The sequence below is a fragment of the Pipistrellus hanaki genome, assembly GCF_964339955.1.
Source record: "Pipistrellus hanaki genome assembly, chromosome: 4".
Classification (NCBI taxonomy): Eukaryota; Metazoa; Chordata; class Mammalia; order Chiroptera; family Vespertilionidae; genus Pipistrellus; species Pipistrellus hanaki.
In genome coordinates, this window is record NC_140506.1 from 23203478 (window position 1) to 23275566 (window position 72089).

The 72089-nt window shown below is 40.0% G+C and overlaps 1 protein-coding gene across 1 annotated transcript; it reads right to left on the reverse strand.

The window, feature by feature from the left end:
- Positions 1–648: 648 nt before the first annotated feature.
- Positions 649–58510, reverse strand: ICE1 (interactor of little elongation complex ELL subunit 1). Its single transcript, XM_084880670.1, has 19 exons — positions 58181–58510; positions 45105–45163; positions 44521–44549; positions 42035–42059; positions 40782–40893; positions 38188–38264; positions 37187–37224; positions 34640–34722; positions 34391–34430; positions 34248–34304; positions 25076–25162; positions 21848–22242; positions 14778–19448; positions 13500–13668; positions 10837–10997; positions 7568–7758; positions 5218–5324; positions 3442–3540; positions 649–1708 (listed from the first exon to the last, which is right to left on the reverse strand). Exons 1-19 carry the CDS (start codon positions 58259–58261, stop codon positions 1527–1529), a joined length of 6663 nt encoding a protein of 2220 aa, XP_084736796.1. The 5' UTR covers positions 58262–58510; the 3' UTR covers positions 649–1526.
- Between the last annotated feature and the right edge of the window lie 13579 nt (positions 58511–72089).

Sequence of the window (72089 nt, forward strand, 5' to 3'; positions counted from 1 at the left end):
AGTGACACTCACCTGTCCAAGGGATACCCTACTTTCAAGGTTGGCTGGCTCCCTTTTCTCAGGTCCAGACTCAAGTGTTATTTCCTCAGAGGGACCCTTCTTAACCAGCACCTAGGAAGAGCACATTCTACCCTGCTATTCTATTGCAAACCTCTATGGTGTTTTTTTCTCACCAAACACAACAAAATTTTCAACTGTTGACTTATTAGGGTGACTGCTTAGGGTTTTTCTCTACCAATAGATCACAGGACTTTGAAAACTTGTTTCTCACTGCCTGTTCACAAGGACCTCCCAGCGAGGAACCGGCAGAGAGCACATGCTCAATAAATACTGGCAGAAAAGTGAATGCAGCAAACAACAGCTTCTAAAGGGCTACACAGAGTTGTTCATAAATCTGTTTTCCGTTATAATTACTTAAAAAACACAAAGGAGTAAAACACTTGTCAAATGTAATTTGTAAAGGGCAGCAACTGTAATTGAACAAACATATCTAGTCAGGAGGCCAATCAACCCTTAGGCATCTGGTCTCTGCTAGCACTGAGCATCGTGGAGAACTCACAGCAAAATGCTGGTGCAGCAGCACGTGTCTATGCAGAAGCGGGGTCTCCTTCCGAATGGCCGTCATCTTCACTGATCAGAACAATAATGTACATGGCTTACTTTTATTTTTTATTATAAAAAAACACATACAAGAGATTTAAGAAATGATGGATATAAGACAAATCAGAACCACGGTGAGTTATTAAACCCATTTTCTCTGTACAAATACTAAAATTCCGAAAGCGGAACATCATCGAATGTGACACACATTATCGCACTGTCCCTATGTACACGGCGAAGGGCTCTGGATGCCTCTGAATCCGTATGTACACGTCCTGACACAGACCCTGCAGTGGACTGGACTTCTCAGACTCCTTTCCTGGCAGATAGTTAAATAGCTGAAGGGACTTTAGTTACAGAACGCCAATGAAGAAAACGCATAAAGGTGAGTTGCGGAGGCTCCCTGTTTTCTCCTCGGATCAGATGCACACTATGCCATGAGAACAACTTCTGTAGCCTGTTTCCATCTAAGACAGTGGAGAGTCTTCTAGTTCGTTTTTAGCCAATTTAGTTTCTCCTAGTCATTCATTTGAATGCAAAGGCCAGAATTAACTGAGGAACCAAATCAATGCTTTCATATTAAATTCATTATAAAATGCCAGTCAATTTTAAAAAGCGACTAAAAGGGCACTTTCTGCAGCAAAAAGGGCTAAGTTCAAGTTTTTGTTGTTTGACCAAGACACAATAATATAATCCATTTGTCATGTAGTCACGACAGACATTAAGTGATTTAAGTATGTGGTTTAGGGAAACATGGCTGTGCCACTGTGTATTTCTCCTGTCTCCTTGCCACAGCGAGGACAGCCTCTTCGCATTTTCTCTCTTGCGTCTGTTTTGTGAAACCTCGGTTTGTATTCTGAAAGCCGATTAACCTGTTCATACTCAAGATAGGTGAAGGCACTTCTCCAGGCGCAGTGCAGCGGGGCTTAGCCAAATTCCTCCTCACACAATGCACCGACTTCCTCCAGGGAGCTGACCACTGCAGACGGAACACTGTGTGAGGTCTCCTTGCGCCAGGATTCCAGGATCTTGGATATTTCTGCTGGGTTGCTGGGACTCAAGTCACAAAGGGCATACACAGCTGCTAGCTGTATACCCCATGGTATATCTGAAAAGAATTTTCATGTCCATCATCACATAAAAACGTGTCTGTTATTCAAATATATAATAGTATAACCTACTGAATACTATTCAGAACATGTTCTACCACACTAAAAACTAAATATAAAACAAGATCCACAATAAAATAATTAATTTAAAACTTGTCTACAAGTGGGGAAAATGAAAAAACGCAGTGCAGTTCTGGGAGGCACAGGGCTGTAGAGCTTTGGCCCTCTCATGCCCAGCATTAGCTAAGCCTCCCAAAGCAGTTCTGGAATTATCACAATCCCATGTTTACATTTTAACAAAAATGTGGATCCCAGAGCATTCGTCAAACAAATGACTCCATTAACTATTCACTGAATTGTTTATAAGGGGACTTTGGAAATGAAAATCAAAATTAAATGAGAACAAATGCAAAACTATCTCATGTACCATACTTTCATATACTACATTACAGTATATGATTATAGATTATAGCATATAATTAGATTATAGCTGGGTTACTTATTATCCTATCTAATAAAATAGTAATATGCAAATTGAACATCACTCCAACAAATAAGATGGCCACCCCATGTAGTCAAAGATCCTGCCGCCATGTGGACACAAGATGGCCACTACAAGATGGCCAACAGGGGAGGGCAGTTGGGGGGGACCAGGCCTGCAAGGGAGGACAATTGGGGACGATCAAGCCTGCGGGAGAGGTCAGTTGGGGGGCAGGGGGGACACACAGGCCTGTAGGGGAGAGCAGTTGGGGGGGACCAGGCCTACAGGAGAGGGCAGTTAGGGGAAAACAGGCTGGCAGAGGAACAGTTAGGTATCAATCAGACTGGCAAGGAAGTGGTTAGGGGGTGGTCAGGCTGGTGGGCAGAAGCAGTTAGGGGCAATCAGGAAGGCAGGCAGGTGAGCAATTGGGAGCCAACAGTCCCGGATTATGATCCTACCAGTAGGATCGGGCCTAAGTGGGCAATCGGAGATCCCTTGAGGGGGTCCCAGATTGGAGAGGGCACAGGCTGGGCTGAGGGACAATTCCCCCACCCCATCCCCCGCACAAATTTTGTGCACTGGACCTCTAGTAGATCAAATTTCTCATTTAGCATAAGTTAATTTATGAATTATTTAATTAAATATATTAAAATTTAGTTAAGGTCTACTTACTGAAATACTTTACTTTAAAAATTTAGGAGTTATTTAATTAAAATTTATTATTAACTATATATTTTAGATTTCTTTTAGTGATGTGATGTCCAAATGGGCAAAACTGCTATGATTTAAAATAAAAATATAACAAAACTCACACATATGTTAATGCTGAAAATATAAACAGTACTGCAGCTTTAAAATTACTTCCCCCTAATCTACAAGGCAATTAGAGCGGCACAGAGTGGGGCTCATAATAACCACACACACACACACACACACACAAAAAAAAAAAAAAAAAAAAAAAAAGAAAAAAAAGAAAGAAAAAAAAAGGTCTAGGAGTAAAACAGATACAGATATTCAAAACACAATTTTAGTAAGCAAATATGTGTGGCACTGGGTAAAGAGCTGTGGCTCTGGTTCAAATGTCAATGCTGAACTTGTAGCTAGTAACTAGATTACAGCTTTATAAATTATCCTTATCTCCTCTCCTCATCTATCAGGCCCTGAGAGGAGCAAAGTATGATGCCCAGACCCAGTGAGCACAAAGTATGGGTTAGTACAAGAAATGCAAGCGCTTCATAAACAGAAGGGTACCTTCATCCTGGGCATGCTGTATGAACATACCGATGACCGAACTAATATTTTTCACAGCAGAAGGAAACCCTTCTTTCAAACCCAATTGGCCTAAACGACCTAGGGGTAAAAAAATAAAACAAAATATAATCTTTGGTTAAATGTTGATTAACTTTTCATAAGAATTTAAAATTTGTTTTCTTTCATAAAATATTAGGTACATTAATTTTAGTGATCCTGAAGTTAAAATGAGTACTTATTCTTAAGTGAAAATAGGTTAAATGGACAAGGACCAGAAATTAATAAAGTACAATTTGTCTTTCAGGAGTGACCAAAATGCTTGGTCATTTTTTATTTACATATACAGATGATATACAATGCTTTGCTTTTTCAGTTAAGTTATATAATAAATAGGGGAATGTAGAAGAATGAGTGGTTTCAGTAGTTTCAGTGTGAAATGGCTAACTTCTGTTACGTTAAAAGGCCAGCTCATCAAACACACACTCTGGAAGAACCCTTTGCTGCTATAATGTAGCTGTGTAACGGGACTGTCTTTGCAATGTGGAACAGCAGCTCTCAAGTGCGGTTTTCAGACCACCCCCCGACCCCCGAGTCCTCAAGGTCAAAACTATTTTCACAACAATACTAAGGTTATGTGCCTTCTTTTCAGAGCTGAGACAGGGACTGACAATGGAAAAGCAATGGTTGGTTAAGGACACTCAGCCCCAATCAAGGTAGTGGTGCCATGCTATATGGAGGTCATTCTTCATCACCAGAAGCTTGTAGTCAAAAAAAGCCAATTAAGAATGTCCTTCAAGAAGCAGTCACAGTCATTCCTATTACATCTAGTCCCCTGGTACACAACTTGTGATGGCACGAAGTGCCCCTGAAACACTCCCCCTGCACACCAGGCATACTGCTTATCTCTAGGGAAAGCACCTGTGCAGATGTTTCATTTGGGAGGGAAATTGGTCCTTTTTCTATGAAACACCAAATTTTCACTGAAAAACTGACAAACTACAGCTATTCAGACTGAGGAAGACATTTTCTTAAAAGTAAGCCTGTCACAGCAAGGAAATTTATTATTGTTCAGAATTTTAGAAAAACTCCCACCAGCCATCCTGAGCTGTGGGATCATTTCTGATAATGCTGCAGAGCCTAGAGAGCAGCATGTCAGAGATGAGGCAGAGAGGAAAAAGAATAGGTAAATTTTAAAAATAAAGATGTGATTTTAGGGAGGTGCAAAACCAAATGTCCATTGAGGTCCTTCCTTAAATCTGATATTAAAGAGTCTATGTCTCATTTAAACAATGATTTTAATTTCTGTATATTCAGATTAGAGTAAAATAATACAAAAGTTCACAATTATGGAAATACATAAAGTGATCCTTATTGGGCAAGCATGAAAAAATAGGCGTGTAAAAAATAGGAGATAGTCTTATTTTAGGAACCAAAAGAGACTATAGTATAATTTATAGCAATTTATGTATCCTGGTGTATATATATGCAAGTATGTACATGTATATAGATTAACATTAGTATCCGAGAAGCAAGAATTCAATTATGAATAAAATGTACTCTGATTAACAACCTTAATCTCTGACAAAGATGGATAAAAACACTAATTTATAAAGAAAGAGTGTGAGTAAAAAGATTGAGTTAAGTGCAAAAGTATCTACTCTAATAGCTACAAAATTAGTTATTATGAAGAAGTTTCAGTGAACATATTTTATTATATACACTTATTATCTCACATGACCATGGTCAAGAAAAAATTGAATCCAAAAGACAACTCACCAATCAGCCTTAGTATCGATGCTATAATAATGTCAGGAATATATGCAATATTAGCATGTCCTTTTCTGTATTTTATCCACTTATCCATTACAGGCCACAGCTCCTTACTATAAAGTAACAACAATACACATATGTATGAGAGTATGAATTACCTTAAAAATGGTCTGTAAGAACCCAGCCAGTGAAGCTATGTGGTTGAGCATCAACCCATGAACCAGGAGGTCAGTTTGATTTCTGATACCCAGTAGGGGGCATGCAGGAGGCAACAAATCAATGACTTTTTTTTCTCATGTTTATATTTCTCTATTCCTTCCCCTTCCTCTCTGAAATCAAATTATATATATATATATGTGTGTGTGTGTGTGTGTGTGTGTGTGTGTGTATTTAAATGATCTGTAAAAGGTAGATAATTAGTGAACAAAAGGAACTTCTGAAAATTTTACTTTTTAGATTGAAATGAGGACACTAGAAGCTCACAAACTATCCCATTATCAGAATAAATGTGCCCACATTGGCTTAAAAGAGTTTATAAACACCAATTTTACATCTTTATTCTCTGTTTTAACCCTTCTTATAAGATTTTGCATAGAAAAGCTGAACAGTGTTCCCAATTCAAAGAACAGGAAGGGAGGAACTGGATTTTCACTTAAACCTTCCAAACATTAACACAGCCCATGTGTTCTAAATGTTAACAGTTTCTATAGCAAGAGAAAGGTTAAATAGGCTGTTTTGTAAAAAAGAACTAAAATAATGGGAATTAAAACAAAAACAAAAACAAAAACAAAACAAAAAACTAGCTACTAGCTAAATTTAGGAAAATTTCTAATCTCAGAAAACAGTGCCAATTCCTCTCTGCTTTCTCTTTTCAAAAAAAAAATGTGTTTGCATCTTACATAGCATTTATAGTACTAAAAAAGTTAAATGCAGACACCAAAAGAGAAATGTAAAGCAAAAGCATCCCAAATAATACATTCTTAGATAATTATTACTCTTCTAATCTTGGGCTTTTCACACACTTCTACATGTGTATGTAAGTTTAAAACATAGGGAAGTGACTACAGTGCTTAGGAATCAGGGTCTGAAGTCACTCAGTCTTCATCACTTGCAGGAGGACCTTGAACAAAAACCTCTGTTTGGCATTATCCCTGGTGGTGTCCTTTGTCAAGTCACTAGCGGACAGAGGAGCCACCTGCCTTCTAGGCTCCCATTCCCATAAAGTCAGGAAGACGAGGCCCAGGTAATAACAGACTATGAAACACTTCCATGACATTGCATAAAAATCGGTTTACAGCTATTTTAATATGGCTGTATCTCATTAAATAATTCAATTCCCCATTGCTGACATTTAAATATATAATCTTTCCCTTGGTTAAGGAGGGGAAAAAATGAGAGAACAAATTTCCAAAGGATAAATTCCTCCAGTATCCCAAGGATATGGACTATTAATCTTTGGTGAATCAGTTTCAATGTCATAAACTCCTTCAAACCAGCCTTTCTCAGTCAGGGTTCCAAGAAAATTAAGAATTACAGAACAAAAATTTGACTATCATCTCCATTCTTCCAAAGATGATACATAGCTAGTGCCAGAATTCTAGATGCACAGAGAAAAGGTAATTCATTAGTTATTTTTCCCCTAAAACCTCAGGTGAGAAGAGCTGCTAACCTAGAATTCTGAATATTTCTGTTCCATGTGGGGTTTTCCAGAGTATTTTTATACTAAAATAATGGTCATTATGTTCCATTCTACAAATATTTGTTGAGCACCTCCCTTACATAGGCACCATCTTACATGCTAGACCATGCCAGTGAACCAAAGGGTCTCTGTCATGTGCCATTTATCCTTAGGAGAGACATGAATAACAGACTATAATGAAAAGTAGTGACAGGTATTTGCACACAAAAAAAATAAAGCAAGGATATATGATAGTGATACAAGTACTTTAAGGGTAGTTTTATTAACTCTTACCCAAATCAAATTGTCACTTGTAAATGCTACATCCACCTTATACAGTAAAAATTATTCAAACCGTAATTCAGCAATCATTCAATAGATTTAGCCTATAATTAAACCTGGTTTACAAAACTCATGCACGGGTAGGGTCCCTAGCCCTGGCCAGCGATCAGGGCCGATCGGGCCTTCTGGCTGCCAGTGGGGGCCTTCCTTTCCCAGCTGCTGGCTATAGGGTAGAGCCTTCCTTCATTCCATGTCGCCTCCTGGTGGTCAGTGCACATCACAGTGAGCGATTGAACTCCTGGTCTCCTGGTCTAACTCCCGAGTGGAGATTTTGCATATTAGCCATATATATATATGTAAGAATTACTCAATTAAAGTTAGAAAAGAGCCCTGTACCTTATAATGTTATCATGTGTCCAAATCCATTTCTGATGGCAGCAGAGCAGATCAATGGCAAATATGTATTCCCAAGTGTTATCACTTAGGTCTTCACCAAATTTTTCACTGGACTGAAATTCTGTTTTTGGACATAACTGTATGGTCAAAAGCAGCTTAGAAACCATGAAGCCAACATCTGCAGGAGCACTCTAGCAAACAAACAAATAAAATTTAGTGTTCAAGTATAACAACACATCTTATAAGTATCCTCAAAGAGTAAAACAAGCATCAAATGACCATTTAGTTTTAAGACACCTTCTGAAAGTTGTATTTTGAATAAGGAACTAGGTTTATCTCAGATATGGCACATGTCCTAAAATAATGCTAGAATGGTGGTTGGTAGGCCAGATAAAAAGCTCGAAGCAGGATGTAGAACCCAGTCAGATAGAAAAGAGACTAGCTACAATCCAGACTTAATGCAAATTTTCATTAACTCTAATCAGAGGTTTAAAGTTCTTTGTTATAATAAAAACATTTAAGCTTTAAAGAATACTATAAATTCAGTCATTTTTCTGACTCTAATTTCTTTCTAGAAATTCACAAAATTGAGTCAGATAGTACTAGCCACTATTTCACACCCGTGCATGGTTTTTAGTATTTATCCAAGTTTTTGCATGCATTGGTAGTCTGAATATTCCTTTTTGTTGCTGAGCAGTAATCCATTATATAGGTATAGCAGAGTTTATCCATGCACCCAATAGCTTTAGACTACATTTAGAGACTTGGTGCATGAAATTCGTGCACTCGGGGGGAAAGGGCCCCTCAGCCTGGCCTGCACCCTCTCACAGTCTGGGAGCCCTTGAGGGATGTCTGACTGCCACGGAGGCGAGAGAGACTCTCATCATCGCCGCTGTGCTTGCCAGCCATGAGCCTGGCTTCTGGCTGAGTGGCGCTCCCCTTGGGGAGCACACTGACCACCAGGGGACAGCTCCTGCATTGAGTGTCTGACCCCTAGTGGTCAGTGCATGTCATAGTGACTGGTCGACTAATCAACTGTCTGCACCTTGGTAGTCAGTGCACAGCATAGCGAGCAGTTGAATGGCTTTAGCATATCCTTAGCATATTACACTTTGACTGGTTGAACGGACAACCGGACAACCAGACACTTAACATATTAGGCTTTTATTACATAAGATGATGCTATGAGCATTCATACACAAGTGTTTGTGTACACATAAATGTGACTGACTTCTCTTGGGTAATTACCAAAGTGGATTTATCAATAGCATTTTTAAAGACAATGCTTTCCATTTTGTTTTTTGTTCTCTACTTACATGTATTACTTTTTAAAGTATATATTTTTTAGATTTTGTCATAGACTTTTAATTTTTAAGATTATTACCAGCAACTTTACTTATTTACTTAATAATAAAGACATTTAAAGTACTTTAATGAATACAGGTTTTACAAAACCAGAGATCTTTGTTATGAAAATTTCCTTCTCAATGACATTTGAAAGATTGTGAATTTAGTGTTGAGTTTCTGTTTGTTCCCAGATTGTCCAGGGCTGTGTATTTAAATTTCCAAGTCACTTTTATGGAATTTTTCTGAAATCTTTGAATTAATTATGCCCAATTTTATTGAAAACCAGACAATTGTGTATGTAGAATCTTTGCTTTTTAAATATTAAAAGTTTTATGTGGCCCAAATCATGACTAGTTTTTATAAAAGTGCCACATTTACAAAATATGAAAAAATGCATATTCTTCATTCAAGTTTACATTTTATATTATTAGAGGCCCAGTGCACAAACTCATGCATGGGTGGGGTCCCTTGGACTAGCCAGCCAGCAAGGAGTACTGACCGCAGGAGGTTGGCCAGCCACAGGAGGTTGACTGTGGAAGCACACTGATCATCATGGGGCAGCATCTGCATTGAGTGTCTTCCCCCTGGTGGTCAGTGTATACCATAGCAACTAGTCATTTGGTCGCTTAGATATATAGAGAGACTAGAAGCCCAGTGCACGAAACTTGTGCACAAGGGGGCGGGGGGGGGGGGGGGTGTCCCTCAGCCCAGCCTGCACCCTCTCCAATCTGGGATCCCTTACAATCCGGGGCTGCTGGCTTCCAACTGTTTGCTTGCCAGCCTGATCACCCACTAACCAACTGCTCCCCAGCCGGTCCATTTGCCCCTAACTGCCCTCTCCTGCTGGCCTGGTCACCCCTTAACTGCCCTCCCCTGCAGGCCTGGTTGCCCCCAACTGTCCTTCCTTTCAGGCCTGATTGCCCCCAACTGCCTTCTGCTGCTGACCTGATCACCCACTACTTCCCTCCCCTGCCAGCCATCTTGTGTCCACATGGGGGCAGCCATCTTTGCCTACATGGGAGTGGCCATCTTGTGTGTTGGAGTAATGGTCAATTTGCATATTACCTCTTTATTATATAGGATTCCATTATGTCTCTACTGATTTTTATCTACCAGTTCTGTTGAAATCTGTAAGAGAATTTGGAAGTCTTGTACTTTAATTATATATTCCCCACAAGTATTCCTCATATTTTATAGCTTTGACTTTATATTTGTATTTAATCTGATACAGGGTAAATACATTTAATAAAATTCTATCTTCTTTATAAATAATGTCTCTTTTTATCACATCATCACATCTGGCTTCATTGCGAACTGGCCAAAGAAGAAGGTCCCTTTACACAAGCGGAGGATGACACAGGAGCCAAGTGGCCCTATAGGCAGCCTGGGAGAGTGGCTTTTTTTTGGTTCTTTTTAAGAAAATAGAAATCTAATCAATATTAATATCAAAACTACTAAAACACCAACCTAGATGCTATATTAGCACATCAGTTACCAAAGAAAATAATAAAGAAATTCCATCAACTAGAAAGAAAAATACAAAATATAAGATTCAGAAAAATAGTAACAGGAAAAAGTTAAGATAATTTTTCTTAGTACATACTGTAGAAATAAATTGTTTACAGCTATTGTTGGAGCCCTTACACATATGTATAATCTCATCAATCATAAATTAGTGCACAAAATAAACTATTAAATTAACAAAATACACAGGTCTATAATTCAATTCTTTCCAAAGAATCACATACATACTTAATGAATGTTAAAAAAATAAAAAGCTTAAGCTAAAATGACATTTTAAAGGATGTAAGGCACAGAATATATTGTCTCTAAAAGGACTATCACCTAACAGAATAGCAAATAATAACGTTTACATGAGATCTACCAAGTATGGTATTACAAGAAGTAAAAATAAACCTCACCTTTTCCCAGTTGAGAAAAGCTCTTAAACAGTTCAGAACCTCTCCTTTAGCACGTTGCCTGGCAACTAGCTGCATTGCCTTATTAATCACTGATTGAGAGATAAATATATCATGCCACATGTTTGCAATGAACAAAGTCAATTTTTCTGACTCTGGAAAATCTATAAGAAAGAAAGTAAGATAAACCTTATGACTGATCAAGTGAATAAATAACTAAGAGTAAATGTCAGTAATTTCACTTGAACCTTGCAAGGCCCCTATCCACTGACGTCCAGCCTCAGTTATTTAAAAATCTGCTTCTCTTTTCTTTTCCCCTCATTCTCTTGACAAAGTTTTTTTTTTAATTTGAAATATAATACATGAATATATACCACTGTTGAAAAGACCAATACACTCTAAAACATGAAGACAAGGATACCACCTTTTCACTAGTCTGCCCCAGTCCCAGAGCCCTTCTAATTGGCTAGTGTTATTTCAGGCTATTTTTTGTATGCATGTACAAGAGAACAGCCTTGTAGAACACAAAGAACAATTGGTTTGAAAATATTTTTTTTTATAAATTATGGATGATAATCCTTTGTTGTAAATAACTTTTCCCACACTGTGGCTTAGCCTTTGTCCAATTAACTTAATTGAGGTATAGCTAAAATACAAATACACTCTTATAAAGTTGGATGAATTTTGATAAATGAATACATCCATGTAACCTCCATCAGTCAATATATAATTGCCATCATGCCAAATTCCCAAGGTTTGATTCTTTCCAATAATGAATTACTTCACCTCAAATCCAGACAACACAGATCTGCTTGCTGTTACTTTAGTTTGCCTAATTTACATGGAGCACATGTACCCTTTCTGTCTGACTTTCTCTCAGTATTATGTTTCTGGGATTCATCCACACTGTTGTATGCATCAGTAGTCCACGCTTTTGTTCAGGGAGAGTATATTCCACTGCTCATATCATGCTTGCTTTTCATCACCTACTGATGGACATCTGTTTCCAGTTATGGGATATTATAAATGAGGGCACTGAATATCTATGTACTGGTCCATGCGAAGAAATGTCTCTATTTATGTTGGGTAAGTACCTAAGAGTGAAATTTCTAGGTCATATGATAACTAATGATTTAATTTTATAAGAAACTATCGAAAGTGTTTTGCAATTTGGTTCTAGCCAGTCAACATGAAGACTTTTATTCTGTTTGATGTGAAACCATATCTTTATCTCTGTTCTACTGTACCTAACACTACACCGTTTTGATCTGTTACTTCTAAAATCTTGTATTCCTCTAGTTATAGTTCCTTCTGTCCCAGGAGTTCTTTGAGCGTTGTTTCCTCTACCTGGAATTCTCTCCCTCACTTTTATGTATTCTTTTGCATCTTTTACATCTCATATTCAAAAGCCACTTTGGTAAGGAAAGCTTCCCTGACCCCTCACATGCTCTTAAAATCTGCTGAACACAGGACAATGCATTCATTCAACAGATAATGATTGTGCACAATACATTTTTCTGGGTTAGGAATATAGTAGTAACAAGAATAACAAAATTGCGTCCTTACAGAGTATGCAATCTAAAGGAGGACTAATAGAGCAGACAATGTAAGCAGGGTAAGTGCTATGAAGGAAAAGAAGGAGAAGAAGGGATAAAGAATGACCAAGAGAGTTATGTTAAGTCAGAAGTTAGCCATACAAAGTTGTGGAAAAAGCTCCCCAAGAGAGAAACCTGTAATATCAGAGCCTGAGGTGAGAATGGGCACCTTGTGCTTGAGGAAGAACCAGACATGCAGCTGTGCTCAGCAGAGTCCATGCCCCTCTCCTTTCAGCTTTCCACCACGATAAAACCCGATATGTGCTTGTGCGCTGTTACCATGTACTGGCCCTACTGAATGAACATATCTGGTTTTGGTCTCCATTGAAGTCTTAACACTTAACATGCACCAGTAACTATTTGTTGAATAAAAGAGTAAACAAAGAAATGATGTGGGCAACAAACACAGCAGCCTCATCATTCTAGAAGTGATGGATACATTATGGTAATAAAAAATTGTAAGTCTTTGCAATTTAGGTAAGACTTTCTAATATAATATTACATTGCATTTGTCTATCATTTTACTATTTAAAAATGTCTCCACTGATATGATATAAAAAAGAATGACTCCAGTTCTGATCATCAGTAGAGACAGAAGAAATAGTAGTAAAGGGAAAAGAGAATCAAAGGACAGCCCTCCTTTCCACTTCTCTGATATTCTTCATGAGCTTATGAATCCATGTCATATTTCTTTCCTTTCCAGCTGTTGACACAGTAATGTGGTTTACCACTGACTTTAAATCATTTCCTTATTTTGTGTCAACTAGATCTGATCCTAAAGTAGCTGCACAAGGAATGAAACAAATACACAGTAATGAGAGATCCTGTATTCTATACATGTGAAATGCTGATTTAAGTAAGTTCAAGTCATAGGAATTCTCCTACTGGAAACCAGGAATGGACAGGTATACCCAAGGCTTTACATGCCCTCTAGTAAATGTATAAATCATTACATAATTAAAAAAAAAATACACAGCCTTTGGCTCAGCTAAAAATATAGAACCAAATATAATGAGGTAAAAACATAACAACGTATTTTCAATACAAAAAAAAGCCACCATGTAAACATACCTTCCTTAAGTAGGCTGTAGCAGAACAAGCGAGCTCTTTCCAAGTCTCCAAGTTGCCGACAAATACCCACATACACTCTGCAGAGTGCATGAATGTAATTGTGCTCCAGAGATATCTTCTGAATTTTTAGTTCTGATAGAATAGAGTGAAGCAAGCATTCTGCTAAATGCTGGAGTGGGGGGAAAGAAAATCAAAAGGCAATGTATGATATTTATCTTTAGCCTATGAAAGAAAAGCTAAGTTGCAAAATTTAGCATCCTCTGGAAAAATAACACATGCATTGTCAGAAGGTAGAAGAGGGTATTAACCATTAATGACCTGCTTAGCAGGTAAGCCAAAGGCTCTGGGGGAAGGACAAGTCCACACCTGTCAGCTGCCTATGGCCAGCAGTGATACAGATGCTAGAGGCAAATCTGAGCACACCTGTCTGTCTATGTCACTGGCACCAATTATAGTGTCTTGGTGTTGGCTACAATTGGTGTGCGTGCATGTATTAAGCCCAATCTATCTTAATCCCTTCTTGTTTTTTCAACTCGTGTACTCTACATATTTATCCTGTTTAGATCTTTATGAGGTAACATTTTCTTTCTCTTTAAGAGAAGCATTAAGTAATTTGACATATCTATTTGAAAATAAACATCTTTTCAAAATTACTTAGTGTTCTGTATGCTTTTTGGAAGTAAACAAATTTAAGAAACACATTTATACCATTATGAATTGGAGACTGTGCAGATAACCAATAAAGTATGGTACTGGAAGTCATCCACACAAGGTGTCAATATGGACAATTAGAAGATGTAAGCCTGTGACAGTCCTAATAAATTGTAGTAGAACTGAAACTGAATACCTGCTGTTTGACTGTAATATACATTGAGAAGAGGAAACCAAACCCACAGGCTGTCTTTCTGAAAGACTATCAAACTCTCAAATATGTACATTATACTTTTTACAGAAAAAAGGTTCTATTATGTTGTAAGCATTTGACAGTTCCAAGCAAATAATTTTGAGCCTTTAAACACGTCAGATTCTATGGGTCACATGCAATTTTAGTTCTGACAGAATACTTACTTTAAATTAAGTTATTTGATGAACACAAATGACCAAATCTCAAGTGTCTTATCTCAAATGCATAAAATGCTGGCCAGAAATACAGAATAGGCCTGTTTGTACGGATAACTGTCCATTTCTGAACTAAAACTTCTGTTGGGGTCATCTGCCACTTTGACAGCCTATCCCTAATGACCAACACCTTAACTCTCAGATACAGCTGCCACCTACCTTCTTTGTCGTGCTAAAATCATAGACAACTTCTTTCTCTTGATCTCTCATTACAGGCTTTTTGGAGATATTCCCCACATATACATGACTCCGAATGACAGGCAACAAGTCAAAGGAGGACTCTGCAATCTTCTTCAGAGCATCAGCTATGGCTTTATCATGGGACTCCACAGTTTCTTTGGGATTCAGAGACAACTGTGTAACTGTACTGGCAGCTGGAACAGAACTTGATTCCTCATCTGTCACTGTGACTTCAACTTGAGGGAGGTTCCTGCGGGGATGTTTGACTCCTTCTGCAGTGGGGCTCAAGATTTCTGATTCTGGGGACCCGCTGTCCAGGCGCAATCTTTTAGCACTCCTCGGTGTACACGAAGACAATGTCCTTTTCCCACTTGAATTTTGTTGGGTGCCCAAATCTCTTGATTTATCCTGGTTACAGTCACCACCAGAGCTGCCTCCCGTTTTGACAAAGGCGGTTGACATGGAAGTGATTGCTTTGAAGCCTGTTATAGCATTGACTGGCCCTGGTAAATTCTGACGGTCACCAGGTGGCCCTCGTGTGAGCTGAATATTCCCTTTGAGGATGTTGAGAGTGCGGGCCCTGGCAGATAACTCTGGGTACATGGTGTCAAGAATTTTAACAGAATTTTCCTGTGGTCCAGTCACAGCACTGTGGGCTGACGCACAGGGGGGCAGTCTGCCAGGCACGGGAAGAGCATGCTTTGGGGTGGCAGCACAAAACTGCAAAGGAGATGATAATATCCTCCCCCCAACAGGTACAGCAGATGGAGACATAGATGTGCCCGAAGGGGAGGCACGCCCTGGATCTTCCACCAAAGGAGACATCATGGGTGGCATTGGGATCTCACATGATGGAGAAAGCTGGACAACAGGAGAGGTGGGTGAAGAGGGACTGGAACTTGATATCAGAGGAGAAACTGGGCATGAAGTCCTCGGAGGTGTGGCAATCAGAGGAGCAAGCAGGGGTGGCAAAGGGGGCCCCACCTCCTGCCTTATTTTACTCAGAGTGTCAGCAGAACAATCTGTAGGGGTAGAGGTGTCAGCATTGGCTAGAATGGTTTGACTTTGAGGTCTCTGGGGTTTTGTGCTACCTCTGTCTCCTGAAGATGACTGAGAAACTTCACTTGGTGCTGAAGTCTTTACTAGTTTATTTGACTGATCTTTGTTTGAAATCTTTGATCGATTCTTGTTTTTGTCAACTGGCTCCAGTTTCGAGTTATAATATGTGTGATCAGATGCAACAATCTGAGACTCAAAATCATAAATTTCAGAACTAATCCTTACACTAGGTTTCACAGGTCTGTTCCGCAAACGACTTTTATCAAAGTTAGAACTCTGACCACTGCTGGAAATATCCTCCTGGGTGCATGGAAGATTACTATCACAGGAGGGCTCCTGAAATGGAGAGCCAGGGTGGCTGGTCTCAGGGGACTTCTCCGCAGAAATACCAGAAATGAAACTAGCTCCAGGCTCTTCTCCATCTGGAGAAACAGGGATGTCTCCAGGGGTGTCACAGAGGATAATCTGGTCCACATTTGGCATGAGTGGTACCCCACTTATGATGGTCCAGTGGTCCCCCTTTTCAATGACTAGATTTTGGTCATTTATAAGCTTATTTATAACTTTGGATGTTACTGTAGATATCTGAGACTGAAATGTCCTTTCTGCCTCCTCACAACCAGCACTGTGGTCAGCTGTCTGCCCATCTCCAGTGTAAGAACTCTGGGGTGGGGGCTCTGCTAGTTGTGGCTGGACTTCGTCTCCACTGTCCATCAGTCTGGTCACATCTGAGTTATCCTCAGGTCTGTCTTGAGTGTTTTCAATAGATTCCCTATTAGTGGGAGAACTGCCCTTAGCATCCAAACCATCTGTTGACGGGGATGGATCTGAAGGCTGCAACGAGGAGCCACTTGTTTGCTGAGGTGAGACTTGTTCTTTTATGGGTTCAGTTGGGAGGCTATCGTGTATATTGAAAAGCAGCAAATTACTAGCATCTTTTCCATCTGAGTCCTCACAGTTGGACTGAAGTTCCTGCCCAATCTTAGTGAGCACCTCAGACAGCGTTTCCAAAGAACACTGAGTGAGCTGACCTGAGTCATCTTCCTCTGATTCAATCCACTCTTCACAGGTTTTGAGTGTTTCTTCTTCACAGACTTGCTTTCTATACTTTTCTCCTGATATTTCATTTTGGTTTAATTCTTTGTTCATTTCTTCATTTAGGGTTTCTTTGCTAGAATATTCAGGAACAGAATCCCCTGAACTATAATCTTTCAACTGACAACTTTCAAGAAACGTAACAACTTCTGATGTAGAAAGTCTATCTATCTCAGAGAGAGTACTGATGTTGAAGTCCTGCAGCGCTGAGGTCAGACAGCTCACCTCTGTGGAAGGCCTTGTCTCGACAGCACCAGCATCTGCAGTTCCTCCATGTCCTCTGGAGGCCTCGGCAGCATCCTGTTGCTGTTTATCCATCACTGCTTCAGGCTCATTTTCACCCTCACTGCAGCTAGGGGCCTCACTCTCCTCCATCTCAGTATCACCACCCGCAACCTCCCGAATGCCTGTGTAACAGTACAGAGGACCAGAAAGGCTACTTTGGGGGTCACCATGTGTTTCTTCATCTTTTCTGCCAATCGCTGGCAAAAAGGCAGTATCTGTAGTGCCCGGACCTTCAGAAGCACAGCCAGGCGTAGGTGATGGCTGCTCCAGAGGCTCCTCCAGGCTTTGCTCTACACTAGGAGAGTCCTTTGAAATGACCAGGGCTTCACCACCAGATGTGACTGTGTCTCCAGATGATGTTTCTTTAATAGGAAAATCTCCTGACGCTGCCATTTCGGTGGCTGGATGAAGTTTGTCTGTACCCAACCCAGATGAGCCCAGATCTGTGGCATTTTGACATGGACACTGCTCCTGCAGCTCTGCCTGTACAGAGGGTTCAATCACGTTTTGGTTTGAAACTGGGATGTTTTCAGAAAAGAAAGGTAACTTACTATTTTTGGAACAATGAGAATTTTCTACTGGTAGAGAACCACTTGAAGAATCAAAGTCTAGTTTTCTATAAGAGGTGGAACCTTCTAGTGAAGTCTCTTTTGTAGGAGCCTTGATGTTCTGGGTTGTCTCCTCTCTTTCTGCACATCTTGCTACTGATGACACATTATCAGTATTTTCTGTTGCTGAGGCAGGCTCATTCCTATGTAGTCTCAAAGGTTCCAATCTAGCACCCTGCATCCTTTCAGGCCTGACTTGCTTGGTGATAACTGAGACTTGGTTAGACAACAATGATGTTGACGCTCTATTTCCTATGGATGGCACTGCCTTTTGTAACTGACTGTTGGTCTCTTGTAGATGTTCTGATTTAGCTATCAGCATTTCTTCACCACCTCTCCTTAACAGATTACTATGGTGCCAAGAAGTGCTTTTAACAAAACCACTCTTGCTCAAGCCAGACTGAGACTCTACCAATGCTGTGAAATCTGACTGACTTGTGAGCTCAGCTCCTGGACCTTGGCTTTCACACTGTCCACCTTTCACGGCTTTCATGAATACTGACTGAGGAAGGGCACACACTTTGGTCATATCTTTCACAACTTTTGTACATTCTCTTCTCTGATCATGAAAATCAGATGCTCCCAATTCAGGGTTCAGAGCATGCAAGCTATCCACTGGGTCGTTTGCTCCTGAAGAACATTCTGATGGCTCAGACTGCAGACCTGGCATGTTTGAAGTTCTAGCTAACTTCTGTTCTAAATGACGCGCTTCAGTAGGAATTATTTCAGTAGGAACATGAGTATCATGACCACACTTCAACCCAGAGGAAAACTGAGGATTACTATAGACAGATAATGCTCCCGAGGTAGAAGAGGAAGAAAATTTGGCTTCAAGATCAAGCTCTGCTGCATCCATTACATCATCTGCATCTTCTTCAGGTTCAGATGATTCCCTTAGAGCAAACCCTGGCATGTCTTCTCTTTCCTTTTCCAATTCTCTAGATAGCCCCTGAAGATGATCAGAAAATGACATACAATCAGATTCACAAGTGGTTTCATTAATTGGTGTCCATTTAGTAAAGTTTGATTTGGATGATTCAATCATTCTGGATAATGGGGTATTTCCTTCAGATCTCATGAGTTCACTTAATGGTCTCTTGGCAATGGGAGAATAACACATGTCTGACTTCCCGAGGGCTGCTTCCTTCCCTTGTGCTATGCCACCAGACAACTTCTCAACACTCACATTTCCAGTGGGTTTACAAAGTGTTCCCTCAGCTTGCATCGACATATCTATTTCCCTAACTTCTCCTGGTCTTTTTGCCTCACCTAAAATGTCTCTTTTTCTACTTCTTATGAATTGAGATGACACTGCCCAGTGTTTTTCATGAGCTAAGGAGAATGTGGTTGAAGGTTCTCTCAGTGATGCTGTAAACGCCTCAAATCCAACAGTTGTCACTTCATTTACTTCCAATGTGTTTGGAGCTTGGGTGGCTTCATGTGATTTGAGTTTTTCCTCACATGTACCATTTCCTTTATTTTTTCTGGATGAGCCAAAACTATCCTGTGCCTCAGGTGTATCATCTTCTGAAATATCCTCAGAACTTTCATGTTGGGCTGAGTCACTATCACTGGAATCTGTATACTCTCCAAAGTAGGTTTCCTTAAAATAAATGAGTTATACTAGTTAGTTAATTAAATACAGATTCAACCAACTAAAATATCAATTAAATGCATTAAAGAAAGAAAAAAAAAAGTAAATCCTTCCTAAAGAACCTTTTAGAACACACAGGAGGACAGGTAGTTTACTCTCTGGAATCTTTACAATAGCTATAAGGTGGGAAAATCTCGATCACAAGTATGGCACTGCTCCGCCCTTTTCTAAAAGAAGCCCACCTCTCCCCAGAGCTACGCTCACTCACACCTCTTCTCCCATAACAGTTTCTTCAAAGTTCCAGTCCACAAGTGGCCTAGTGTACAGTTTGTTCTCCTAATCTCCAAACACTCCTACTGCTAAACTCCTTCCCCAATTTTTCTGACCAAAAAACCTTCTGAGTCTGGCTACAAAACCGTCTCATTTCTTCCACTTCCCAGTCACTTCTCCAGAAACTCCAGCCCAGAGCATCAAATGGGCCATCACTCTGGGTAACAACTCACGGACAACTCTTGCCACACATTTCCTTACAAGTGCTATACCTAGGATGTTGTTATTACCCAGGCTGCTCCACCTCTTCCCCTTCAGCAGTGTATGCAGTGACAACTCTCCCTTCAACCCAGCCTATCTCTACCCCTGCTCCAGAAATCCTGCTTGACCCTCAACTAGCCCCTCCTTTTGCTAACTGCCTTCATCACACGTGATCCACCAAATAAGCAAATTTATTGAACACCTGGCCTTCCTGTTCTGTAAGGAAAAAGGCAGTCTGGGGAAGACTAGACACTGCTAACAGAAACACTCCTACTAAAAAAATCCTTTCTTCCTCTGAACTGGAGTACCATCATCTGGTTTTCCTCCACTGTCTAAGCACTTGTTTTCAATCTTTCTTTCCTCTTCCCCTTTTCTGCTTGGTCACATAAGTATTGACAATTTCAGTTTCCCAGAGTCTTTTTGGGACTCCATCTTGTTGCATCCTGAATGCCTGTGTCTCACCCCAGCCTCCTTTCGAGTAACATGCCCAGGGATCTAAAATGCATGCTGCGTATGTTCACTTGGAAATTTCATGCATCTAATATCTAACATTTTATACATTACCAAGTAGGGCTTCTTCTTATATTTGTTATTTTTCAACATCCTTGACTCCTCCATCTCTCCTAACCACCACAATGAAAATCTTACCAAAGGCTGCTCATTTATCCTCAACATTTTCCAAGCTGGTCCCACCTCTTTAACACAATGCTACTACTAGGTTAAGGTATCAAGGATTAAGGAAGCTGCTAATTTACTGACTTTCCTATTTATGATCTTGCCCCTTTCTTGGCTATCCCCACCGTCTACCCATTCATACAGTGACTAAACGAAACCTTGTAAATGAAAATTTATCATCAGGTTCACTTTGGATCCATCAAGAATCTCACACTGCCTTCAGGATAAAATGCAAAGTCCTCAGGACATACACAGCCCTTATGTACCTGGACTGTGTGAATGTTCCTGTGTCAAGTTCACCCTAGTCCTATATCTCTACCAAATGCCTCACTCCCTCTTCAACACTGAGCTATGGTCTGACTTTCCTGAAGCAATTCCCACCCTTCCCCCTCCACTCAGCTCCATTCAGGACTAAGCTCTATCTAGGTCCTCTCCAGCAAGGTGTAATTCCCAGCAGTGAAGTGCTCTACTGAGGCTGTGTAATTACCTATTCCTTAAGGTCCGACTGCCACACAAGATCCAACCAAATGCAATCATCCCATACCCTGTCACCTCAGCATTCCTGGAGCCTAGCACAATGTCTGGAACACAACAGGCATGCATATTTCCTGAATGAAGGAAGTGCCTCTAAGTTATTTAACTGCTCCTTAAGCCAAAAAGTACATAAATTTGTTAAATCAAAACTAACTTCCTAAGAAATTAGGATAAACCATTCTGAAAACAGGTACAATAGATGGATGAATGGGATTCCCCGTGGCTCCACAAAAACAGTTTTGTGTAAACACACTAAGAAGTGATGAGTTCACAAAATGAAAGTGGGAAATTTAGCAACCTAGGTTAATGTTAATGTGTGCTATGAAAATGAATTTGCCCATCTCTGAAAAAATCCATGGCTACAAACATGTATTTAATTCATTCACTCCATATCTGCTAAGTGACAGGCATGAGAGATAAGAACAAACAATAGGAGACCTTCAATTTGATTGTGGATAAAGACGAACATTCAACCATAATAGAAAGTGAAAAAAGTCAGACTTTTTTCAATTAACTACATGTTGATCCTAAGGCCACTAGCAGGCCCTTTTAAATTCTCTTATTACTCCCTAGTAAAATCTGGTCTGATTACCTCAAATGTTCTTTGAGTATGGCTAACATAATAGGATGTGCCCACTTGGTGACTCAAATTCAAAGTGCAAACTCACAGGTGCAAGCGAAGAAGGTAAGATGCCACGGTGTGGTACAGATCCCAGAGGGGGTGATGGTACTGGAGATAAAAGAGGAGGGGGAAGTTTGAAGAAGTCAACTGCAGCTTGAAGATCTTCATCAAAAGAGCGATCATGATCAGCAAAGTCAGGATTGTCCTCCTCATTCCTCTGTAGTAAAACCTCAGGATGCTGATCATCATTACGGTGGGCTGCTGCACTGGGTGTCTCTTTTCCCACATTTTTACATGCAGAGACATCAACCTCTATCTCCATGGACTGCTCTGCCTGACATGTCTGCACAACAGAGGTTCTTGGAGGACTGCCTTCTACCCGGGTAGGCACAACATCTTCCCTGGACTCTCCAGATATGGGCTTTTCTTGGACAGGTTTTGCTGTAGAAAAAAAGTAAATATAAAATGTTTACAATATCAGAAAAACTTTTTAAAAAATCCCAATTTATTCTAACAGTTCAAAACGTTTGCAATGTCCACATAAAATGTATTTTAAAAACTTATCCCTTCCTGAAAACTATCCTATAAAATTTGAACACACTTCATGTAAGTATGCTTTGCTGACAACAAAGAGGATGAGAAAACAGGTACAATAGATGGATGAATGGGATTCCCCGTGGCTCCTCCGCAACAGAGCACAGCAGTGTAACAGGCCCTGGGTCCTGACGATGTGCCCATTCTCTTGGTGAACATTACAACCAGCAGTACCTGGGAAAAACAGTTTTGTGCATGCAAGTTGGCAGAGAACACAATTTTCTCTAACAAGTGATCTATAATCCATTGATATCAAGCCTACTCCATTCCCATATTTGTACAATGTTCAAATGAAGGAATCAGGACACATGAATACTTTTTATTCTACACAACAGAAAAATTACTACCAAAAAAACAATGATTTTTGGGTCTCGATTTTGGTTAAGTGAAGTGGTATTAAGACCTATGTGTCCTGGAAATCATTAGAAATATCTATTTGCCATACTTTAAAAGCTGTAAATATGTTTTATAGAGGACTCAGGGCTCCTGGGAAAAGTGGATGATAACAGAGCTCGGAAGTAGAAATACAAGCTGGGCCTGAAACATCTTGCAGTGTCAGAAAGTAAAGAGGTACTCAGAATAGGATGGGTTTTGCGGAAAGAGCCCAAGAGCCAACCAGAAAATGATCCCAATAACCAAAGCTGGGGCAATCTGAACAATACATGACAGTACTGAAGTATAATGCATAAAATAAAATTTAATACCCATGAGATGACAGTGACAGAAATAAGTGAATTAATAAAGGGAAAGCTTTTTCTTACAGAAAAATTCCATTTAATAAATGCAAATGAGGGAAATACAATAAAATCTATAGACAAAGTAGCCACTATAGCAAATAAGACCCACTGATGGCTACTAAAATCAGTGGGCTATAGTTATAGTTAGAAACAGAATATTTGCAGAGTGTCGAAGTTATCTCCCCAAAGATAATTAACTAATAATAGCTTTACAATGAAGAAACCTGAAAGATGTCATTTCAAACAAATGATAAAGGTTCTAACATCCCCAGTGACAATGCATCTCTACAACCCTTCTCCATGGGTACAGCACCCTAAGCAGAGTGCAATATCACATTGTGAAGTTCTTGCTATAAATACACACCTCAATCTAATATGAGAAAACATCAGATAAGCCAAAACTGATAGGCTTTCTACAAAATCATCTGTACTCTCCAAAAGTAGAAAAAATATGAGACACAAAGAGAGATGTTTGAACTGTCCGACTGGGGGAGATGAGAAGAATGACAGCTAAATACAACATGAGATCTCTGAAAAGAAAAATGACATTGGTGGAAAAGCAGATAAAACTCACATGAGGTTCATTTTTGTTAACAGCATTATTCTAAGTGTTCTGGCTTTGATTATAGGTTATGGAATGTTAAATTTCAGGGAATATAAATGAGGGATAATAAATAATTTTTTTACTATTTTTGTAATATTTCTCATATGGAAACAAAACAACAACAAAAAATACATTTTATACTACAATACTGCAAAGACACTGTTTTCCCTTCTACTTGAAAAAGCTAACATTAAGGAACAGATCTAACCCTTGAAATGTTTTTATTTTTAAAGAAACATATAATATTACTAAACAAAAAAATGTCCCTTTTAATAACATTTATCAACATGAAATCAAAGTTTTTACAATAAAAATAAAATGTGACTATTGACAAATACAGAAAACTGAAATGTTGCCTATGACCTTAGGGAATGTGAGTTACCTTCAGAGCCTGAGAAGAAAGTCTAGGTGCATGTTTCTATAGACTTACATCTTCACTAGCTGTGAATTTATAGCAGCTAATCTAAGAAACTAGCACAACAACAAAAAAGCTAAGCACTTTATTAAAATTTTTTTATATAAATATATATATTTCAGAGAGGAAGGGAGAGGGAAGGGAAAGAGAAACAGAAACATCAATAATGAGAGAGAATAATTGATTGGCTGCCTCCTGCACTCCCCCACAAGAAACTGAGCATGAGCCATGATTAGGAATGATGACCTCTGGTTCATAGGTAGATGCTCAACCACTGTGCCACACCAGCCAGGCAAGTAGCACTTTAATCTTATGCAAGACAGCAATCTTCTCCCCATTCACTCCAAGTGACTAACATCTACTTCTAAATCTTAAGTCCTGAATACAATGCCACTGAATGCGGTAGAAAAAAGACATAACACAGATTAAGTCAAATCTCTGAAAACATATTAGCTTATTGTGCTGTTCAATAATAATCTGACATGAGAGTTTACCTAACCACATCAGTATCCTAAAGGAAACTACGAATTTAGGGTAGACTGTAACTAAAATCTCAATCAAAGTGACAGGTTAAGTTACAGAATATCAAATTAAGCTAAACTGCTGGTAGGTGGATGGAACTCATGATTGGAAAAACTGTGCGTCCTCAGTCTTCTGCACACACCTGCCAAATACACCTCCACTGTGGGTCCAGCCAGCTTCTTTGAATGTGCTCTGATGAAAGCTACTATTAAAAATTAAAACCCAAATGCATTTACTGAGCTTGGTAAAATGTAGGAAAAGGAATCTGGTATAATTAGGAGTACCCATTCTAGCTTAGTTCATTATTTACACTGAGACATTAAGAACTAAAGACACACAACAGCCATGATAAACATTTCTACTTTCATGTACAATATGCACTTTTGGAACCTTCTCTCTCACCTGGGACACATCTGCTGCTTTCACCTTGTGCTCTCTGTGCTGTGTTTATACAGATCCAGAGTTCCTTCAGAAGTAGTTTTACTTTTCCTGGGAGAGAGAATTAAAGACATGTTACATGTCTCAATGTATGCACGGACAAAAGATAGTGCTGTGAAATCAGGACTTATTAGGAATATAAAAACAAAATAACTCAAACATCTTCCCCAAATCAACTACTGCACATAATTTAGTTAGTTACTGACAGAAAGGTCTGCAATGCTCTAGACCAGGGGTCCTCAAACTTTTTAAAGTGGGGGCCAGATCACGGTCCCTCAGAGAGCTGGAGGGCCGGACTATATGAACTACTAATTCCTACTGTAACACCTCGGCTGCGCTCACTGCCCAAAAAACCTGGCGGTCCGGATCAGACTCCTCTGCGGGCCGCATGTGGCCCGCGGGCCGTAGTTTGAAGACTCCTGCTCTAGACCAAGCATGTCAAACTCAAAGGCTAACACAGGCCAAATAAAACAAGGTTTAAGTTTATGTGGGCCACAAAAAACCAAAAGCTCCAATTTTCATAAACGAAGGTTTATTTTGATAGGGACATACCGAATACAAAGGGCTGAAATAAATGAGTATAATCATTAACATTAAATAATAGAACATTTTAATAAAAATTAATTTTTTCTTGAGTATTAACTTACCAGACACTGAATAACTGCACAAGTTAATAAGCATAATGCAAATAAACCTATTTTTCTTGTTCTCTAAAAATGAAATATTTCCTGTTGCATACACCAAACAAGTCAGTCCAAGACTAATGACATGGCAATTGGCTGCTAAAATATTCACTACTAGTATTAGTGGAGAAAAATGATGAGGCTGCACGTAAGGTGCTTAAAGGAAATGAATGCCACACAATTATAGTAATCAGTCATTAGCAAACGTTGTAGTTTGTTCTTAATAATTAGGTATAAAAGGATATTGTAAAAATTAAGTTATGACATGTTTATTAAAATGTTTCTTGCATACCTTTATATTGACTGGATCGCAAAAATATTTGTTGTGGGCCAAATGCGGACCGGGGGGCCACGAGTTTGACATGCTTGCTCTCGACAAATATTGATGCTGAATACAGGTTTTTGTTTGAGGGAAATGTGAGTATGTGAGTCAACAGAGCAAATCTACCTGTTATTAATGGCTTTTATCACCTTTCTGTATTTATGAAACAAAAAAAATCTTTGGCCTGTTAAGTTTTCTACAGAGTGATAGGGGATCAGGAAAGAAGCAGATATAATGACCAGTATAAGAGATTTGGGCTCCATGTATTCTACAAAGAACAGGAGAGCAGTATCTCTTCAGCTAATGAGGTTATTAGAAAATCCTCAGAGTGGACCATACTATAATTAAGCTGGGTGTTAATTCTATGGATCATAGAAAAACCATTAGTAGTCTTGATGGAAAATGAGGAAGACGAAAGATGTGTGTGTAAACAGATAAACAGGGAGAGATAATCACACAGAGAAGCATATGCTTTTATGACCAAAGCAAAACTTTGTAATATTTATAAGTTTTTGAAAGGGTCTGTCTGGATTCCTAAAATGGTTAAGAACCACTGATTCAAGTTGAAATGGCAATAGTAATTGTTACTAAGACAGGCCCAATAAAATTCATATAACATTAAGAATATTAATTATGCTTTTAAAGTGAGTTTAACATTAATAAATACACAAATTCCAAACAATTTTGATAGGAAAAATATTCATAAAAATATCAATAATTTGTAATTATGTCTGCATAAAAAGACAGCTCACACAAATTAAAATTCAACTAAAAATATGCTGTATTTCATTTCAGGCCACCTCCAAGTTCTATTATAGTTTCCTTGAACTTAAGTTCTTAAGTTAACCTAAAGCACTTCTTAAAAATACTGAAATATTTCATCCAGTCTAGAACAACCTTTCAAATCTAAATATCTCAAAGAAATCACAAATTTTGAATAGGTCAGCCCTACGGAAGCCGGCAAACTGCATCACACCAAATAATGAGGTTCAGACAGAGGGACTGGGACAGAGTTGGACATTTTCAACCTCCCCTGAGCCAGTCAACTCTGACAGTAACCATGTGTGAGGCATATCCATTTCTGTATTTCAAATTCTATTATCAAGCAGCTTATCTATGTTGTGATTTAACCTACCCCAAAGCCTGCTTCCAAACAATGTAATCCCCTTTGCTTAAATGACCTGACCAGGATCCCTGCTTATTAGGTAAACCCAAAGCAGCAAACAGGGAACCTTAAAAAAAAAGAAAAAAAGTTACTTTTCTATTCTTATGGAGTCTATTAACCAGAGCTATTGCTATTCTAATCAAGCACTTTTTCATTACTTCTAATCTACAAATAAAAGAGCTATCTATTCCAGGCAAGATAAAATAAAACAATCTTCATTACTTGTTTGGGAAAAGAAAACCTTATTGAACCACACACCTTAACCCAATCTTTTAAAGCACTTCCTTTATCAAAACCTAAGGCATCTGTCAATATTCCCGGACTTTTCTATTCCACTGACATGTCAGCTTCCACATGAATACCACAGTTCTTTAATCATAATAGTTTTATAATTGTCTTAGTATCTGATCAGATTTTCCTTTTCAAAAATTTTATTATTCTGAATATCTGTTCTAGATAAAGCTTCACCAACTTCTTTTTCCCAGATAAAACTTCAATGGTATTCTAAGAGAGATCATCCTATATAAACCTATACAATAAGGAACAAATATGCTAATTAGACCAGAAGGCGACCAACCTTCCAAATGACCAGTGGGTGGGGGGAGGGTCATGAGGCAGCCAAAACCACAAGGCAGCAGTGGAGGGAGCGTGAAGGCCTACTCTTGTACGAATTTCATACATTGGGTCTCTAGTATGTTTATAAAGGCATTTGAGGAAAATTCACATCCTTATCCTTTAAGTCTTTCAATCCAGGAACATGATGTTTGTTTATGCATTCGGGTCTTCTTTAATGCTCTTTCAGGAGTGTTTCATAGTTTTCCTCATGGAGTCATAGCACACTGCTTTTAAGTCTTTTCCTAAACATCTGATGGTTCTGTTACCATATGAAAATGGGTTATTCTTGTTCCATTCCTAAACATCTGATGGTTCTGTTACCATATGAAAATGGGTTGTTCTTGTTCCATTCCTGTTCTAATAGGTTCATAATAATGTCATGTGTTCAATGTTTATATCACCACTTTTCCAAGCTCCTACACTTGTATTTTCCAGCTGAGACTTTTTGATTTTTTCAGTCTTATGGTTTGAAATGATAATTTTGAATTCTTTATTAGTATTTACAGCTCCTAGTCTTTTGTGTTTTCTCTTCAGCACTGCCTGAGGCCTCCCATATTCACAAATCAGAGGTAACAAGAAGCAGCCTTACTTTATTCCTGATAGTAATGGCTTATATTTCACCTTTCTCAAGTAAAAATTTTTTTTCCTATTACCTACCAGTTGTTTTTTTTAATGAGGAATGCATGCTAAATTGAGATCATATCATTTTTCTCTTAAATAATTGTTGCAATATTTCTCAAAGAAATCCATAAGTCATAATTTATCTATATTCTCATAGTAGATTTGAATTCTTAAAATTTTACTTATACTCCTAGTGACAGTTCTGTCTTGAGGATGCATGTACATGTTATTCTTAACTGGCTCTGGTACAGGGTTATTGATGCTAATGTAAGATAATAAGACAGAAAGCACTGACTTTTTCTAAGTTCTAAAACAAATAAAATGATGAAGACATTAGTTTTCACTGAAGGCTTTACCGTTACCTGTAAAGCCATCTGGTCTTCTATGGTGTTAGAGTTTTAAATTTTTTTTTTTTTTTAACTTCTGGGTTATTTTTCCATTCAGGTTTGCAACTACTCTGTTAACTTCAGTATGTTTTCCTAGAAAACAGTCCATTTCATTAATATGATCAAATTTGAATATAAACTTGTGAATTAGGATTCTCCAATTATAGTTGTATAGCTTTCTCAGTCCTGGTGTTATTGGATGTTGTTTCTTGCTTCCTTGATCAGACTTGCAAAGCTCTGTTCATTTCACTAGCATTACAAAGATCCGCCAATTGCTTTGAATGGTTTCAAATTGTTTAGTTCCTATATCATTAACTTATGTTTTCATCTTCATCAACTGCTTCCTTCTATTTTCCTGAGGTATCTGCTGTATTTTCCTATCTTCTTTTTTTTTTTTTAATTTTTTAAAAAAATATATTTTATTGATTTTTCACAGAGAGGAAGAGAGAGGGATAGAGAGTTAGAAACCTAGATGAGAGAGAATCATCAACCAGCTGCCTCTTACACACCCCCTACTGGGGATGTGCCGGCAACCAAGGTACATGCCCTTGACCGGAATCGAACCCGGGACCTTTCAGTCCGCAGACCGACACTCTACCACTGAGCCAAACCGGTACCGGCTTTCCTATCTTCTTGGTCACTCATTTTCTGTTATTCTTGCTTTCTAAAATAATCACTGAAGACCACAAATAATTCCTTTGAATACTCTTTGGCAAAATCTCAAAAATGTAATAAATACTGCCCTATTATTTCCTGAAGTTTAGTATTTTCATTTTCATCTTCTGTTATCCAAGATTTATATATTTTCAGTTACCAGATAGGTTTTGAAAGGCTTTTTGGGGCATGTAAGAGAGTTTTACTAGTATTTTATTAGACATCAATATTTTAATATCTCATTTTAGATAAGATTTTATTAAACAGTGAGCTTTAAATTATTTTAAAATATTTTAAATTCTAGGATTTTAAAAGTTATATCATCAATCTTGTAATCATAATTCAAATTATATCTCCTTTTTTGCCTGCTTTTCTATTTCTGAGAAACATATTAAAGTCTCCCATGAAAGCAGGCTTGGTTGGCTACTGCCCTTAGAATTTCCAAGCATTTTATTTGATACTGGAGGCCCAATGCACGAAATTCGTGCCAGAGCAGGCCTTCCTTCCCCTGGCTGCCAGCACCGGCTTCCCTCTGGCACCCTGGTCCCAGGCTTCCCTCCATCCACTGGCAGACACCCGGGACCCGGGCTTCCCTGTGGCTGCTGGCAGGCACCTGGGACCCAGGCTTCCCTCACAGCCCTGGCTTTGACCAGAAGGTCATCTGGTCTAATTAGCTTTTATTATTATAATTTCATGCTCTTTGATCCATGACAACAGTCTCTTCTTGGTAAGTTGTACCTTTAATAAATCTAGATAATTCCTTTTATCCATGTAAATTCATATCTAGGCTTGAATTATTTTTTGCCTTATATTATAGCTTTCAAGTTAGGTTTTGTTTGGAATTTCTCAGTCCATCTCTATAGATTAATCTTCCTACTTCATTTGGTTTTAAATGTATTCCCTATAAAAGTATCAGAAATAAAGATCATACGCAAGTCATGTTCAATACTTAGGAGGCCTTTCTAATATAAATATCCAATCTGTGCTCAGCTCTGAGAAGTTTCCTCCTGTATTTCTTAATCACCCTTTCTCTCTGGGATCTGTTCTCCCCGGAGAAGTCTAATAGATGACTATTATGCTATCTGGCTTTATCCTCCAGATTCTTGGATTTTCCCTAATACTTTTTATTTCCTTGTTCTTTTGTACCATGTTCTCACAGACACCCAGACTAAGTCTCAGAGACACCTATCCTGTATTTCTCCATTCAACAACATAGCCTTTCTGGTGGGTATATTCCTACAATCACAGTACTAATGCTCCAGAACCTCAACTCCAATTTCATTGCAGCAGCCTATGTGCATGTTCTTGGACTTTCTCTAAGAATACAATTCAATTTTTAACATTTTATGTGGCTTATAATTTCATACTGTTTCCTCAGGAACTAGCTCTTCTTCTTGAGTTTTGGTGCCTTTCTTTCCTGCCACTGCTTTTTCTGTTTTGGATTATGGTTTTGGCATAACATCTTTGATAACCAGAGTATGTTTCCTCAGCCTACATTTTTAGTCCTACACTCACAATAAATGGAGATTTATTTCATAAGCCTATAGGATCCCTCTGGGGAGGGAGAGTGAATGCAGTTGTGTGGAATTAGATGGAATATAGAAATCTCATTTTCTGGAACTAGGAGCAGCCATAATTATCCAATCTTCACAACCCATGGCATAACTAACACTTTAGACAACTAAACGTTGGGCCATAGCCTCTGTACAAACATTAGAAACTATTTCTGAACCCAGAAGGTTGCACATTTTTCATCCCTTAATCAATGATCTGGCAAATGCTATTGTCCTGCTGTTTCTCCCTCCCACCTTGCTTTGAGGAAACTCAGCTTCTGCCAAAAAAGCTTGCTTTTTGAGGGCTGCTATTTTCTCTATAATTTGGGGCATCATCGCCAATTGATACCAATTGCTTTACATTTCCTCATTAATTCTATCACTGGTGCTAAAGATTTTAACTACAAAGAAGGGTTACATTTTATTTTCTGCCATTTTTATTGGAATTTGAAAGGGAAGAAAGGTAAATGTGGCACTCAGGCAGCCTTTATTAAGAGTGAAATCAACACCCTTTCTGCCTAACTTGTAAATTTCTTTCAGAGAAATCAAGGATATATAATATATATACATACATACATATGCCTTAGCGATCATTATGACCAATCAGTTGCTATGACCATGCACTGAACACCAGAGGGCAGATGCTCAACGCAAGAGCTGCTCCCTGGTGGTCAGTGCGCTCCCACAGACCCTCCCCGCAGGCTGGCCGGCCAATCCTGATCAGCCCTGGGCCAGGCCGATGGACCCCAGCTATGTACAAATTGGTGCATCAGGCCTCTAGTTAATAATGAAAAGCATTAAAGATCATTTAAGGATTAGAAATTTAACCCATCAAGGTTCACAGCTTAATAATCAGATTCGTAAAGACTTAATGTACAAAACACAATATTCCTTCCCTTATAGTAAGGGAAACTAAAAACAAAACAAAACAATTTTTCTTGAAATAGTAGCAATTTCTTTAAGGAAAATAAAAGAGGATATAGGGAAAGAGAGCAACTATAGAAAGAGAATGGGAGAATTTGGTTCAAAGAGTAAGGCCTGAGAATAGCCAAATCCTAGAGCAAATCTACCAGTCAAAAGAGATCAGTAATTTTACAGTCCACTGTTACTTGGGAAAGCCAAGTGTTGTCCAACTTCTATTTCTCTCAGCAATAGCTATTATTAAAAGTTTCCCTTTCCATAGATAAGAACAGAAGAATAGTGAAAAGCACACAAATTATGTATCAGTGACATGAAAAATTAATGAGCAGGCAACTAAAAGGTGTGAATTGCTAAAGCCTTAACACACATGCGTCCCCCCCGCCCCCCCCCACACACACACGATCTCATGCTCTGAATATTAAAAAACAAATTTAAGACAAAAACAGTAAGAGACTTCTAAAGAAACACACTATATTGTACAAAACATCATAAATGCTTTTAATAATAACCATTTGGAAAAAAAATAACACATCAGTGACATGAAAACAGCATTATTTACACTTTAAATTTATCCCTACCAAAAAAGCGAGAAATGGCAGAGCAGAAACTCATAACCTCCAATTTAAAAATAGTGAATGAAAACACAAAGAAGGAAAGTAAATAGTCCCACAATGAATAAAGAGAAATATTAAAGTGAAAACCCAAATTTCTCCACTTCTTATGGTTCCACATCTATAAGATTATTCAGGAATAAAAGGTATACATGCATGTCTGTCATTTCTCTGTGACTTTTGTGACTGCCACTTTACTTTTCCTGATAACTTTTGACTTTCCATAAATCCTTATCTTCCAAAATCAATTATAGGACTTTGACTCAAGTTCCTGCCTGACATTAACCATCCTAATATATAAAAAGCCAGGGGTTGTCATGACCAAAACAACTGGACAGATGACCAAACAGAAGTCTGCATGGGGTGACCAGCTGGCAGGGGGGAGGGGGGCAGTTGGGGGTGACCAGGCCAGCAAGGGAGGGGGGGGGGGAAAGGAAGCAGTTGGGGGTGACCAGGCCGGCATGGGGGGCAGTGAGGATGACCAGGCCAGTGGGGAGGAGAGGCAGTTGGGGGCAACCAAGCCAGCAGGGGGGCAGTAAGGGGTGACCAGGCCAGTAGAGGGTCAGTTAGGGGCAACTAGGCCAGTGGAGGGGGGGGGAAACAGTTTGGGGCAACCAGGCCAGCAGAGGGTGATGAGGCAGGCAGGGGAGCAGTTAGGAGCCAGCAGTCCTGGATTGTGAGATGGATGTCCAAATGCCAGTTACAGCCTGATCCCTGGAATCTGGCCTAAACCAAATTGGAGAGGGTGCAGGCTAGGCTGAAACCTCCCGGCCCCCCAAGCATGAATTTCATGCACCAGGCTTCCAGTCTATATAATAAAAGCCTAAGAGACCTTTACGGCAGAACAACCAGAATGATTGGTAGCTATGATATGCAATGAATGCCAGGGACAGACGCTCAACCTAGGAGTTGTCTCCTAGTGGTCACTGTGCTCCCACAGAGGGAGTACCACTAAGCCAGAAGCCGAACTCACTGCTGGCAAGCAGAGCGGTGGTGGCGGGAGCCTCTTCTGCCTTCACAGCAGGGCTAAGGAGCAGTAAGCCGAGCAGTAAGGAGCCTACTGCAAAGGAGCTGCGAGCCGAGCAATAAGGAGAGAGCACTCAGGCAGTAAGGAGTAAGAGATCCCAGATTGCAAAAGGGATGTCCAGGGGCATAAGGCCTAAGCCGGCAGTCGGGTCATCCGCCGAGGGGTCCCAGACTGTGAGAGGGCACAGGTTGGGCTGAGGGGACATTCTCTCCAGTGCATGTATTTTGTGCACCAGACCTCTAGTTTTTATATATTTGGCACCTAAGAAATTAACTCCATAAATTATAAAATAATGAGAAAAATATACCTATTTATTGAAAAGTTGGAAATAACATTGCTTACTAGTTTTCACTTCCTAAACAATACTTCTTTTTTATAATTCCTTTCAGTGTGTTATTTTATCACATAGTATAGTGATAATACACAGGGATCTAATGAAGACATGAAATAGAATATGGTTTCTTCTTCCATGAAATATCTACTAAGCTCTGCAAGTTTCACAACTATAGGTAAGAGCAACCTTCTAAAACACTAAAAGTAATGCACAGAAATAAAAACGGAACTTGGAATATACTCACTTCTATCTATGCATCCACTAGTATCACTTGTAACTTGTGTTGAAACGTTTCTTAACTCTAAAAATATGGAGGGAAAAACAATTAAAAGAAGAATTTTGTGTACCAAACATAATTTTTATGTAAGCCATTAACTGAATACTCACCTTTTTCAACTTTCTGTTTAGAAAATTCATCAAGCTTTTCCTGTGGAAACAAAACACTAACAGTGTTTGAATGTACAGGAGTGTAGTCACTCTAGACCCAATGTCCAGGGGCAGCCTGACAGCATTGCAGGCTATTTCCACTAGGGGCCTCATTCCTGACTCCTGCATGAGCAGTTCATTGCATTTTTACAAGGACAGTAAGAAGCCCTGAAGCCAGAAAGTTAACATGTGTGTGCTGTTATCTTTTACCTGTGTCTTCTTAAATTCCTTTTCCAGTATTTTCTTTTCATTCCTTAGTTGCTTGAAGTCCTGAGTTTGCTTGACAGCAGCCTCTTTATTTAAAGAGTGCAAGGAAATAATAAACATAATTTACCAACTTTACAAGTACCAGTAAATAAAATATTCAAAATCTAACTTACTTTACTGAGGTTTTTTTCATTTCTTAAACTTCGAGAAAAAAAAAATTTATAAAAGATTACTATGCCTTCAGCATTTTATCAATCAGGGATAAATGAAGAAAAACTTTTAGCTTAAAAAACTATTTCTAGCCCTAACCAGTTTGGCTCAGTGGATAGAGCGTCGGCCTGCGGACTAAAAGGTCCTAAGTTCAGTTCCGGTCAAGGGCATGTACCTTGGTTGCGGGCACATCCCCAGTAGGGCGTGTGCAGGAGGCAGCTCATTGATGTTTCTCTCTCATCGATGTTTCTAACTCTTTATCCCTCTCCTTTCTTATCTGCAAAAAATCAACAAAATATATTTTTTAAAATTATTTTTATCACCTACAAAACCATAAAATTGGCACAGCCCTTAGGAACTTTCACAATCCTAGCACAAGCCAACCAAAACCCTCTAGACAGGAAAGATTCCAACACATGTAACCTTTAAAGAGAAGGAGGCCTTGGTTCCCTCCTTGTATTTCAACAATCAGCAACATTTAAGGTTTATAGATTGTAGAACTGTATTTTTATCTTAGAATACAGTTAATAACATTTTCTTTATTTGAAGGAAGGGACAATCTTCTCTATGCTTTACTATGTTGTTACTTCTTTCTAGAATTCCCTTCAATAAGTTAATAATCATGATTGCTAATACCTTTATTTTGATTTACAATTGACCCTTGAACAACCTTGGGGTTACAGGTGCTGACCATCAAGTAGTTGAAAATCCATATATAACTTTTGAATCCTCAAAAAAGTAATTACTGTTGATCAGGGTCATTACCAATATCATGAACAGTCACTTAACACACATTTTGTATGTTAGGTGTATTATACACTGAATTTTTACAATAAAGCTAGAGAAAAGAAAATGTTATTAAGAAAATCATATAAAAATACAACTTATAGTATTTATTGAAAAAATTACATGTGTAAATAGACTCATGCAGTTAAAACTTGAGTTGTTCAAGGATCAACTGTACTGTCAAGGCATTTTCATAGCTGTTCTCTGAATCTTTAGCCAATTATTAATTTCTGTTTTTGGTTCTGAAGCACTGTATAATCCAAGAATACTTTAGGAATCTGAGTAGTACCAAATATGTTCATTCACAATCGCTATGAAAAGTAAAATCCATTTATGAAATATCAGAATACTAATCCTGTCCCGATTTCCTTTTAATAAGCCTAAGAATTTATTTAGCCTAAGTATTTCTTTACTGTATTATTACGCTCTGTCATTTAACAAGGGGGGGGGGGGGGGGGATTTGTCACAGGGAAAACAAAGACTACATTTTTGCTTCAAAGGAATTGTTTTAAAAGCTGCACTATAGTTTTACAGGCATTTCAGGCCCCTTTAAAAGCATTTCCTTGAATATATACACAGTGCTGTTGTACTTATTACCATATTATTGATGTCTGTGCAACAACCAAATCAAGGAAAAAATTGTTACTAAAATATTTAAGAGTTATGGTCTAAAAAACTCAAGCTCTATCTGGGTAAACTGATGACTAGAAACATTTTCCTTTATCTGTATGTCCTGATCCAACTTAATTTAAATACTTGCTTCACACTCTAAATAAAAAAATACGCCATTCTCTGAAGCAGAGCACTGCAAGTATGATGAAATATCAAACAGCAGGGTCAGTAAGCACAGCAGGAATGAGGGAAACATGTACCAGGGTTGGTTCTGGCAGAACCCGCTGGTCTCTACTGGATGTTATTTCCACATCACAAACACTCAATGAAGGGAAAAGAAAACTGAAGGAAAGATATTATATTCAATTCCTGAAAGGATTAATAGCTGCTCCATAAGGACTGACCAGATCCTCCCAGTGGCCCCTCTGTACTCTGCCTACTCAGTATGGATTAGAAGCCCCTAACCAGACAATGGGGTGTGGGGAGAACCATGGGCAAAGTGGCAATCCACAAAGTAGAGAATTTCACGGAAATCCTACCATGGGTAATAGTCATAACTATCTAAATGCATCAAGTTTCTTAGTACTAAAAGTAGTAACTTTCTCTACTAACCATTGATTTCATTAGGAGAAAAATAAAAAAGAATGAGAAAGCTCTGATATTCAACTTTCAAAATTAAATCCTTTTATTTTCTTTTTACAGAAAAAAGTATAGGCTGCTATTACTTTAAGTGGAACAACATTTCAAGGATTTGTCACATTCATTTTCATGCTACTATCTCATAACTGAAAGGAATATAGCATCCAGATTTCTTCCTAATGGTATCCTTAAAGTAATCACCCAGGGATATGCTATCAAAACCATGACTACTCAACTACTTGATCCAGTACTACAACCTGTTACAGTTACCAGTAAGTAGCTAGATAACTATAGTGCCAATACCTTCCAGCTTCTTCACCTTGGCTTCCAGTTTCTTCTTCCTAAAAATAAAAATTTTATATGTTAAAATGGTAAAGAAAATACACACACACACACACACACACACACACACACACACACACACATATGTTACAAAAATATACATTAGCTTGTGGTACATTTATTTTTAATTAATGATGTTCATATAACAAAGTAATTGTCAGTCACAATGAGCATCACACATCAACCATTAAAATTACAGCAATTGTTTTAACGGTAGAACAAGAAAAATATTATGCCATTTAGTATGTAATAGTTGTAAAATGGACTACAGAAATGTGTACTTCTCTCTCTGAACTGCAGTGGCTTCAACTATGAATCAAGCTGATATGTCTGGATGGTCTCCTAGATTCAGTGCAGCCTCTAACTAGGCTATGCTACTTTCAGGAGCACGGATGGTGGGAGTGCTCACTACACCACTATTACGAGAGGCCGTGGCTGGAGATGTGCACTTGTTTTTGGATGGATTTGAGTCAGAGAAGAGAAGTACTCTCTGAGAGAGTCTCTGCGTTACTGCTACATCAATTAAATTACTAATTGTGTAGTTTATAAGTTTGTTGAATATTATGAATTAAAACTTCAAAATAATCAATTGAATGTTTCTGAACAGCCCTTTCTATGTCAACAAAAACATTCATCTGAATGATAGCTGTTAAAGTACTGGTACAAAGAAAGGAGTAAAATATATTTTCACAGAGATAAACAAGCATGCATGACATATAAATATTAACATGTTTACATAGTCCTTTGACATGTATTATAATACCTTATTTAACCCTTCTAATAACCCTTCAAGGTAGTTATAATTTCCACTTTACAGATGTGAACACCAAGGTTGAAAAACATTCAAGACTGCAGTTAATTACAGCCAACAAACTCAAAGACAGAGAAAAGAGAAACACTGTTGATTTAAGAATTTTTTAAGATGAAAACTCTATTTCCAAAGTAATTTTAAAATTACTTACTGAGCATCAGTTTTCAAGCATTCTTCTTTTATACGAGCATATTCCTGATGAGTTTCCTGATATAACTTTAGAGAACTCTTAAAAAATAAATAGATACTATCAGTCTGAAAGACTTGACATCAGTAATGACTTACTTTGACCTACAAAAGCTAAACTATTATCATTTACCTGTATGAAATTAACTGAATAGATATATTAGGCAGGAAACCATAAGTACAATTCATTGAACATTGTAAAGGCTATAACTAGATCTTTATTAAACACTAGTGGTCCAGTGCACATATTTGTGCACACTGAAATTAATTAGAAGATAGATTTGTGAGGTAACTACAATACTGCAAAAAATTACATCAAAATAGTATATATAATATAGTATTTTAAAATTAAAACATGCGTGCGATTGGCGCCAATGAGTATTTTATATGTATCATGCATGTGCAAGTCAATGTTTACTTTTAAATTGCCAGTGTGCATTATATGTACTGGCTAAACAGTCAATGAATAAATCGCGATGTAGTTTACATTGAATATCAACAAAAACAATCAAATTCACCATCGACAATGACAGATTGAAACACACGCATACAATTGGCACCAGCAAGAGCTTTATATGTATTGCGCATGCGGAAGTCAACATTTATTTTTAAATTGCTAGTGTGCATCATATACACCAACCGGTTGGTCGGTCAGTCGGACATACGGTTGCTCACATAGCCTTTTATAATATGATAATATGATTAATAGTCCAACTAAAGCTTTAAAGTGAAAATATATTAATTTTAAGGCAAGTACAAATATTCATAATAGTAAATCACTAATATTTTTGTCTCAACAATTAAAATTCAATAAAACCTAAAGAAATTTTAAAGCGTAATATAAGCTATTGTTACTAGTACACAAAAATATAAAACAAGTCATTATACTTAACAATAACTGGAGAAAATGTGTTAATACCAATCTATACATATACGCTATGGGTATATATTCCAGCCAACTGGGGGGAGTGGGAGGAACCATGGGAGGTTGGCCAGCCACAGGAAGTTGGCTGTGGGAGCACAATGATCACCAGGGGGCAGCTCCTGCTGAGCATCTTTTCCGTGGTGGTCAGTGCGCATCAAAGCAAATGGTAGACCAGTTGTTCGGTTGACTGGTCATATGGTCGCTTAGGTTTTTATATATATACTAAAGGCCCTGGTGCAAGAAATTCATGCACGGTAAGAGGGTGTCCCTCAACCTGACCTGCACACTCTCCAACCCAGAAACCCTCGGGGGATGGCAGACTGCCCATTTAGGCCTAATTCGCATCAGGCCTAAACCGGCAGTCGGACATCCCTCTCGAAATCCAGGACCACTGGCTCCTAACTATTTACCTGCCTGCCTACCTGATTATCCCTAACCTACCCGATTATCCCTAACCTTCTGCCTACCTGCCTGATGCCCCTAACTGCTCCCCTGCCTGCCTGACTGCCCCTAACCACTCTGCCTGCTAGCCTGATCGCCTCTAACTACTCTGCCTGCCTGATCAGCACTAACCTCTATTACTGCCTGCCTACCTGATTGCCCCTAACCAATTTGCCTGCCTGATCACCCCTAACTGCTTCCTGGGGGGCAAGGCCAGTCCTGTGAGGGGCCATCTGCCTACCTGATCACCCCTAACCACTTGCCTGCCTACCTGACCAACCCCTAACCACTTACTTGGGGGCAGGGCCAGCCTGGTAAGGGGCCGTAGTGGTTCTGGTCTAACAGTCATTATGGTCATGACGCACCTTATGGACTCTGGCCTTTTATTATATAGAATAGATCAGAGGTAGACAAAATTCAATGTCTTGGTTGTTTTTCTTTAACTTTTATTGTATGGTAAAACAGAATTTCTACAGAAATAGGAAACTTAATCACTGTTAAAGTATGTACAACCTCAGATAGGTGCATGGCATTATTAAGATGCCACAATTTGAAGACTGATAGGCACAATGATACTAAGAAGAGCTTAAAGAAAGGAAAAGAAGCCAAGAATCATCACAGCTTGTCTATAACTTGTCTTATGCAAATCCCCTCTCTTTACTAGCTTCAGATATTTCTTATCTGAAAAGCCAGGAATTCTCTTCTAAGACTCTATAAAGAGTAAACCAAAATTTATATAGAAAAACAAGCTTATATTATTTTAAATAAACTGTTTTATTACAACTTGATCTTGAAATAGAGAATATGATTTTGCTATTTTTAAGTTTAAATTTTTGCATGTTATTTTACACTTAAAGCAAAAGAAATGAACAAATAACAAAAACAATGTGAAAAGGTAATCAATGCAGGACACATGAAGCCATAAAAATTCACAACTAGAAGAATCCTCTACTACTGAACATTTCATAAAGCATAAGAAACTAATACAGATTTACAGATCAAATGATCACTGTAAGGATCAAACCATAAGTCAACTAGTTCAATGTTCACTAAGTATACTAACACACTTAAGAGTTTTGATGAGTATTAAATTCCTTTTTAATATATAAAATGTCTTATTATCCCAATTACTGTGAATTAGCAGCTCATAATTAAATGAAGATATAGTTTTGGAGGAAAATTATTTCAGGTACCTTTTTCTCTTCTAGCTCAGCTTTTAAAGATCCCAGCTCTTCCTGACATTTCTGCAGAGGAGAAATTTTTTGAAGCATCTGTTCCACTTGATGATGAAGAGTACTATTCTCCCTGAAAATGGACAATGCATTAACATTATAAAGTGAATTATTAACCCTTTGCACTCCGAACCATTCTGGACATTGGCTACCAGCTACTCAACGCTAATGGCGGAAACGTGCGTTGAATTAACTCAATTCCCCGTAATCACTAATAAACTGCAATGTCCCCTGAGAGGGGACATCCGAGTGATATGCTAGAATTCCGATGTCCCCTGAGAGGGGACAGCGGAGTGCAAAGGGTTAAATATATCTATTGGTGACTTTTGATTATTTTGTAAATGGAAACAAAAAAGAATGAAAGAATTTCTCTTTTTAAATACATTCTCTATTTATACCAACATGACCTTCACGTTGCTTTCATTTCTTTGGCATTATAGTCTATTTCTATTGTATATCAAAAAGCTACTTGTGCTGAAACCGGTTTAGCTCAGTGGATAGAGCATTGACCTGCGGACTAAAGGGTCCCAGGTTCAATTCTGGTCAAGGGCATGTACCTTGGTTACGGATAGGAGGCAAGTACCAAGGGTGTGCAAGAGGCAGCTTATATTTCTCTCTCACTGATGTTTCTAACTCTCTATCCCTTTCCCTTCCTCTCTGTAAAAAATCAATACAATATATATATATTTTTAAAAACCACTTGAGAAGCAGATACAGTAGATTCTCAATCTGCCAAGTAAGTTGGCTCTTCCAATCTTGAACTCCTCACCATTTATTCAAATTAAATGATAGACAATTTTGTGATTCAGTTTACAACCATGTATTTTTGCCTTATTCTAAGTGATAAATGTAATCAGATTTTAGAATATTGCTAAATTTTTATATAAGTTCATCTAAAATTGTTTCATACATACAAAATAAATAATCCCATTAAACAGTCCAATTCACATAGAAAACAATAATTATATGACAATAAGCTTCATTTCAATGGCAACATAGTCAGTAAAAGTTATTGAAAAGTCAAACTAGGCCATAATTTAATACCTTAATAAGAAATTCATTTGGGAAACATGAATCTTCTTTTATTATGAATATCAAATCAATAGTCTAAATAATGGGTCAAACATAAATGGTTCTTTTTTCAAATCCATCCATTTAAAAATCTAGGCTGAGAAATGTCTCTCTCAAATCAAATATGAGGACAGATAGCTTACCTTCTGGCATACTGCAGCTGTAAAACTTGTTAAAGAAAACTCTGAAAATTTTATCTACTGATACTTGTGTGAAGACAAAACTCACTTAAAAATAACATTGCAGTGTATAAATAGGAAAGATCATAATTCTGAGAAAACAATATTTAAAGTTTCATATATAACATGCATATAACATAGAAGATTTTTACTGAGTTATTCCTATTTATAACATGAAATAAAAGTAAAAATATCCACTTCTCTAAATTAAAAAGGCATCAGATTAAATAAATGATCAATATTAAATTCTAAGAATAAAGACAATATGAAACTGATGGGTAATACTTCAAATCCTATATATATCAGAACACCCAAATAACTTGTTCACCACTTCTCAAATGATCCAGAGAATAATTCCAATAATTTCATCAAACAAGAATATGTTCTTACTAAAATTATGCATAACTATATTCAAGTAATGAGGAAAGACAGGGAGAACATAAAATCTTTTACAATTCTTCATTTTTACAATTTACACAATTTGATAATTTCATTCTCCATCTCAAGCTGCCAATAATGTTATAAAGATAGCAAATAATTAAATTTCATCTAATACCTAATCATACCACATAGCAAATGTTTATTTGTAACAAGTCTGCATCCTTCTCTATTAGAATATATACTTCTTAATATTAATATATCTTATTCAACCTCAATTACTGCTGTCTTTGCAAGAAAAGTTCAAAAAACAACTGCTAAAATAAAGTTGCTTTTCCCTTTAAAAAGAGGAACTAATAAACAACAAAATGATCAGAATTACAAAAAAAAAGTAAGAAAGCAGGTTATATAAGAAAACCACAAAAACCCTATAACAGTGGTACCTCAAGTGATAGAGCAAATTACTACATACTTGAGGTACAGCAAATACATATTTGGAACAAATGTGTGTTTTTTTAATCTATATTTATCCCTGTACAGTGTGGCTCAGTTGGTTGGAACATCATCCTAGTACAACAAAAGGTTGGGGGTTCAATTCCTGGTCAGGGCACATATGTAGGTTGTGGATTTGAGACAGAAGGAGATTACTATATCATGAGTGGAAATTCAATTAATAATATGAAGTTTTATCAATTTTTAATAATTTATACTAACAAATTTTTAAATTCTGCAAATTTTATAAAAGTGAATAATTTTCCTGCTTTCTGGTATAATTATATCAAAAAGGTTATACCATTTCTTCCAAAAAGGATGAACACATACTCTCCTAATACTGCAATTGATTGCCTACCTATTTTTCTGTAGTTAATTAGAAGTATTGCAATAACTGTCTCTGTAGGTTTTATAAGAAAACAAATTACTCTTGCAATAATACACATTTATAGTTAAGTAGACTGATAGTTTCAACAAATAAGGCACAAGAAATTTCAATGACTTATATTTTTTAATGTAAAAAACCAGATATGAAAAGTAAATTTCAATGTTATACCCGATTTTATCACTCTAATAACAAATTAGATAAGATTGTACCAACACGAACAAGTAAATCCAGGATGTCAGACATAATACTGAATGAAGCATACTTTGAGTAACTGCCAAAGGTGACCAGCAGAATCTGTCCCAATATTTAAGCTGAAGCTGTACTTCAGTGACTCCCTGAAAATATACATGTATTTTTATGAGAGAAATTTTATTTTATGGGAAAGAAATAATTCAGGGTAAATGTCATCATTAAAAGATGAGAAAGGATCAATTATACACACTATTTCACTCTGCTAAGAAATTATTTAACCAGAGGCCAAATATAACACAAGTGCCCTTCATGCTTGTTGAACAAATGGTGACTATAAGCTCAAGGTATTCATTAATCTCTTCAAGTCATAACACTGATTAACACAAGTCAGTTTTCTAACATTCTAAAAATCCATACAGGGCCCTTCTTGCAGAAATGCCCAAATATTCTGATATTCAGCTTCAAATAATTTCTGAGCCTAAAGAACATATAGCATGTCCTTGGTACAAATGAAAAAGACCTACTTTGTCCAATTCAGTGTTTTGAGCATCAACTTATGAACCAGGTCATGGTTCAATTTCCAATAAAAGTGCATGTTCATGTTGCAGGTTCAATCCCCATTAGGGGAGTACAGGAAGCAGCCAATCAATGATTCTCTCTCATCACTGATGTCTCTCTCTCCCTCTGCCTTTCTCTCTGAAATATGTATGTATATATAAAGAAAAAGACCTACTCACTAAAAAGCTTATGAAATCTAAGAATATCAAAATCAATGACAAAAAAATTCTAAAATAAAGAGCTCTGCAGTCTTTATCAGGAAACATGTATTAACAGTAAAAGACCAACTGTTTACTGTGCTTGTTAGAAATACTCCCTACTTTAAGTCTGCAAATAGTGCCCTCCAAAAGATAATTATGAAAATCTCACATTTCTTTAAAAAAATTATATATAAGTAGATTTAAAAATTCAAAGAAAAAAGCCAATAAAAGGATATCATCACATTTCTTCTGGTACTCCGTTAACAAATTACTGCAACAAAGAAAAGAATTTTTATATTATGTTAAAACTATGTTTCAAAATATGCAAGGCACCTTTCTTTCCCCACAATTAGTTTAATTATATATATGCAAACATGTACATACTATCTTAAATTCCTTAAAACACTGTATTGATATATAAGATTTAATTTAAAAAGCCTTTTGATCTAATTAATATCTAAGCCTATAAATTGTGACTTCATTAGAATTAAAAAAAAAATTGTATCTCACATCACAGTTATGAAATACTGTGAGGAAATTTGAGACCCTCTCCTAAAACTAAGAAGGCTTTGAAGATATAAAACAGCTTTAAAAAAATTGCCAATTTAGCAAAAGTCACGTCCTAAGCTATGAACTTTGTTGTAAAGGCCAATAACAGAAGATTAATGATGAGGGCAGGAGTTTCATTATAATCATGACAACACCATGTAAGCCTCAGAAGAGAAACGCCAGTTCGCCTTTTAGACTCAGGGGTCTAACAATCACCTTCACTTCAACTTGTCTGTCCAGGTCCATAAAGTTCAGTCAAACATATGAATATACTCACTCTGTATTAATAATTTTTTGCTTCAAGGTGATTAATGCTTCAACATATTCATTTAAATTCTGAAAGAAAAAAACATACTAGTGAGGTACTTGTTTTTATATAAATTACTTTAAATATAATTTTATGGTAGCATGATATAATCTTAATATGCAAATAGACCAAACAGCGGGACAACCGAACAACTGATCCCAACGACATACGCTGACCACCAGGGAGCATGCAGGGAACATGGCGGGCATCGGCCATGGCGGGATGGTGGAGCAGGTGAGCAGGTGCATCAGACCAAGGCGGGGTGCTGGTCATTGTCATCAGGACAAGCCTCTGGTGGTTACAGAAAATTCTTTACTCCCGTGTGCCACGGTCCCCCCCAATGCTTGCAACTGCTGTTGGTGTTGGCCCCGCTCGGACCCACTGCGGTTGCCCAGCGCCATCAGTAGGTGTGAGCAGTGGCTGCCGGCCCTGATCACCCTTCAGGGCTTCTCCACCTCCACCTGATCCTGAGGCACAATAGGGGATGGCAGTTACACTCGCACCCACTGATGGCGCTAAGCGATTGGGACCAGTGCCAGGCATCAGCAGTGGGTGCAAGCAGGACCGCCGCTGGCAGCAGGTGCGAGAGGCAGCTGCCAGTCCCAATCACCCGAGGGCTTCTCCACCTACCCCTGCTCCTGAGGGGTGATCAGAGCAGCAGCTGCTGCTTGCACCCACTGATGGCACCAATAGCACTGTGCCATCAGCCGGTACATGTGGGGCCGGCGAGAGTAGCAGTGGCGGGAGCCAGCAGACAGGGGAACAAGGAACCGTGGTGGAAGGGGCCAGGCGGGGGCGCAGAGGATGGGCCAAGACCCACCCCTGTGCCCACCACAGCCTCACAGCCCACAGTTCCTTTCAAGGTGGACAAATTCGTGCACTGGGCCCCTAGTTTATTATAAAACATAAACATATTATTTACTGTTACATAAACACAGAAATATGTAAATCTATTATTTCTATCATGCATAACACATAAAAATATGCAGTGTGATTCTGAGCCCACACTGCCTCTCTCTGAATCTTTAACCTGAATGATGGAACTCTAAGAGCAAGGTAGTTAGTTGTATAGATGCTCTGACTATGTGTACTTGATTTCAGTGTGGTGTATTTAGTTTACACTGCAAAACATCAACAAGCTTGGGAATCAGTGACATCAAATTCCTCTTAGCCAGGTGCTTTGTTTTTGATAAAAAAAAGTCTCTTCCTGGGACACCAAGAATACCTGGAACAGGTGGGCTGGACAAGAACAGAAGAACCAGGTACACATAAACACACTTGCCACCTGCTTCTTCTTCCCATTAAGCTCCCAGATAGTAAGGGCCAATCCTTTTGCTCTCTAGGCAGAGACTTGAAACAATTTATTTGAGGACCTTAAGGAACTCTAACCAGCCTGGAAAGAAGATAAAGGTACTGACATCAGATATTATTTAGTCAATAAATGGCCTAACCACACCTATTGCAATGAAACTCAGAAACTTGTAACATGAAAAACCAAAACAAGCCAAAGAAACTTAGAATAAGCAAAAATTAAGAAAACTTAAAAAAAAATTTGATAAATTATATTAAATTCATGAAACAAGAAAAATCAGAGATCTTGGAAATTAGAAAGTTCTTAAAAAGTAAGACTATAAACACCCACTAGCATGGCTAAAATCAAAATGACAGGCAATAACAAGTGTTGGAGAGGATATAGAGAAATTGGAGCCCTCAGACATTGCTGGTAGAATATGAAATGGTGCAGCTGCTGTGGAAAATAGTTTGGCAATTGTTCAAAATGTTAAATAGAGTTAAGCGTATGATCCAGAAATTACACTCCTAGGTATATACCCATGAGAATTAAAAACACATGTTCAGGCCAAACTAGTACATTCTTATTTATAGAGTATTATTCAACTAGCCAGAAAGTAAAAATAAACTCAATGTCCATCAACTGATGAATGGATAAACAAAATGTCATACAGTCATACCGTGTGGTCATTTCGCAATGAAAAGGAATGAATGACAAAGGCTACAACATGGATGAGACTTGAAAACATTATGCCAAGTAAAAGAACCACTCACAAAAGGCTAGTTGCTGTATGATTCCATTCATATAAATTGTTCATAATAGGCAAATCCAGAGGCAGGAAGTAGATTAGTAGCCGAAGTGGAGGAGGTTAGGGGAAGACAGGGAATGACTGCTAATATACAATAAACCAAGAGTAGGTTTACAGTTGTTCATATTAAAAATAAAAAATAATAACATAAGAATAAACCCTGTTTTATGTACTCACAACTGTAAACCTACTTTTGCCTCATCCTGTATTGAAGAGGTTTCTTGGGGAGATACAGGGGTGTGTAGATAAACCTATTTCACTCTTCATAGTGGTGACAAGATTAGATAACTGTGAACATACTAAAAACCATTAAATTGTACATATTAAAAGGATTAATTTTATGGTATATGAATTATACCTCAAAAAACTGTTATAATTAATTAAAAACAGGGAAGCAAAATTATAGACTTTATTAATAATAAAGTTGAAAAACTGTCCCCCAAAATAAAACAAACAATAGACATGGAAAAGAATAAAGAAAAACAATGAGAGTGTCAGTGGAAGAAGTCCACATGCCCAACAATAAGAGTTCTATAGGGAGAATAACAGAAAAGATGGAGAGGTAATCAAAGAAATACTAACGTTCATGAAAAAGATCCCAGAAAGGAAGCCAGAAGTTCCCAAATTGAAGGGGCCCAACACAATGATACAAATAGGATCCAAACCATGACATATCAATATAAAATTTCAGAATATTAGAGACAAAGCAAAGAGTCTATCGGAATCCCGAGAGAAAAACAAAAACAAAAACAAGTTATATACAAAGAATGTGGAATCAGAATGGCTTCAGACTTCAACAGCAGTTAAGAAATCTGGAAACCTAGAAAGCAATCCTTCAAAATTTTCTGAAAACAAATTAATCCTATCTATTTAAATGTGCAAATTAATCATCACTCCACTACACCCACAAGCCAAGCCCACAAACCAATCAGAAGCAAGTATGCAGATTAACCCAACCAAGATGGCTACAGCCACAAAGAGAGCAGGAAGGAGGCTTGGGTTTCCCCGGTGATGGAGGAAGCCAAGCTTTCCGCACACCCTGGCCAGTCCAGGCCTTTGCTTAAGGTTACAAAGTTTCAATGACAGAAGATAAATAAATCCCAACAAAAACGGTGGCAGCCACAGAGATGGAAAGAGCAGGAGGCTAGGGTTTCCCCCGGCAATGGAGGAAGCCAAGCTTCTGCAGCCTTGGCCTGCTTTGGCCTCTGCTTAAGGCTACAAAGTTTCAATTATAAAAGATAAATAAATCCCAACAGAAATGGCTGCTGCCACTGAGCAAGCAGAAGGCTTGGCTCCACTCTAGGCTACAAAGTTTCAATTGTTAAATAAATCCTAGATACCAGGGCCTCCCTTGGATTGCTGGGGGGCGTGCCTGGCCTGCAAACCATCACAGGCCCCTCGCCCAGGCCACCCCACACCCCAAGAGAACCCCCACCCTGATCTGGGACACCCTTCAGGCAAACCAGCTGGCCCCCACCCATGCACCAGGCCTATATCCTATCTAATAAAAAAATAATATGCAGCCGAAACCGGTTTGGCTTAGTGGTAGAGCATCGGTCTGCGGATCCCAGGTTCGATTCCGGTCAGGGGCATGTACTTTGGTTGCGGGCACATCCCCGGTGGGGGGTGTGCAGGAGGCAGCTGGTCGATGTTTCTCTCTCATCAACATTTCTAGCTCTCTATCTCTCTCCCTTCCTCTCTGTAAAAAAATCGATAAAAATGTATTTTAAAAAAAAGTAATATGCAGATTAACCATCACTCCAACACACAATATGGCTGTCCCCATGTGGTCAAATATCCTGCTCCCATGTGGACACAAGATGGCCACCACAAGATGGCCAGCAGGGGAGGGCAGTTGCGAAGGACCAGGCCTGCAAGGGAGGGCAGTTGGGGGCAATCAATCCTACAGGGGAGGGCAGTTAGGGGAGACCAGGCTAGCAGAGGAGGGAAGTTGGGGGCAAAAAGGCTGGCAGGGGAGCAGTTAGACATCAATCAGGCTGTCAGGGGAGTGGTTAGGGGGTGATCAGGCTGGCAGGCAGAAGCGGTTAGGGGAAATCAGGAAGGCAGACAGGCAAGCATTTGGGAGCCAGCAGTCCTGGATTGTGAGAGGGATGTCCGACTGCCTGTTTAGGCCCAATCACACCGGGGTACCAAATTGGAGAGGGTGCAGGCTGTGCTGAGGACACCCCCCCTCCCATGTGCACGAATTTCGTGCACCAGGCCTCTAGTTCTAAATAAAAGTTTATACAAACTAGCAATCAATAGTGACAGTAAAATAGACATTTTCAAATCTGCAGTCTTCATAAACTTACTCCCCAGGCATCCTTCCTTGCTCAGGGAGGTACTAAAAGATGTGAACAGGCTTCACCAAAATCACGGACAAACCCATAGAACAATGTGGAGCACAAAGCAGAAGTAAAGCGACTAGGAAGGCAGCTGAGTACCAGATTAGAGCTGAAGGCTCAAGAGGGAATTTTTCCCCTAAAAAGAAAATGATACAATTATTTGCTTGAATGTAAGCTTTAAAAGGCAGAGAAATGCAAGTGAATGTTGCTTTTCCTCATGCAATTAAGTTATAATTTTTTGGTAAAAGTGATTCTTCCTCTTTTTCCATTCTGTTTCAAATTCTTTGCTAGTTGATCTCACTTTCCCCACCTTGCTTCCAGATGCCATCTGTAATGTAAAGTGCTATGCTATGCAAGAGACATTCCAGAGACCTCAGACCTAGTGTCACACATAGCTGGATTCAAATTCCTGTTCCTCCACTTTCTGACGTAGTGACCTTTGGCAAATTTACTTGACTTCTCCCTGTTTCAAAACTATTTCTAACTGCACAGATGAGGAGACAAACACTAGGAGGTTACAATACTGGCTTGCGATCAGGATTAAATAGGATGAGCCAAAGTGTTTAACCCCCAGTATAAATTAATCACTCCTTAACAATTTTAAGATGAAGAAGTTGAATTAAGGATATAATCATTAACCAGAGGAAACAAGAAAACACAGAAAAGGAAAAGTAATTGTAAATTACTCCAAAGTTTATCTATGAATAATATGTAGTTAGGTCAACTCCCATAGTGAACTGAAATCATAACTACACTGAGGATGGGGGTAAGGGAGAGTGAAGAAGGGGTACTCAGGTGTGGTGGGGTACAAGGCAGAAAGAGAGCTCAATAGTCACCTCCCGAAGTCAGAAATCAAATGACATTCCAAAACATGAAAAACAGTAAGTAGCCTATTACTTTAACAATATGAAAGTTCATTATAAAACACACACTAAGCAAGTAATTAAAAGTGCTGTCTCCGAGAACCAAGATGGCGGCATAGGTAATCACCTATACTTTCTGCCTCTCACAACCACATCAAAATTACAACTAAAAGGCACAACAACTACCACCCAGAACCAGAAGAAAGATGGCTGAGTGGAAGTTCCACAACTGGAGAGGTGAAGAAAGCACAGGGAGAATGGTAAGAGGTGCAGAGGCACAGAAAGTGCTGGCACCTGGATGTGCTGCTCTTTTAATCGGGAGGGATATACAAGCTCCTGCTTGCTCTGAACTCCAGTTCTGGGTGAGACTCTGGGGGACCCAGACACATATGGGGAGAAACTGGACTGTCTGGCATTGGGACAGGAACACGAGGGAGGCTTTCTCTCAGGGGTGCTCGCAGAGATCATTGTTCCTGCACAGAGGCACGAGACTTGGAGACCTGGGCATATCTCTAGTGCGGGGATGACTGGCAGCCATTGCTGTTTGCTCTGCCCTGGTGATTGATTCCCAGAGACCCCAACCCACCCAAGCTGTGCACATCAGCTTTTGCATATGAATGGCCTGTCATTTCTCCTCCTAAAACCTGTCAAACTGCAGCTGGGTCAGAGAGCCCCAGAGATTCCAAAAGAAGGTGCAAGGCCCAGCAGCAGCAGCCTGCCTTGCTTCACAGCTGGGCCTCCTCTGGCCACTTCCAAACCCCATACAAAGAGGAAGAATCTGCAGATGTCTCTGTTGCTCTTGTTGGGCAGCCCCAGACAGTGGCTGACCTTGCACCTCCTTGGAGATCCAAAAGCCAGTGTGTCCAGTGGTCAGAGTGAAACCATACTGGATTAAAACTCTTCACATCCATAAGAGATACACTCAAGGGGCAGATTCAGTGAGCACCAAAGCCCCAGTGAAGCAAGTCCTGCTCCATAAGGGTGTCTCCTGTGCAATAGATCTTCCAGTGTAGACACAGCTGGTCATCACAGCCAATTGGCCTGGAGGTCAAATCCCCCCAGTGATAACAACAGCAATCAAGGGTTAACTACAAGACTGTGCAAATAGCCAACAAAGGGGTGCACCAAAAGTATCCACTTCAGGTGACTATCAAGGCTGAGCCACTGGGCCCTATAGGACACCTACCGAACAAGACCACTCAATCACCAAAAGGAGACTTAGCAGCTACCCAGTACATAAAAACAAACACAGGGAAGCAGCCAGAATGTGGAGACAAAGAAACAAGTCACAAATGAAAGAAATGGATGAAAGCAAAATACTGGATATAGAGTTCAAAACCACAGTTATAAGATTACTCAAGAATCTTCTAGAAACCTCTGAGAAATTTAGTGAGACCCTCAAGGATATGAAAAATAACCAATCAGAAATTAAGCATATACTGACTAAAATAAAAATATACAGAGATCCAACAGCAGACTAGAGGATCCCAAGAATCAAGTCAAAGATTTGAAATATGAAGAAGCAAAAACAAACAAACAAACAAAAAACACACCCAATTGGAAAAGCCAAAAGAAAAAAGAATCCAAAAATATGAAAATAGTGTAAGGAGCCTCTGGAACAACCTCAAGTGTACCAACATCCAAATTATGGGAATGCCAGAAGAAGAGAGAACAAGATACTGAAAACCTATCTGAAGAAATAATGACAGAAAATTTCCCCCACCTGGTGAAAGAAATAGACTTACAAGTCCAGGAAGCGCAGAGAACTCCAAACAAGAGGAATCTTTAGAGAACCACATCAAGGCACATCATAATTAAAATGCCAAGTGCAAAAGACATATAGAGAATATTAAAAGCAGCAAGAGAAAAACAGTTACCTAAAGGGAGTACCCATACACCTAACAGCTGATTTCTCATCAGAGGGAGTCACAAGAAATATACAAAGTGATGAATAGCAAGAACCTACAACCAAGATTACTCTATCCAGCAAAGCTATCATTTAGAATTGAAGGTCAGATAAAGAGCTTCACAGACAAGAAAAAGCTAAAGGAATTCATCACCATCAAACCAGTATTACATAGAATACTGAAGGGTATTCTCTAAGAAGAGGAAGAGGAAAGAAAAGGTAAAAATAAAAAAATTATGGACAACAAATACATATATATCAACAAGTGAACCTAAAAATCAAATGAATAAAAAACCTGATGAACATAACAGACTGGTAAATGTAATAGAATCAGGGGCATGGAAAGGGAGCAGACTGACAATTCTTGGGGGGAAGGGATTGTGGGGGGTGCTGGAAGAGATTGGACAAAGAGCTTACACCTGCTGAAACCGGTTTGGCTCAGTGGTAGAGCATCGGTCTGCGGACTGAAAGGTCCCAGGTTCGATTCCGGTCAAGGGCATGTACCTTGGTTGCGGGCACATCCCCAGTAGGGGGTGTGCAAGAGGCAGCTGGTCGATGTTTCTCTCTCATCGACGTTTCTAGCTCTCTCTCTCTCTCTCTCTCTCTCTCTCTCTCTCTCTCTCTCTCTCACTTCCTCTCTGTAAAAAATCAATAAAATATATTTAAAAAATAAAAATAAAACACAAGCTCCATGCCTCTTCTGTTCCTGACTGTATTCCCAATATACCATGACATCACAGATGCAGTGATGCTCAATAAATATTTGCTAAATGAATAAATTATAATTCTGTGATCATCCCTGTAATATAACCATTTACAAATCAATGTCTATGGGGGCATATGTGTGAAGCTCCAAATTATGAAGTTCAACCATTGACAATTATAATGGGAGTCCAACACAAGTTTATGTAAATTACAGGCTCAAATCTATTCTGAAGCTACAAGTATCTAGTTACATTAGCTAAACAGTATAACCATGGGCTTCAAAGTCTCTTCTGGAACTCCACGAGTTAAAATTTTTGGCTCTGCAATGAATGAAACTAATAAGAAAAAATGGGGGTGGGGAGGTGGCGCGGTGCTTCTCCTTCATAAGAATAGACACTTATGGCAGCTTGACTTAAAACCACTCAATTTAAGACTGCTGTTCTTGTGCATATTTTCAGGGTAAGGCCCACACTGGTTTATAACTAACAAAGTTTCACAACCCCTATGGACATTAAATTACAGATCTCTCATGAACCATTACAATCAGTTATGGTGAGAAAAAAAGATATGGTAATATGTGAGACTACAAGCAAAAAAGATACATAAAATGTGGTCATCTATACATTTCCGAACTGTCTATTCAACCACTAAGAAAAAGAGGACAGGGAGGAAATGAAATGAGATTCCCAGTGTAACAAACAACTGTTCAACTTAGGGCAGGTCAGTTTGAGTCCCCATTACAGCTCAGAATGAAGTCACAGCACTATGGCAAATGCCTCCTGCAGGGAAGGTGCTTGTAATATACTGTAGATTTTCTAAAAGATCCAGAGTGTCAGTGTGTTAAAACTACACAATGGGGTTATCTTCTCTCTGTATGGAACCTCTTAAGTTTCTCTCTTGCGTGACTTTGACTGAAACACAGAACTTGCTGTAGTAAAGATGCAGAAACATCTTTCCTAAGGTGGTTACTGACCTCTCACTGACAAATGCAACTGCCTGTTCTCAATTCTCATGCTTTCAAAACTGATTTCCTATATACTTCCTATTGAACTATCTTTATCTGTTTCTTCTTTTCTCACCATTCTATGCTCACCTTTGTCATTAACCAGTTACTTTTTCTTCATAGAGTGCTTATGATAGCATCTATTCCCATGAATGGCCACCAAGGTTTTCAAAGGTTTTTGTGTGCGTGTGTGGGAGGGGGGGAGGGGAGGGGTTATGTGACAGAACATACTCTTCCATTCCCATCTCTCCCCAAATAAAATTCTTACAATGAACCCAGCGCCCATCTAACCTAGGTTCTTCTCTACTTTCTTGGATATATGTTAGAGTGCCCTGCAGGCACTGTGCTTCACAAACAACAAATGTAAAAACAGTTGAAATTCTCCAGTTCTGACATCACTCCAGAAAAACATCAGCCCCATATACCCCATACCTGTGGCGCCTCAGTTTCACTTTCTCCTATTTCTGATTTTAAATCTCAGCACCATCTACTCCCTAATTTGAGATCTGTCATTCTGCAGTTGCTGGTAATCAGAACCTTTCTCTCTTCCAGGCCCAGGCTCAGAAAATTTCAATTAATTTGGGCTTTTGTTATCACTAGAATGCATTAGTAAAATAATTTATCAGAATTAGTTGCACCTCCTCCATCTATCCACCCTGAATACCACCACCTGTTATTTTTACTGTAAGCACTGCTCTTGTGTGGTAACTATGTAAAACCCTTCACCACTCCATAATGCTGACAGAAATAAGAACAAAATATTAAGGTGGTAACCATTCAAGGTCCTGTATAATCCGCCACGAGTCTATTTTTCCATTCATACTTTGCAATATTAAAGACTTGTTCCAGACACTCTAATCACCTTCTTCCCCTAAAAAGGCATTTCAAGCAACAGAAAACCCAAACGCAAAGATGTATCCAGATCTAGGAAAAAGGCTTGCAAACTAAGGCCCTTTGACTGTTTTTGTAAATATTTTGATGGAACACACTAGCACATTCCTTTAGTACTGCCTATGGCTACTTTTACACTATAATGGCAGAGTTGATAGTCATGAACAAACCCACCACCCAAACCCCAAAATATTTATGATCCGGTTCCTCACAGAAAAAGTCTGCAGACACCTGGGTTTAGAGGTTTAACAAAACTACTCCTATTGCTGTTTTGAGAACCAACAATGCCAATGTGGCAAGGGAGGAAGGAGGGAGACTCTTTAGGAGACTACTGAAAAAACATTCAGGCAATAGGTTATAGTGGTTCACACAAGTGTGGAGGCAGTGGGGAATGAGGTGAACGGATAACAAAGGCAGAGCCAACAGAACTAGTTGATAGACTGGATGCAAGTTTGAGAGAAAGAATGACATGTAGTTTCTATTCCAGGAGGATACAGCTGCTACATTTAAGCAAGACGGGGACTACTGCACAACCATGTGTTGTAGTGGTTGAGCTAGTAGTCTACCCATGAACCAGGAGATCAAAGTTCAATTCCATCAAGGCACATGCCTGGGTTGCCGACTCCATCCCCAGTAGGGGGTGTGCAGAAGGCAGCTGATTGATGATTCTCAAAATTGATGTTTCTATTTCTCTTCCCTCCCTTCCTCTGAAATCAATAAAAACACATTTTTAAAATATATTTTATTGATTTTTTACAGAGAAGGATAGAGTTAGAAACGTCGATGAGAGAGAAACATCCATCAGCTGCTTCCTGCACACTTCCTATTGGGAATGTGCCCGCAACCAAGGTATATGCCCTTGACCGGAATCGAACCTGGGACCTTTCAGTCTGCAGGCCGACACTCTATCCACTGAGCCAAACGGTTTCGGTGATATTTTAAAAATAAATAAATAAATAAAACTGGGACTATGGGTAGACCAGATTTCTGAAGGAAGATCAGATCCACAACTGCAAAGAATAGTTCACAGCAGTTATTTTCCTATACAAAAGCTTCCAATAAAACTATTCTTTTAAAGTAGAAGTAAAAATCCTTTCAATAGCTACAAGGCATAATCAGGCCCTCCTTTTCATTCCAGATTCCCTGACTGCTACAGGCTGGGTCCCACAAAAAATTAATATGTTGAAATTTAATCCCCAATGTGATGGAATTTGGACTTGGGAGCTTTTGCGAGGTGATTAAGTCATGAGGGCAAAGCTCTCGTGAATAGAATAATGTCCTTATAAAAGACCCCAGAGTAATCTCTTCTCCCTTCTGCCATGCGAGGACACAGGCAGAAAACAGTCATAAACCAGGAATCAGACCTTATCAGCACCAAATCTGCCTGTGCCTTGTCTTAGACTTCCCAGTCACCAGAACTGTGAGGAATAAATTTGTTACTTAAAGGCCAACCAGTTTTTGGTACTGTTATAGCAACCCCAAACAGATGAAGACACCAACATTCACCCCAGATACCTGGTCTCCTTGCTATTCTCAAGCACAATGAGCAAGCTCCTGTGTCAGGCCTCCACACCAGATTTTACCACTATCTGGGATGGTTTTCTCCAAGATATCTACAGTGCTTATTCTCTCACCCCTACCCCAACCCCACACAAGTATAACCTTTCCTGTGAGGCCTTCTGAACACTCCTTAATTATCCCAGCCATTGGTCCCTTCCTCCCCCACTTGTCATCCCCTCTTCTCTGCTTAATTTGTCTCCAATGTATTTATTACCTTCTCATGTAACTTGATTAATGTCTCCTATCCCCACCTCCTAGAATGGAAGCTCCAAGACAGCAAGGGTATTTGTCTCCCGTTGCCCCCTCCCCACACTGCTGTCATCACTCTGCCTGTAACAGCACGTAATCAATAAATACCTGCATGAACTGAAGCAAAGAATAAATGGAATTTATTAATGATTCAAGGTAATTTCACCCATGTTCCCAGGATTTGACAGGCAAAAAATCAAACCATCTTGCAAAAGCCTTATATACAACTCAATTCAGTGGTTTTATTATTAGTTCTCCTATTCCAGAGTGGCAGAGCAGAAACTCCCTCTCAACAATTAAAACGTCTGTGATCAGGTCATAATAACACACACACACACACACACACACACACACACACACAAAACTTTCCTTAGTGGCCTATTAGTCCTGCGGTCCTTTCTGGTCTCATTTCATCAGTACTGTAATTCTCCCCTCTGCACCATGCCCACACCACGTTCTGCTCCTCAAACCCACTGTGCTCCTTCTCACCTCAGTAACCTTTCCACCTGCTAATCCCTCTGTTTACAAAGCTCCCCCCACACCTATTCCATGTAGTCTGCTGCTTCTCATCAAAATCTCCCAATGTCACCTCCGGAAAAACACCCTGCCTGCCACCTCAGCCAAGAGACAAGACCACCATCTCAGCTCCTTTATTTCCTTCCGAAGACTTAGAACCTTATAAAGTCTTACTTGCTCACGTATATCTGACTTATGAGAGCAGATCATACCCATTTGCGTCCCTCGTACCTACACCACCACAGAAAACAGGGGGGTGACTTAAATTCTATTTCGTAGGTGAAGGTGGACAGCTCCCACTCTAGTATGAAAGACACCAGTAGTAAGAGGCAAAAAAAGCCACCCGACATCGGACAGCTAGGAGGGTCTAGCTGGAAACGAACAACTTGGGACAGATTCCCACTACTTCACTGGACCTGGAGCCGGACACGAGCAAGTCCTGTCACTGTAACAGGACAGTCCACGCAGCCCTTAGACTTCCAGCACTTGCATGCCATTCGCCGTACAGGATCCTGCCTCCAGGCAAGAAACATTTAAAGACGGGCCAGCACAAGCAAAAAATCTTAACCGTGATCCTATCACTCACCGACCCAAATGTGAGCCCTGGGGAGCCCTTGCGCTGGGTTAGGGATGGAGGGGGCCCTCCAGAACTCGCTCACTCCCCCGCCCACCCCCCCACCGCATCCCCGTATATGCATCCAGAGTTCCAATCCCACATAAGGCAAAGAAAGCCGTTCTCCCAAAACAACTGCAGCAAAAGAGAAGGGAGAACCGGGGGCCGGGGAGAACCGACGGGAGGGGGCGGGGTGGGTGATGGGGGAGGGGGCAGGGAAGCTTCCTCCATCCCCGCGCCACCGGGGGCGCCCACCCAGCCCCTCCGCGCCCTCGGCTCCCGGGAAGGCGCCTCACCTGCTGCAGGGAAGCGCAGCCCTGACACCGCGAGAGATCCGCCGCCCCGGGCGCCGCCGAGTGGGTCTCGCCGGGCATCATGGTGCCGCCGCCGGGCCCGGTGGGCCCGCACGCCTCAGGGACCCGCGGCCTTGGCCCTGTGCTGCTCCTGCTGACGTCGCCGGGGACGCCGCCTGCCAGGCCGCTTCCCGCCGCGATCGGGCGGGTCCATCCGTGCACACAGGTCCCCGTGGAGCGGGCCAAGGGCTCTCCCTGCTAGAGCTGCCTCGGGCGCTAGCGAGAAACGCTCCCCGGTGCGGCCCCCGACGCGACGCTGCACAGCCAGGACCCGCCCCGCCCTAGCTCGCCCCGCCCCTCGGCACGGCGTGTAGCTGCCTAAGGTTCCGCCTGATCAAAAATAAGAGGCTTAGCCAAGCTGATGCAGCGGGGGCTGTATAATGGTTCATATTGTATTGCCGGCCTGCTGCTTGACAGGCTATCCATGGGCACCTAAAACCTTGGGCGAAAGGGAGGCGGACCTTCGATGACGTCATCGGAGGCGCCGCCCACACTGGAAGGACCCCACCCTGCCAGAGTCTGCGAGCGATTTATAACTAGAAGGAGCCGCGCAGTCCAAGCCCGGCTAGGTCCGGGGGCAGCGGGGCTACTACAGTTCCCGAAGGTCTGCGCGCCAGGCAGGGCCCTCTTGGTTCCTCTGGCCACGCCGGGTATGCTGGATCGCCTAGTCACGGCCTTCGATGCCCCGAGGCCCTCTCTTCCCCCAGGATTTTTTTTTTCCTCCGGGCAGCTCCCCTGCCTGCTGTCCTGCTGTGGTCCACTTGCTGTCCAACACCCCGCTTCCCTCCTTGTCTGCTTTCCAGGCCCATCCATCCCTGCGACCCCGCCACCGCTCCAGTCCCATTTAATACCTCTTGGGAGGGGACACACACAAAAAATCCTCCTCTCTGGCCGCAATTACTGGATAAGTCCAGACAGAAATTCTTTTGTTTGAACCGCAGCTTTTCAGTGTCTCCAATCCCTTAGCCACCGCCACCAGAATCGCAGCTTGTTTCCATCAGAAACCAACCTGGCTTCCTGAGTCTAGTTAGAGTCTAAATTCTCAGCATTCAATACAAGCATTGCATGTATTCAGTAGACTTGCAGACTTTACCAGCTTCTTCTAAGTTTTTAGTGTGGAGATTGCAACTGGAAACTCCCCTTCCAAAAAAGCAGCCTGGATTTCTTCCCTTGCTTACACATTCTGGCTGGCAGCTAGATTGCCTGTCTTTGATACCTAAGGTTGTCCAGTACCTGACTGAGGAAGTCTACTGACTGATCCACTTATCCACAAGCAGAAAACAAGAATAGGGTTAAAAGGGAAAGGAAAGCCCGGCTGTGGTGGCTCCGTAGTTGAGAGTGGACTTACCAGCTCTTCTCAGTAGGCTTCTTCTTTCTCAGGAGATGACCCTTTGGAGAAAGGGGAGAGGAGACCTGTGCGGATCCCGATGACTTTACATTTCCTGGTCCCAGGAAGTTTCACAGTAACTCTTTTTGTTTAAGGTTTCTTAAATTAGTACTTTTTCTGGAATACCTTAGTGAGGGAAGCACCAGCTTGCTGTACAGCTTCATCTCCCTCTCCTCTGTCCACCTACACTCACTACACACCTACCGCTGCCAGAACTCAGGACTACGGCTTCCTTCTTGCCTTTGTACATATGCCATTGTCTTCCCTTTGCCCGGAACACCTTCCTCCCAGTTCTACATGTGGTGATCCATATATCCTAGATCCCACATGTTACCTCCACATCCCCAAGTTATGCCTGCCTCCTTTCCAATCTTTAGCCCTAATTTTCATAACACCATGCTTTGACTTTGAGTACAGCGATTTTTTATGTCTGAGAGGTGAGATTTCCTTTTAAATCTTGCAAAAGTGCTATCCATAGTAGATGCTCAATGAATGGATCAAATTTGTTTCAACGAATTGAAAGGTTAAAAAAAGAATAAACACTTAAAAGATGAAAGTGCATTTGTTTCTGTTATCTTTCTCAAAATCAGTTCTTAAGACATTTATAGAAAGTAACAAAAGTCTTGTTTGTGTAATGCAGGGTGGGCCCTCTATATGTAAAGGGATTCACAGTATTTCAGGCTTTGGAGGCCATCCAGGTCTTGGTTGCATGTTTCTCTTTGTCATTTTTCGTTTTTTAAAGAACCCTTTTAAATGTAAATATCATTCTTACCTTGCAGGCTGTACAAAAACAGGTATGGTTATAGGAAATAGATGAAACTGATGTAGGTCACTAGTTGAGGAATGCCTCATGTTACACTGTTTCTCATTCCCACATGGGCCACTGTTTTGTCATTGCAATGGAAACAAACAAATGTCTCCACTGCAGAAAGTAGTGAAAGATGGCTTTGCAACCACGCATCTGGCTTTAAATTAATTCTTAAGTTAGTGATCTCTTTGATCTTTTATTTTCATATGAAGGATTAGCTGTAATTTAGGTGAAAGGTGACAAATACAGGGCTGAATCTTTAAGATCTACTATACAGAGAGTAGTTGTTTACTGATGGCAACTTCTATTTTGGAAAACTGAAGAACTTTGTGCTCTTTTTCAAAGTTTTCTGAGACCTGGAGGAAAGTGTAGATTTTGGACTCTGATTTGGGGGCTTCCCTGTACCTCTGGAGTCCATAAAAGTCTCAGTTCTTGCCCCACACCCACATCATCACCTTCCAGATGGTTGGTAACGTCTTGAAACAAATTCTTTAGGCCATAACATAATAGAGAGATGACTGAATATTTAATTTATTAATATATGCATCCACTGAAATGGCTCATAGATGTGTAGAAGCCAAGGAGGTTTCTAATCATGATTCAAAAATGGATAGCTATTTATTCTTAGCTTTATGAAGAACTACTTTTTCATTTGATGCATTCACCAAAAAAAAAAAAAAAAAAGAAAAAAGAAAAAAAAGAAAAATAAGCAACATGTTCTTCTTTCTTGTAACCCCTCTCCCCCTTCCCCAACACCCCTAGAGATGTTTGATAGAGTGCTTTGCTATGCTAGCAGGCTACCAATTCAGGGAATATTATCTGATGATGTTAATTTCCAGACCTGTGAGGCAATGCTACCATGTGCCCACAAGATGTCTATCTTTCCCTGTCTGTAGTTTAGACACAAATTTAATTTCCTGCCGTATTTATGCCATACCAGCCTCCTTTATGTATGGATGGAAAGGCCACCTTTGGGGTGTCTCAGGATGGGAAATATTTTGTGGGAACCCTCTGCCTCTCACCGTCCACTGAATTGGAGCTGAGCTATTTTGTCCCGGTGTTTCTCACTGCCCTGGGGGATGCTGGCGTTTTGCTTTGTCCCCCAGAACAAACAATAGGTCCTGTGCCTTTGCCTACAGCCCTTGCTCTTACCCTCCAAAGGGATGCAAAGTCTGGGGAGGAGGGCAAGCATTGCTTCTTCCTGGAAGATTGAGTTTATCCGGGAATCAGAAAAATCCTGATTTTTGTTTAAAACAAGCATAGTTGGAATAGAATGCAAAGTTGACAAGATCGTTAAAGATGAAGCACGGTTGTAAAGGCCTCTCATGGATGCAGTGCCTTCTTCCAGAGAGTGCAGGCTCACTCTGCCTTGCAGGTGTTTGGCATTTTGTGAATATCGGGAAGTTGGAACAGCTTGTCATGTGAGAGCTTCTGGGGGTCTCCAGGACTTGGAGAAGAGAGGTGGGGCTCAGAGAGGGTGGCAGGAGAGAGGATTCTGTCAGGGGGAGTTGGTGTGCCCGGGCATGTCACTCCTACCGCTGAGAAGAGTGGGGGAGGGAGGAGAAGTGTGTCTCTTCACCTTAGGCCAATGAGGATTCATGGGGTGAATCAGAAGTCCATATATACCTGAAGTGATTGGAGGGAACATTGGGAAGGCCAAAGAGGGTGAGAGATTCTTGGGGTTATGGGAAGAGGGCCACTGGGAGCAAGCTGAAGTTTCACATTGAGGGTAAGAGCAAGGGCTTGTAAGCACAGGTAGGGGTTTTCTGTGCAGTAGATTCATAGGCTTCTCAATGGGAACTGTCCAGGGATGTGAGAGGACAGCTAGGAGGGAGGGCAGAGATTGGGCAGGTTTTCTAGATGCCCTTGGCTGAGGCTTAGTGGAAGCAGGCAGCCTGGAGTAACCTGTTGCTACTATATCCACCATCAAAACAGCTTCAGGGGATGCCACAACTGGAAAGGGCCTGCCTATGGCCCTCTCCTGTAATCCTGCACAATCGGCAGATCCTGTCCTCTGCTCACCAAAATCTGTGTCACTTTTCCCCAAGAATTCTCCAGACTCCCTTGCTACTGATATGAGAGTGAGTTCCACTGGTTGAATGTGTATCTAGGAGTCTCATTGGTGAGGTCTCTACTCACATCCATCCACCTCCCCTCCACAGCAGTCATGCCATCCCTGACTGCTGGCTCCTCCTGAAGTGCTGCAAGTGAGAGGGCAGGGCAGGGTGAGGATGAGCTCCCGACTCCGCCCTGCAGGGCGGAGTTATCCCTAGCCCTCACCCAACCAATCAGGGTTAGCCGAGGCAGTGACATCACCACGACTGGAGTAAAACCCCTGGACTGGGCGAAATTCGTTCTCTCTTCCGCCATGCTGCCGGCGTGAGTGGGACAGAGCCCATGCTAGGATGGAAAAGGCTCTTTTGTTCATTGCATCGGACTCGGCTCCCTGGTGGTCCTTGGGGATCAGGAAGACTGGGTGTAACAGCAAGGAGCCCCCCACTGCAGGGAGCTGCTGCTTCAGCTTGGCTTCTGCTCCTGCTCAGCCCTGCTCTTGGCCACCCAGCTGTGAATGGCATCTGGCTGTGCACCAAGGTGACACAGTGGAGAAGAGAGGTATTTAGGATTATCGTGCCAGGTGCATGTCTTGCAGTGGGAGACAGAGAGGCTGTCTCCATTCCAAATACAACAAGGAAAAGTGAGTTTATAGCTGAGGAGCAGGATGGGACATTTCTAAGAGGAAACATCAAGGGTAAAGGGGATTCTGGTTAAACCGAACTAACTGGATTTAAAGAGGCGGTTACTCGCTTACTCTCAGGTTACTCAGATACTCAGGCGGTTACTCGATTACTCCCATCCCCACTTCAACCCAGATGATCTGCTATTGGAGCTCCTCCAAGGTATCATCTAAAGCACATGTGTCAAACACAAGGCCCGCGGGCCAAATCCAGTCCGCCAGGCCTTGCAATGTGGCCCGCACCACGCTGTCATCACTGCACTCCGCTGTCAGTTTATGACATTGTCAGTTTATGACTGTTCAGTAAACCATTCGGCCCGCGATTTAGGCTGGATTTTAGATTTTGGCCCCTTCTCTGATTGAGTTCGACACCCCTAAATTCTAAAGCAAGGATTTCATTCCCCCAAAAAAGTTTGAGGACATCTTTCTCAGAACCATGGCTCAGCCATAATTGAAGGGAAGGTCTGCCCCAGAGAGGCTCAGGGTGGATTTCCCAGGGCATTTCTGAAGCAGAGGTTTATATATTATCATCCACTGTTATCACCACAGGTTGATAGAGCAGGTTTCCACACAGGGTGACAGCAACAGGGCAGACCTCTAAGAAGGACCCATAGGGAGAGACACAGCACAGGTGCCTCTAAGCCCAGTCCTGCCTGGAGGTTGACTCTTCAGATGCAATCCTTTCAGGCAAGTCTGAAGAACGAGGTCCTTGATGGACATTGTGCGAGGAAGGCAGGGCTCCTTTTGAGGTGGGCTTTCTTGTTCCGCTCCGTAGAAGGAAGGGCACTGTGGGAAGCACCATTCCCAGCATCCAGGTGGCTGTCCTGCCTGCTGGGACTCCCCTGCCCTCAGCTCGGAGCCAACCTCCCAGCCAGACATGGAGGAGACTTAAATGCATATTGCTAAGTGAAAGATGCCAATCTGAAAAGGCTACATACTGTATGATTGCAGCTATTTGACATTCTGCAAAAGGCAAAACTACGGAAACAGTAAAAAAAAATAGCAGATGTCAGGGATTAGAGGAGAGGTGGGATAAATAGAGGAAGCACAGAGGATTTTTTAGGACAATGAAACAACTCTGTCTGATACTTTTATGGTGGATGTTGAGGAGCGAAGGCAAGTGAATGACCACTAGAGCCCAGGCCAAATTAAAATTTAGGGAGCCTTTATTAGCCGGCCGGCTGGGTGAGTGACTAGCCGAGCGACTGCTCTGTCATTCTCCACAGGGAGACCAGAGAGCAACAGCAACCTTTTGTGTAGGACCACTTTTAAGCACATTAACCACATTCTGTTTTTGCAGAGCAAGCAATCCAAGACAAAACAGTTTTTCCCAAGCAACGTCAGAGTCTTGCCATTGATGACCATGCTATTCACAGGGTCATCCTGTTCTTCAGAAAGCTGACAGTGTTCTGTGAAAGAAGGCCTACGTGCTGGGAAGGGGCCATGAGACCATATCTCAAGGCCTGGCCTGGTGTCAGCACTGACAACTCTATCTGGGGCATAGTCCATGGCCTCTCTGGAAGCATGCTCAAAAATTCCCACTCTCTAACAGTGGACACCAGTTATTATACGTCAGTCCAAACCTATACAATGTGCAGTGCCAAGACTGAACCACAGTGTAAACTATAGACTAGGAGTACTTACGATGTATCAATGCAGGCTCCTCAGTTGTAACAAATATACAACCTGGTGAGGAATGTTGTGGAAGCAGAATTTATCTGGGAAACCTCTGTACTTTTCACTCTGTGAACCTAAGAATGTCCTTAAATAAATAAATAAATAAATAAATAAATAAGACTTATTAACAGCAAAACACCAAGAACATAAAGTTGCAGGCAGTGGGAATAATAGCAGCAAGTTTTCACTTGAGGAGTAAATGTGGGAGGTTAAAGCATCAGAAAACAGCTCAATGTCTGGCATGCACCGGATATCGATTAATTGGGGTGAGGGGGTGGGCACAGACCAGATTCTACAGAAGCTTGTAAGCCAGGGAAGAAATGTTTTAGATTGTAAGCGCAAGGGATAGTCATTAAACACTTTTAAGAACGGAGTGGCACTATCTGACTTACACTAAAACTTTTCATGACTGCTGTCTTGGAGGTGGGCTGGGAGACTGGGTGTCATTTCCTGAGTTGAGAAAGAATCAACCTGAGATAGGAAATCAAGGATGTGTTGCTTCAAAGGCGTGTATAACTTAAAGAGGTTGTTTACTTCCTTTCTGGACTTCCCAAGGAAGAATCATACAATTACCCGGAAAAGGAATGTTTTTGAGTTTCTTACTGACCTTCAGAAGCTATGATTCTCAAAACTTCCCTATGTCTGAAATTTGAGGGTTCAGATTGTGAGTTGAGATGGTTTTATTCTAAGATCATGAGATTATAGCACATTTGGTTATTTATTTATCCAGGCAGAAAATTGTTTCCAAGGAGGAAAAAAAAAACAAAAAACACACTTTTCAAAATTAAAATACATGTCTAGCAATTGTTTGTAGTTTAGATAAAATGATAGCAAACATATTTGGCCAGAAATTTTCCTTTGGCCTCTTCCTCAAGCAGTGACATAAATAAAAATGATGCTAAGCTCTAACAGTGCATTCCAAATACATGGTGGAAGCTCTAAGACTTATGGACAATCATTCAACATATACTTGAATGAAAAAAAAAAAAAAAAAGCTTATTTTAATTTTTTTTAAATATAGAAAAGTATGACCCCAAACATCCAAACATCTCTTGGATGTATCCTGTTAAATTGTTATTATCTCCCAACTTTTATACAGATTTATACAGATGTTGAGAAAAAAAATGAAAATATTTAAACATGCGTTGAAATCTCTTAAAATTCAGAAGCAAGATTTGAGAAGGACTTTTATAGAGATACATCACATCCCCATCAAGCTCTGAAGGTATGAATTTCAGTTTTCAAGTCTATCCTTGTTTTCAAGAACTAAGAAATTCAAAGCGAATGTGGAAGGGAAGAGGTATGTTCAAAAATTTAAACAATTACACTTTTGAGCAGACAGAGTTTTCAGGGTTCTACAGAGGCCGGGTAGTTACATCACTTAGAAATGACTCCGTTGTAACCAACAGAGAATCCAACCTTACTTTATTAAAAAATAATTAAATATATTTATTGATGAGAGAGGGAGAGAGAGAGACAGAGAGAGAGAGAGATTGAGCCGCTGCTTTACCCATTATGCATTCATTGGTTGACTCCTCCATGTGCCCTGACCTGGGACTGAACCCACAACCTTGGTGAATCAGGACAACTTTCCATCTAATTTACCCAACCTCATTTGGTTTTAAAGGAACCTGTTGGGAATTCAGGGAATCCTGTGGGATTCAGGGAATGTGTATCTGACCTTGAAACTCTGCTGCAGTGATCAGACAGGCCCCCTTGGTGCAGTCACATGATGGGTGACAGCTGCTCCTTGTTCTGCATTTCTATGGCTTCTCATCCACTAGCAAAGAGTGTTATCTGGTTCTGCTTTTAGCAAACAAAGCCCTACCTTTCTAAGTCAGGTGCTCCTACCTGAACCAGCCTCTGAGGTTGGGAGAAGCTCAGATTTGGGTCGCAGGTCCTCCTCAACAGCTAGGAGCACAGGCAGCACCCATGATCTATAAGAGTGAGGTTCATACCTATGTGGAATCTGATGCCTCTACTCATGGTGACAGACTGGACGCTGGGCATCCATCTCACAGAAGTGGTGATTCCTGTGGACTCTGTGACTATACTGCCTATTTGTGGTTCCTGCTTTATGGAAGGTTCAGAGGAGCAACACTGCGAATGGCTAATGGCTTCTGTTATGCCGAAGGTGACTGATTATATTAGAGACTTCAACAGTAAAATGAAACCAGATTTGGGAAGGTGGTTTTAAAGGAAGATTTTTCTTTAATTTGTTCATTCATTAGACATATTTTACAGGCCATTTTTCTCCATGCCAGTCCCTGGGCTCTGCACTAAAACATGGAGATTGAAGGTCTCCAGGTCACCAGGAGCTCCCTTTTGAGTCAAGTAACTCAGTGTTAGGAGCTAAGAGTATCTATTGTTGAAGTCATAAAAGAGGAAGAAGGAAGTCCTTAAAATGCCTAGTGGTCAAATATCACTGGGAAATTGATTGAGTTATATACGTGAATACTTATTTTAAGAGCCTTATGTGGATAATATATAAAGACAATGGGTTTGGCCCTATACAAGCAACCATTGTAAAGGAATGAGCAAAAATGCTTGCTTAGCACTCATCTAGTTCCTTGCCAAGCTGACGATGAATCGTTCATATTAGGTAGCTATAACCGGGACATTAAAACTTAAGTCACGGCAATTAAACCAAAGTGTAGGCAAAACATCAGAGACAAAAACAACAGACTTCTCCAGTGGTAATGACTTTGCAAAGTTTTATCTATATTTGGGGGGAAGATGACACCACACATATGACAAATTCAAATCACATCTAAAGGATCAGATTGCATAACGTTAAAGCAGATAATTTTCCATTGTTTAAACATGGCTTCATGTGGTTGGTAGAGGTGATTGGCAACAGTAGCCTCCTTTCATCTTCTTGCATTCATCTTTAACACATTAGAGAGTGCAGAAAGCTAACACCACTTTGCTCATGTGTCTGCATCGTTAAAATGATGGACATGGATAAGCTTCTGCCAAGTAGGTGCGCTCACAAAAGTATTGGAAGAAAGAAACAAGCAGGAGGTCGTATTTCTGCTGATGTGACTTCTTCCCCACAGAGATGCTCCTGTGTGGCATCACTAGATATTTTAGGTGTGGAGAGTCCTCTGTAGCCGTCATGGCTAAAGCTTCTTTTTTTTAAAAAACAAAAATCTTCACCTGAGGATATATTTATTGACTTTGAGAGAAAGGAAAAGAGAAGGAGAGAGGGAAAAGGAGAAGGAGAGGAAAAGAGAGGGAGAGGGAGGGAAAGAGAAAGAAAGGGAGAGGAAGGGAGAAAAGGAGAGGGGGGAGAGAGAGGGAGGAGGAGAGAGAAACATTGATCAGTTGCTTCCCCACCAGGAGTCAAATTGAGCCGCCCAGTGGCTGGGGCTTCTTTGTACAGGAAAACAAGTGACACGGCACTGGTCCCCACCCCTGATCTGCTTTGTTCTGGAGTCATCCTTGGAGGCCCAGCCTGGAACCACTTTTCTAATCCAGGGTCCAACAATTCTGTGGACTCTCTATTTTAAAGGCTTTTTTACTTAAAATGGTTAAAATTGTTTTTATTTCTTACAATGTGGAGGCTGTTAGCCAAGTGGGCCAATAGCGCCCTGTGTATTCTGTAACATGACATTTTTAAATCTGTGATTGTCACACTGTTTGGGGCATGGGAAGTGCTACTGGCATCAAGTAGGTAAAGCCTAGGGTCTATGGGATACATCCTGCGACACAGCACAGTCCCTCACCACCACACAGAATTGTCAGCATTGAATAGCCACACTGTCACAGCTGGGAACCCCTGGTCTCACTTCTTACACAACAAAGGGAAGCTAAAAAGACTGTGGGTGATATAAGTTATTTATAAAGGTGTTGCTCTCTCATTCATACCTCATTGTTCAACCCAATGAAAATAAAGAGCAAAAATCACCTGGTTTCAAAGCATCTATAGAATTCAACATAAAGAATCACTTAGCAATCTTGGGTAGACATTCACATGTGGTAATAGATCAGGCAGAATTTATATGCCTCCCAAAATAAAGCACTAGAGAGTGGGAGAAGATTTATTGGGCTTTAAGGAATGAAGGGGAAATTATGTTATCAAGTGACAGATCGGAATTAATCAAAGATTAGAAAATGCACACCAGAGCCAGCCTCCTCTGCTGTCTCCTTCCCACAGGAGCAGCAGGCTGGCTGACCTTCTGGATTTCCGTGGTCACACATCCCAGAGCTCGAGAATGCTTTGTAGGAAGATGTATTTTGGGGGGATGTCTGGGGCCCAGTACTTGGAGAGAAGTTTACCTAAATTCTCCTCCCTGGAGCCTGTGATGATTTGAAAGTAACAGAAGGAAGTTGCCAAGGCAAGAGGATGATTTCAACAGTGGTGAGGATGGAAACCGTCTGCTCATGCAAAATCGTGGGATAGATAACGTGATGAGGAATTCAGAGAGTTAGAGCCCTGGAAATCTCTAAGACTGCTGATTCAACACGTTCATTCCACAGACCAGGAACCTGGGGTCTCAGCACAGCCCGGGGACAGGTCAGATTTGGGATGGACAGTCCTGTGTCTCCACATCCCTGTGCCTTTTGCTTCCAGGTCCACTCAGGAAGTGGACGGACAGTCCAGAGAGAAATCAGCAGGACCTCTCTTGAACTGCTCTGAGGTGGACCTTGTAGGAACAGTCCCACATGGAGCCCTCGCTCTTTACCAAAGCTCTCTACTCTCCAGGGCAGAGCTGAGGACCGGGCAGGCCAGCCAACTGGTGAACCACTTCATAGACAGAGTACACAGCTGGTAAGGGTTCAGTGTGCTATCTCCCTAAGACCAATTTGTTACTACAGAGTTAGCAGTGTCCTCACTTAAACACAAGACTATTTAACGATGGACCCTCGTATCATAAATAAGTCATTATCATATCATATCATATCATATCATATGTAAATTGAGAAAGTCATTATCATATCATATCATAAGTAAATAAAGAAATAAATATTAAATACCATAGTATTTGTGTATATAATATGTATTTAATTCATATGCTACTTTATATAGCAATACATAACTACTACATTCTTTTTTATAATATTTATCTTTATTGTTGAAAGTATTGCAGATATCCCCTTCCCCTCCCAACCTCCCCCAGTTGAACCCTGCTAGCCTGCAATACCTCCTGCCCCAGGCCTTCTCCACACTACTGTTTGTATCCATGGGTTATGCATATAAGCAAATAAGTTCTTTGATTAATCTCTTCCCACTCACCCACACCTTCCCTCTGAGATATGATAGTCTGCTCCATGCTTCTATATTCATCAGTTTATTTTGTTCTTTAGATTCCACATATGAGTGAGATCGTGTAATTCTTGTCTTTCTCTCTCTGGCCTATTTCAGTTAGCATAATACTCTCCAGGTCCTTCCATGCTATCTCAAATGGTAAGAGATCATTCTTTTTTACTGTGGCATTGTATTTCATGGTATAAATGTACTCCAGCTTTTTTATTCACTCATCTACTAATGAGCATTTGGGTTCTTTCTAGATCTCAGCTATTACAAATTGCACTGCTATAAACATAGGGATGCATGTATTTATAGAGAATATGAAATATAATATTATATGCCAAACCCACAGCCAACATCATACTCAATGGGCAAAAACTAAAACCATTTCCCTTAAGAACAGGAACAAGACAGGGATGCCCACTCTCACCACTCCTGTTCCACATAGTACTGGAAATACTAGCCATTTCGATCAGACAAGAAGAAATAAAAGGCATCAAAATTTGAAAAGAAGAAGTAAAATTGTCCTTATTTACAGATGACATGATACTGTACATAGAAAACCCTAAAGAGTCCATAAAAAATTAGTAGAATTAATAAATGAATTCAGCAATGTAGCAGGATACAAAATTAATGCCAAGAAATCTATGGCATTTTTATAACCAATAATGAACTTACAGAGAGACTAAAAAAGCAATCCCATTTACCATCGTACCAAAAATATTAAGATTCCTAGGAATAAACTTAACTAAGGAGGCAAAATACCTGTACTCAGAAAACTACAGGATACTGAAAAAAGAGAAAGAGGAAGACATAAACAGATGGAAGAACATACCGTGTTCATGGATTAATAGAATCAACATCATTAAAATGTCCATACTACCAAAAGCAATCTAAGATTCAATGCACTCCCCATTAAAATACCAATGGCATATTTCGCAGACCTAGAATGAACTTTTCAAAACTTAATCTGGAATAAAAAAAGACCCCAAATAGCTGTAGTAATCCTGAGAAAGAAGAACAAAGTAGGTGGGATTTCAATAATAGACATTAATGTATCAATAATATATTATATTACAAAGCCACTGTTCTTAAAACTGTCTGGTACTGGCACAAGAACAGACATATAGCTCAACGGAATAGAATAGAATAGAGAACCCAGAAACCAACCCAAACCACTAAGCTCAATTAATATTTGACAAAGGAGGTAAGAACATACAATGGAATCAAGACAGTTTCTTCAATAAATGATGCTGGGAAAATTGTACAGATACATGTAAAAAAATGAAACTAGACCACCAACTTACACCATACACAAAAATAAACTCAAAATGGATAAAGGACTTAAACAAAACATGGGAAACATAAAAATACTAGAGGAATCTAGAGGCAGCAAAATCTCATACATATGCCAAAGCAATTTCTTTACCGATACAGCTCCTAAGGCAATGGAAACTAAAGGGAAAATAAACAAATGGAACTACATCAAAATAAAAAGCTTTTGTACAGCAAAAGAAACTATCAACAAAACAACAAGAAAGCTCACTGCATGGGAGAACATATTTGCCAATGCTACTACCAGTAAGAGTTTAATCGCCAACATTTCAGGGAGCTTATACAGCTTAACAAAGGGAAGCTAACCAATCCAATCAATAAATGAGCAAAGGACCTACATAGATACTTTTTGAAAGAAGACATAAGGAAAGCCAAGAGACTTATGAAAACATGCTCAAAGCCACTAATCACCCGAGAGATGCAAATCAAAATAACAATGTGGTACCATCTCACACCAATCAGAAGGCTACCATCAACAAATCAACAAATGACAAGTGCTGGTGAGGATGCGGAGAAAAAGGAACCCTCCTGCACTGCTGATGGGAATGCAGACTGGTGCAGCCACTGTGGAGAACAGTATGGCGCTTCCTCAAAACAGAAACAAAAACAACACACACACACACACACAAAAAAAAAACAACAAAAAACAAAACAAAC

What these genes read in the sequence shown, in the direction of transcription:
- ICE1 (XM_084880670.1), bottom strand. Translation starts at nt 58,261, where the DNA reads ATGATGCCCGGCGAGACCCACTCGGCGGCGCCCGGGGCGGCGGATCTC. An exon ending in AACGGAGTACCAGAAGAAAT is followed by an intron (nt 42,060 to 44,520) that starts GTGATGATATCC and finishes TTCTTTAACAAG; the next exon opens with TTTTACAGCTGCAGTATGCC. An exon ending in CAGCTGCAGTATGCCAGAAG is followed by an intron (nt 40,894 to 42,034) that starts GTAAGCTATCTG and finishes GTCCATTTTCAG; the next exon opens with GGAGAATAGTACTCTTCATC.